Source organism: Neofelis nebulosa, chromosome 11 (genome assembly GCF_028018385.1).
Source record: "Neofelis nebulosa isolate mNeoNeb1 chromosome 11, mNeoNeb1.pri, whole genome shotgun sequence".
NCBI lineage: Eukaryota > Metazoa > Chordata > Mammalia > Carnivora > Felidae > Neofelis > Neofelis nebulosa.
Window position 1 is genome coordinate 84,744,222 of NC_080792.1, and position 57,729 is coordinate 84,801,950.

At 55.9% G+C, this 57,729-nt stretch overlaps 1 protein-coding gene and 1 long non-coding RNA gene across 2 annotated transcripts; one reads left to right on the top strand and one right to left on the bottom strand.

The window, feature by feature from the left end:
* Positions 1 to 27,673: 27,673 nt before the first annotated feature.
* LOC131489328 (uncharacterized) lies at positions 27,674 to 36,019 on the bottom strand. Its single transcript, XR_009250488.1, has 2 exons — positions 35,949 to 36,019; positions 27,674 to 28,009 (listed from the first exon to the last, which is right to left on the bottom strand). It is a non-coding gene; the product is annotated as an uncharacterized LOC131489328 (long non-coding RNA).
* Positions 36,020 to 36,155: 136 nt separating this feature from the next.
* On the top strand, positions 36,156 to 45,503 carry LHX5 (LIM homeobox 5). The gene is made up of 5 exons (XM_058691200.1): positions 36,156 to 36,696; positions 38,725 to 38,948; positions 39,662 to 39,939; positions 40,630 to 40,795; positions 44,528 to 45,503. Exons 1-5 carry the CDS (start codon positions 36,524 to 36,526, stop codon positions 44,893 to 44,895), a joined length of 1,209 nt encoding a protein of 402 aa, XP_058547183.1. The 5' UTR covers positions 36,156 to 36,523; the 3' UTR covers positions 44,896 to 45,503.
* Positions 45,504 to 57,729: the final 12,226 nt, after the last annotated feature.

The window sequence follows — 57,729 nt, forward strand, 5'->3', positions numbered from 1 at the left end:
ACATAGTAAATACATAAATGAATAAACAAATGAACGGGTGGATAAATAAATATATATATAAACAAACAAGCAAATAAGTAAATAAGGAATCCTCTTGTTTACAGTAGAAAGCCAACTAATAAGTGTAGAAGGAAGACCAGAGTTAGAAAATTTGCATTTGGGAAGCATCATAAGGGGCATCTGGGTGGCTCAGTCAGTCGAGCATCCGACTTCAGCTCAGGTCATGAGCTAACAGTTCACGGGTTCCATCCCCGCGTCGGGCTCTGGGCTGACGGCTCGGAGGCTGGAGCCCGCTTCGGATTCTGTGTCTCCCTCTCTCTCTGCCCCTCTCTTGCTCATGCTCTGTCTCTCTCAAAAGTAAATAAAAACATTAAAAAAAAATAATCGATGCAGGCAAGAATCATCAAAGAATGCTAAAACCAGTCAGTGCAAATCTGAGGAGTAGCATCACCTCAAAAGATACGTAGATGCCAGTTTGCCCCTCTTCCTCTGTCTTCCTGCCTACCGCCCACACAGCCCTCAAAGTCCCAGGAAGACAGAACGGTTTGGCTTTGGGTTTGGGTTTTTGTATTCTGTTTTATCTTTTTTTTTTTTTTTTAATTTTTTTTTCAACGTTTTTTATTTATTTTTGGGACAGAGAGAGACAGAGCATGAACGGGGGAGGGGCAGAGAGAGAGAGGGAGACACAGAATCGGAAACAGGCTCCAGGCTCCGAGCCATCAGCCCGGAGCCTGACGCGGGGCTCGAACTCACGGACCGCGAGATCGTGACCTGGCCGAAGTCGGACGCTTAACCGACTGCGCCACCCAGGCGCCCCAGTATTCTGTTTTATCAACTGCTATATTCCCCGAGCCTAGAGCAACGCCTGGCACACAGTGGGAACTTAATAAATGTTTGTTGAGTGAATGCATGAAGTTCAGGCAGAGGCTCTGAGGGCCCCCTCCCCTCACCCCCCCATCACGCAGCTGCCAGGGATGGAGTTTGGCCTTGGCCAGGTTTGGGTAACTCCACAGGCACACCCTCACACCTGCTGCATCCCATGGCCCCCAGGGTCTGTGTCCTGGGGACTCCAGGGTCTGGGGGACTCTCGCAGGGAACAGGCTTTGCCACCTCCCCAACCCAAGAGAAAAACCAAAAACCAAAGCCTCCCTTTTTCCTGAGGGCCACGAGGGCCACATCCCTAGCCCTAGCAAATAACGTGGGCTTGCCCAGCGCGTTGGGGCTTATTAAACCGGAATGCAGATCTCAGATCAAGCCTGAGGCTGCTGAGAAAACCAACCCACTGCAAAAAAACCCACAAAGAAACAAAAAACAGCCTGGCTTCCTCTCCCTCCCTAAGGCCTCCCCTCCTCGTCCCATCCCCCAAATCCATCCCCTGAGGGAAGGCTGGGAGCCCTGGGAGGGCCGCCTCCCTCTCTGCAGAGGGAACGGAGGGAGAAGGTTAATTAGATGTTTGCATCCAATTTATGTCTTGTTTGTGACAGCGCCGTTTCAGCCGCAGCCCGGGCGGCGGCCCCTTGGCCTCCTCACAAGCCTCAGAGTTAGTTCACAGCTCGGGAACTGGTTAGCCCGGGTCAAAACGCGCCCATTATCATTTTATCACTGCCTCTTCCTCTATAATTACGGAGCTCTGCTTCCCACCATCACCACCCCCCACTTTTCTGTTGTTTCAACCCCAACCCCCCTTCTCATCCTCCTCCCCGGGCACCCACGTTGGGAGAGATGGGCCTCAGGGAGGTCCATGCGGGCCAACACCGCTGACCAGGACCTGCCTTCCCGGGCTGGGCTCCGAGCTGGGCACCCTGGGGCGGGGCGGGGGGTGGGGGGGATGGCACTGCTCTGGAAGGTTCCCATACCAGCTAGCTGCCCCGGCCAGGGATCAGAGCCCCCTTGCACACTCGGATGCCATGCAGGTAAGGCACGTGGGCCGTGCTGGAGATTGGGAAGCCACAGGGGAAGGGGGAGACGTGGGCAAAATGGAGCAGACCGCCCAGCCCGAAGGGGCGCCATTCTTGCGCTCTGGCCAACGGATAACCGTCCACTGGCAGGTTGGCCCATCCCTGTGTTCGGGAAAGGTGGCGGTGGGGGTCAGGAGGACAACATGGCCCAGGATGGACGAACAGCCCGTCACTGGAAACTCCGCCAATACCCATCAACAGTAGAACAGGTAAATCAAACAGGGCGTAGTCATACCATGAAATATGACACGGCGGTGAGAAAGATCACTCAGCAACTACCGCCAGGATCGGTTTTCATCTCTGTTGTCCCCGATGCGGTCCCAGCGCCTCCCGCGGCACCTGGCGCGTAGTAGGTGCTCGCTATGCGTTTGTTGAGTGAATGAGCAAAAGCCCTCAAGAAACATGTCCCAAGACTCAGTTCTAAAAGTCTGCATCTGGAGATCTCTGCCCCTGCTGGAACCCAGACTGGACCCTGCTCAAGAAGGCCATCCCCGTGCCCAGCCCCCACCCACAGCCTGCCTCCTTCCACGCTGTGTCCCTCAGCCAGGCCTGTTGTGACCTGTCAGTCACTCTAAGTCCTGCAGGCAAGGCCCACTGGAGACCAGATGGAGCCCTCCTAACTCATTCGGCTTGTCAGGGGACCCCCACCTGGGGGGGGGCAGGGGCTCTGGGGAAAGGGGGCCAGTTGGGTCTATTAACCCCTTCACCCCTGCCCAGCTCCGTCCAGGGAGGGCTGGGCTTTGGGATGCAAATCGAGGTGGTCCCTGGTGAAGGAGGGATGTTCCTCCTTTCTGTGGTTTGGGAAGGCCCCATGCCAGCTCCAGGTGGGGGGTGGGGCCCTCCCTGGGGCTCCTGGGCCCCCAGCACCTCAGGAAATATAAAAAGGCAGTTCTGCTTTGTCCTTGGAGGGAGAGCCCGCCAGCCGCAGAGACAGGAGGGGGGTGCTGACCTGCAACTCTCCTCCCTCTACCTCCCAGGGCACCTATTCAGCCTCCCTGTTTGCAAACAGGGAAACTGCGGCCCAGTGGGAGAAAAACCTGAGCTCACCAGCCGGTCAGAGGGGAGAGCTGAGATCGCACCTCCTGAGTTCACTGCCAAGGTCTTGCCTTCTCTCCTGTGCAAAGTCTCCACTGTCCAAGGACCCATTCTGCTGTTGCCCCCAGCCCACCACAGCCCTGCAGACCCCCTACCCATCCTTAGCAGGCGGAGCAAGGGAAGGCATCTCACCTTCAGGGGCGAGGGTTTCGGGGAGAGGAGCTTGGGCAAAAGGGATCCGGAAGGGGGAGTTGGTGCCGCTTCTCTTGACGTCCCCAAATGTTCCTTACTCCCTGCAAAGATACAGAATTACCCACTGCCTCGGTTTCCCCCTCTGCCACCGTTTGGCTTCTGTGCGCAGAACTACCGTAGAGATCTTGAGAGATCTACACACAGCACCCCACTGGGACACTGCACCTGAGTTGTGCCTTTCCAGAGCCCTGGCGTGGAGCCTAAGAAACCCCGACTTAGAAGCTCCGTTGTGATGCCACAAGGCAACTCTGTCTCCCTCCATTGGAGCCTCCAGCCCTGCCCCAGGCTCCTCCCTCTGACTAGATGGGTGGGTGGGCAGGGGGGAAGGCGCTCTGCCAGAACTGGCTGATCCCCTTAAGCATCAATCCCCACCCCCTAACTTGGGGGGAGTTGGGAAAACCAGAAAGTCTCTGTATCCGGAAGGAGGGAAGAAAGAAGGAAGGGGGGGGGGGGTCTCACTTCTTGCGACACTATAGTGGCAGGATCATTTACAGAGATTAAAATCCAATTCGTAATGGGGTTTTTAATAATTTCCCCACTGCAGGGCCAGCAGCTGGGCAGGGGTCCCTCACACGCCGAAGTGTGAACAGCTCAGCTACAGGTTCGGGACTCCTGACAAATCAGTTCACCTTCCGGTCCTAGGAAGGCTGAGGTACTGGCTGGGGTTGGGCGGTGGCCCTTGGTTCACGTTCTCTCATTCGTCCCAGTGTTTGTGAACACCTGCTGAATGCCGGGCACCGCGCCAGGCGCCGGGGAGGTATAACCCCTGCCCTCATAGCGTGCACAGTCTTGTGAGGCTGCACCATGCGAAAAAGCTGTCAGACAAAGGAATAGAAAATCCCAGTGATTGGGCTCCATCGAACCCTTTCCTGAGAAGGGAAAATCCTGAGATAGAGGGTCCTTGGCAAACTTCCCCCTGCCCCCAAGCAGGTCCAGGCTTCAGAGCCAGAATGCCCGCCTTCAAGTCCTGCCTTGGTCGCTTCCCAGCTGGATGACCTTGGGTAAACAGTGGCCTCTCTGAACCTTGGTTTCCTCCTCTGTGGCCAGGAAACGATGATCACAGCACCTGCTTCCTGGGGTCATTGGCAAAACCAGCTCATTGGTGGCAGGTTGTAAAAGGCCGGTGACGGGAATAGGGAGGAGGCTGGAGAGCATCAGGGACATTCTGGGCAGCTGGGCCCAGACTGGGGGGATTATGGAAATGCAGAAAGTACCAGGCAGGGTAGACATAAGGAGAGAGAAGGAGACGGCAGGAGAATCCGTATTACTATGGAATGCAAGGCATGGAAGGTAATAGTTAAACACACAACCTGCCTGGGTTCAAATGCCAGCTCCAACCCTGACCCGCTGTGTGACCTTGGGCGAGTTACCTAATCTCTCTGTGCCTCCCTTCCCCTGTCTGAAAAACGGAGAGCATAATCACACCAATCTCACAAGGTTGCCGTGAAATTTGTTAATACGTGGATATCGCTGAAAACAGTGCTTTTGGCACAAAGGAAACATCACATGAGCAAAAGCGCGAAATAAATAAACATATATAGAAACCGCATCCCGTTCAGGCAGCCCCTGCCAGCAGACCCCCAGCCTTCAGCAGTAGCTGGGGAAGGACGGTCGCCCCCCCCACACACACACACACATGCGGATGTGAGAGAACATTCCACCATCAGCAAATAGAAACACTGAAAGGTTTTGCTTGAAGGAGCCAGAGATCATTCGTTCACCAGCCTGGGATCCTGCTGCTGACCTCAATGAGCAAAGGGACAGATGGTTACAAAAGACCTGACGAGTTTATTGGGCCCCGGCCACAAAACGCTTTCAGGGTGTACCGGGTTGAAAATCAATAGGGAGCCAGAAGGGGCGTGGCTTAAAAATAGCTTAGTGGGGAGGGGATTCCAGGGGACAGCGGGGAAGGGCACGGAGATACCAGAGCTTGGTGGAAGGAGGGCTCGCTGGCTGGGGAGGCAGGAGGTAGCTTTCAGACCCCGGGCAGATCTGGGTCAGCTGTGGGTCCTCGATAAGCCTCTTGGAAGCCAACCCCAAGCCTAGCACCTGCCACGGACATCACACAGTTTCAGGGACTGTGAATTACCCTGGGGGCTTTGTCTAAAATAGCTGGGCTGATCCACGAGGAGCCCAAATGGTGAAAGCGGGAAGAATTGTAATATTCAACCAGTTAATTATAGCAGCTCACGCTGACCAAGCTCTTACTACATGCCAGGCACAACAAGGGCTTTACCTGGCATGTGAGTTTCCTAGGGCCGCTGTAAACAGATTGTGGTTTAAAACAACACACAAAAAATGACTGTCTTCTCATTCCGTAGGTCAGAAATATGTCATGGGTCTCCCTGGGCGAAATCAAGGTGTTGGCTGAGTGGCATTTAGTCTGGAGGTTTTAGGGCAGAATCTGTTCTTTACCTTCTCTAGCTTCTCAAGGCCACCTGCTTTCCTTGGCTTATAGCCTCCTCCTCCTCGTAGAAAGCCAACCGCTTTCCCTCCTGTCTCTCTCTCTCTTCCTTAGGATCCAGGAACAATTTTCTCTTCAGCCTACCTGACTTGGATCGACTCATTTCACCTTATGAGGGAGGGACCGTTAGTCCCTCCATTTTACAGATGAGAAAACTGAGGCTCTGAAAGGGAATCTGCCTATCCAAGATCATGCTCCCAGGAAAAGCAGAGACCCTCCCTTTCTCTGGCCTAGAACCTAGGAGGATGAGCCCCCAGATCCAACTGTGCCTGAAGGAGTCTACCTTCAACTTTTCAGTGAATAAGCTAACAAATTACCTTTTCTGGATCAAGTCGATCAAGTTGGATCTCCTGTCACTTGCAACCGAGAGAGTTCTGCAGGACATGGGAGTCCTTTAGGAAGAGTATACAGGGGATCTGTTTCCTCCAGGGCAAGGATTATACATGGCGATAATGCCCAGTGACTTAAGAGTCTGCTGTCAGAGTCTGATTCTTAAAAAAGTTGGGTCTCGTATCCATTCATTCATTCCACAGATAAATTTTGAACACTCGCTGTGCGTCAGGTGGTGTCCCAGGTCAGGAGATGGCAACGTGTTTCTGCAAAGGGCCAGGTAGTAAACACTTTTGACTTTGCACCCCCCTGTCTCTGTTGAACTCTGCAGCTGTTGGGCGAAAGCAGCCGTTGACAGTCAGAGATGAACGGGCATGGCCGTGTTCCAACAAAACTTTATCTACAAAAGCAGACTGCAAGCTGGCTTTGTCCGTGGGCTGTAATTTATTGACGCCTGCCCAGCTAATAACAGTACAGCCGCGAACATGTCTTTCAAAGTCTCTGCCCTCATGGAGCTTCCATTCTATGGACAGAAAGGGACCACAAAGAAATAAATAGCTGTATGAATAACAGTCAAGAAATGCTAAGTGCCATGGAGAAAAGTAAAGACTGGACGGAAAACAGGGAGGTCTGGGCAGAGCAGTCAAGGAAGGGCTGTGTAGGTCACCTTTACCTGAAGGTAGGCGGCTGCAGGAAGAGTGAGCCGGGCAGGGACCAGCAGGTGCAGACACGCCAAGATGGGACCGTGCTCGGGGAGTCTGAGGAACAGCAAGGAGGCTGCGGCGGGAACAGAGTGATGGAGGGCACAGAGGGAACCGGGGCCCACAGTTAGGACTTAGGGATTTGGCTACAACGGGGGTGATCTGAGGGTTTGGGGCAGAGGAATGACAGGACCTAGCTTGCGCTCTGGGACAGCTCTGGCTGCTGGGTGCAGAAGGAAGGAGCCCAGGCAGGGGACTGCAACAGTGGACGGCCAACACATGATGGGGTGTCCGGCCCGGGGCAGCAATGCAGAGGGCGGGAGCTGATGGGATTCAGGATAAACGCTGAAGGTCGAGCTGACGTGACTGTCTGATGGGCGCCCCCACCCCCGACCCACCCGACCCAGGCCTCGCTTTCCATCACCTTCTGCAGCAACCCCCACCCACCCCCACAACAGTGAAAACAGCTGTCAAGACTTCTTTTTTTCAGAGAATGAAAAAAAAAGCCAACAATCTATTAACTCATCAATACAGAACCCCGCCAATCTGTCCATCACCCGGGTTCCCGTCGATAACTCCATCTCGGGACTGACAAGGCGGGAGGGAAGAGGGGAAAATGAAATATTTATAATTTCTTAAGGGACAAAGCCCTTCCCCAAGGTGATGTTCTCAGGTTCAAGCGCATTAAGGTTTCCATCACCGAACGTTCTCCCTGACTCCTGCTGCCATCTTGGTAGGGCAGAAACACCCAACAGAAAAGAAAATCCTAGAAGCCATCTAGAAGAAAACTTCTTTAATTTTGGACCTCGACTTGGAGGGAGGGCAGATTCATAGATTTCCATGGGCTCCTAGATGTGTGACCAAGGGCAAATTGTTTCACCTCTCTGGCCTCGGTTTCCCGTCTGTAAAGTGGGGACAAGATAAATGGAGGTGATGTACATGAAGCACTGAACATAGTGTGTGGCACATGGGGAGAGTCCCCGTAAGAAACATTTCCTGGGTGTGCCTATTTGATCTGAGTCTTGATCGAAACGGCATATCAAGCAGGAGGGGAAGAGCCTGGGCAAAGGCCCTGAGGGTTGAAGGAATGTAGATTTGAGGAGCTGTGTAGGGCCTGGTGGGAGATGAGGCAGATGTAGGCAAATTAATTCCTCCCCTGGCACCAGAGACAATAAGATTAGGTACCCGAGGATGTAAGCAGGAAGGTCAGACTTCCCCAGTTTGGGCTGAGGAAAGACAGAATCTGGGGCTGGTCACTCGGCCAAGAAGGGAAGGCGATGCCCTGTGAATGGGTGGGTTGGTTTGTTTTTAACCTCAAGGGCTGAAATCAAGTTGACCCTTCTCAATGCACAGGGTACATTATCACCGTTTATTCAGGCAAGCCTCCCCTTTTGCTTTTTATTATTATGTTTCCCTTTGTCCCTGTGTTAGCCAGCTACGGCTGCAATAATGCCGCGTAACAAAAAAACCCAAAAAACACAAACAAAAACTCAGAATCCCAGAGGCTTCCGACAACAAATTTACAATTTTTTTTTCACACACGTGGGTCTGCAGGTTGGCTGTGGTTTGGCTGATCCAGGCCGAGCCCTCCTGGGTCAGGTTGGCTCCAGGCTCCGTGAAGGGCATGACTGTGCTCCATGGAGACCAGTCGCTGCCCAGGGCATGAACTTATCAAGGCAGATCATGAAAGTGCAAGAGGAGAGGGTCAACCCCATATGCACATTTAAAGCCTGTGCTGGTATCACATCCTTTAACGTTCCATTGGTCAAGTCACATGGCCAAGTTCAAAGTCAAGGGGCAGGGAAGTTCACCCCACCACACTGAAGACACAGCAAAGGTGGAGAAGTATAATTTTATAACATGACGGAGTGGGGAATTGGGAGCAATGATCCAATCTATCACAATCCCCCATTCACAATTTCCTCTTCCTCCCCACCGCGGGCACCTACGCTTATCCATGTCCAACGAGCAGAAGACACATACGTACATACGTACGCGCATACACACACACATACATACATACACACACACACAGAGACATAGAGGCATATATACATATACAGCCACTAAAAAAATCTTTTAAAAACATTTTTTAATGCCTATTTCTTTTTGAGAGACAGAGAGACACGGTGTAAGCAGGGAGGGACAGAGTGAGAGGGAGACACAGAATCCGAAGGGAGCTCCAGGCTCTGAGCTGCCAGCACAGACCCTGACGCAGAGCTCGAACTCACAAACCGTGAGATGATGACCTGAGCTGAGGTCAGATGCTTAACCGACTGAGCCACCCAGGCGTCCCTAAAAAAAATCTTAAGTGTTGGGTGCCTGGCTGGCTCAGTCAGTGGAGCATGTGACTCTTGATCTCGGGGCTGTGAGTTCGAGACCTACACGGGGTGTAGAGATCACTTAAAAATAAAATCTGTTAAAATAATTTTTAAGTATTATTTTTGTTTTATATTTTCTTATTTACAATAAAATACTGTTTTAAATAAACCTTATTGAAGCTGAAGTCACGCACCCGTTTTAAGTATCGAATTTGGTAAATTTCGATGAATGTATACATTCATGTAACCTCTTCCATCAAGACGAGCACATTGCCATCACCCTAGAGAAAGTTCCCTCGTGCCTCCTTGGAGTAACTCTACCTCCCCTAGCCCCAGCCTTCTGCCCTTAGAGATTAGTTTTACTTGTTCTTGACTTTCATGTCAACGGAGCCCCCACGACATGTCGCCTTTCGGGTCTGGCTCCTACCTAACAGGATGCTTTGGAGAGTCATCTGTACTGTGGCCTGAATCAGGAGCGCATTCCTTTTTACTGCTGAGTAGTGTTCCTCTGCGTGAATGTGCCATAGTCTACGAATCCATTCAACCGTGGAGGGGCTGTAGTATTTTTCTTCATTTACGTAAGTGAAACCGTTTTGCACATCTTACCCCGTTTCTTACTTTTTCACATCAAATATTTTCATGGCCACCATGTGGCCATGCATAGCTCTGGTTTGCTTTCTGGCTGGCTTGCATGAGCATGTGTGTGTGTGTGGGTGTGGGTGTGGGTGTGGGTGTGGGGGTGGGTGGGTGTGGGTGGGTGGGTGTTACCCCTGTGTCTATTTCCACAGACCACACACTGCATTTGCACAGTGGTGTCCCCTACCCCCTCCCCAAGCCTGTTTGTAAAGACACCCGGCAGAATGCGGATGTGTGTGTGGATGTGTGTGTGTGTGTTTCCCTTTTATTTTGCTCACTGTTCTGTGACAACAGAATGCTTTCCCCCGCTTACCTCCTCTTCCACATTGCAATCCTTTGGGGGATATCAAGGGCAAGCCAGAGAAGGGTTACCTGGAGAAAAAGGTTGCTAAGCAACCAAACACCCACCACCCCGGAGCACCACCAACCCAAAACTCCGTTCCAGGCCTGCAACCAGATTAGCATATTAATGAGGCTGTAATTTCCCCCGAATTGTCTGCTCGTACACACTCAACTCACAGCACACTGGCCCAGGAGTTTGCTATGCAAATAAACTGGTTTTACAGACTGCGACTTAATTAACTCATCAAGTTCATCCTCCTAACAGAAAAGGCAGACGAACTACAGATTAATGAACCTGTGTTTGCTCGCCCCTCTCTCTCTCCCCAGCCACAGCAAGCCGCCTTTCTCTTTTTATGGCCCGTTTCCTTTCCTTCTCCTCCTGAACCCCGTAGCCCCCGAAAGCCCACCTGGGGCTCTTCTCCACCTTCCTCCGGGGTTTCCCACTCCGAGCCTGGTGGCCCCGACACCCCGAGCGCCTGGCCTTCCTCATCCCTGCCTGGAGCCCCCAGTGCTCCTACCCCCCCCCCAACCCACTCCCAGCCCCACCCCCACCCCACCCCCCGCCCCGCGCCCGGCTCAAAGCAGCAGGCAAGCTGATGGGGAGGCAGAGGGCTGGAAATGGGACGCTGCTCCTTTAACAAGTGGAGCGCGCAGGCTTTATTTTTGACACACGATTCATAGTTTAGCCCGAGCCCTGATATTCAATCAGCTGAATACAGACTCTGGAAGAAGAGGCATTCTCCCTGCCTGCGTGTTAATTAGAAACGCCAGTCCTGGCTGACGCCCACACTAATCAACTTTCTCCGCGGCTTGACGGAAGACACACACCCGGGAGGGGTCTCTGAAACTCGGTGGAGAAGTTCCCAATGCCTTGGAGGCAGGAGGCGCCTCGGGAGGGAGTGGCTTTGAACACCGGACCATTTCTCCTTAACCCCCTTTTCTTTTCTCTCTGGGTTGGCCCCTCACTGAGGTCTGGGGTGGGGGAGCATCACCTCCTCCGGGAAGCCCTCTCTGGTTTGGTGAAATTCAATGTATGGATCTGGACCTGGAAGAGGCGCTGTGGTGGAAGTTGAAGACATTTCTTCCCCCGTCCCTGACCTCACATAAGGCAAGACCTTTGGCAATTTCTCCAATGCCACAGATGCCCTGCACACTGACTCTCTGCCCCTTCTCTATTCTTCTCTGTGCAAGTTCAGGCCCTACTGTTTCTCCCATGAACAGTTGCACCCTGGTCCTATAACACTTCTCCCTGCCTCCTGTCTTCCCTCCTTCCAACCAGCCTGCCCTGCTCCGCCAGAGAAATAAGCCCCGTCCCTCCCTTGCTCAAACACCTTTGATGGCTCCCTATGGATCTCAGGACAAAGTCTAAATGTAGCACAACATTAAGGCCGCCTGTGATCTGGCACTACGTAACCTCCCCCGGGTTTTCTCGGCACCCCAAATATCTGTGGTTCCGAAATACCAGGGAGTGTGAGAACCCCCTGGAGCCTTTGTTATAATACAGATTCCTGCTGCTGCCTTCAGAGATTGTTTCGGGAGGCCTGAGGCGGGCCCAGGAATCTGCAGCTTTAACCAGTAACCCAGGTAACTGGGTCCTCAGACGGCTCTGCGGCTCTGCGAGGCAGTCTTGTGAGTTGAAATTCCCTTCCGCCTCCACCTGATTAAACCCACCCGGCCTAAGCACCTGCTCAGGACTGGCCCTCCTTCTACAAAGGCCACCTTGACTCCTCCCACCTGGTGCTCCCGCCTGGGGTCTCCCGTCAGGGCTGCTGCCTGGACTGTAGTGAGTGGGGGGCCTTTCCCTGAATGCTCCAGCCCCACAGGTGCCCGCAGAAGGGGGGATCTTCTGTCTGTGGGCAGTGGGCACCCATGCAGCCCCTGGGGCAGTCGCGTGTTACTTTAGAGGCCGGTTCAAGGTTATTTTTTTAACTGTCCTTCCAAACCAAGAGCTATTTGGAAATTTGGGGGGGGGGGAGCAAAAATAATAATTCTCCCAAATGGTAGCTCTTACCGTCGATCAATAAAGATCTTGAGTGTGAATAAGAAAGAATGTGAATTCTAGAGTCCAGCCTCCTGGGTTCGACCGACTCCCTCATCTTGCCACCAGCTGGCTGTGTGACGCTGGGCAAGTGTCTTCCCCTCTCTGTGCCTCGGCCCCCCTGTAAGCAAAGTGTGAATGATGGTAGCATCCACTTCATAGGAGCGGACACGAGATTTTACAACATCCACAGGACTAGCGGAGATGCCCGGACCGTGGCCGGTCACTGCCGGTGTGGTTAATGCCCCGTTTGCCTGCTGGTCGCAACCCAAGGGGTGCTGAGAGCTTTCTGCCAACCAAGGGTTCGGGTTTGGGTATGCGAGAGAGCGTGAGCGGGACAGGGGCAGAGACGGGGGAGGACAGAGGATCTGAAGCAGGCTCTGTGCTGACAGCAGAGGGCCGGACTCGGGGCTCGACCTCACGAACTGCGAGATCGTGACCTGAGCCGAAGTCGGACGCTCAACCGACTGAGCCCCCCAGACGCCCCAGACAAGCTCCTTTTATGCATCCAGGCCCTTCTCACATTCACACACGCACACACACACACACACAGACACGCACAGACAGACAGGCATAGAGAAGGACACATTCAGACACACAGACACACAAAGACTGAAACACATAAAGACAGACGCGATCAGACGCCCACAAATATAGACAGGCGTTCGCACATATACGAAGGCTCACCCAGATGCCCACATGCACATTCCCACGCACACAGATTCTCACACATGCACACGCGTGCACACACACACACACACACACACACACAATGCCAGTCTGTTCAGTCCTCTTACACCAACAAGCTCAGGGGCAGCGACCACTGCAGGAGCGGCCTCCCCATCTCTAGAACAAGCCTGCATTTATTTGAAGAGTGTCAGGAGGTCATTCCTCAGCTAAATAGTGTCATGCCCGTCCTTTCTGTCTCGTCCTAGGACCTATTCCGGGATCCATTCATCATGCCCCGCACCTCCAGCCGCAGGGCCCCTCCACGGATGTCCCGACGCGGCCCCTCCTACACGGGGGGCCGCTGCAACCTCTCTGGGGGGCTGGCTCCAAATCCCTCCCCCTGCTCAGCGATTACTGCCCCCACCCCACGGATGAGAAGGCGGAGGCTCAGGGAGGAGAAACGCTTTCATTTCATTCATTCGTTCGTTCGTTCGTTCAGACACTGGATGGTAAATGTTCACTGCAGCACTATTCACAGCAGGCAGGAAGCGGACAGCACCTAAAAGTCCAGCCACAGACGCTTAAACGGATGTGGCTGATCCGTACAACGGGATACTCTGCGGCCAGAAAAAGGAGCAAAGCCCTGATATCTGCCACCTCGAAAACGTGACGCTGAGCGGAAGAAGCCAGGCACGGAAGGACAAATGCTGCGCGGCCCCGCTTACCGTGAAACACCTAGAACAGTCAACCCCAGAGAGACAGAGAGCAGATCGGGGGTGACCAGGAACTGGGACGGGGGGAGCAGGACTTAGTCCTTAAGGAGGCGAGTCGGGGGTGAGGACGTTTGCAAACAGACCACGGTGATGGTGGCACAGCACGGTGAATGCCCCTGATGAAAAAATGGTTAAGACGGCAAGTTTTACGTTGGATTTATTTCGTCGCGGTAAAGAAAAAGAAGGGAAAAACCCACCGCCGGGTAGAGAATTGTAGAGGCAGGGACAGCAGCGGGGAGACCAGCGTGAGGGCCACGGCCTTGGTCCAGGCGAGAGAACACTTCTACCCGAGGTGTCCCGGGGATACCGTTAATACTGGGGCTCCAACCCAGGACTGTGGCCCCCACACCCTTTCCTGTGGCAGAAACGTCCGGCTTTGGGGGCTTTCGGAATAGACTCGCAGCTGAGAGTTCAGATTCCAGGGCTGCCCTCCCAGCTCTGTGACGTTGGGTCGATGACCTCCCCTCTCTGGGCCCCAGTTCCCTCATCTGCTGAGTGGGAGCCATGATAGCGCCCGCCCCCGGGACTGGCGGGAGGATTCGTCTTCGGCGTAGTTGGAAAGGGCTTGCCCGGGGGCCTGGCAGCACAAAGGACTGAGCACTCAGTACTCAGCTGAGGTCACTGTGGGACACCATGGATTCCCAGTCCCAGGGGCCCTCCCTTCTCCTCCCTCTTACTCTCTGCTCCTCCCTCCCTCTCCTTTCCCCTTCTTTTCTTTTTTCCCCCACCTCTCTCTTCTCTCCAGGATGGGTTTCGTGGCCACACAAACTGTGAAGTCCCACGGGGGCCTCCCACTTGCTTTAATGGCCTGCGGTCGCCATCTTGAGATTCTCAAAAGTTCTTAGGAATTGTTAAGGGCCTCTCGTTTTCATTTTGCGCCTGGGGTCCTGCCACCCCCTCGTCCAGACCCTCCTCCACAAAGAGAACCACTGTGCCCATCTCTGGTCTTCAGGAAGGCGTTTCTAGAACTCCAGGCCAGAAGGGGCTGTGCCCGCTAGCTCACCAGGAGCCTTCAATATTATTTTAATGACCCGCCTCCTAGTTTAACCGTCCTCCCTCTAGGGAATAGCAAAGGGGGGGTGGGGGGCCAGAAGTCTGAAGACTCTCAAAGTTGGCTACATCTCAGACTCGCCAGGAAAATGGATTGGAAGAGTGGCCTCTGTGGCCCCACCATTCCCAGGGTTCCTGATGATTCTGGTGCAGGGAGATAATATCCAGGTCCCCACGGGGCCAGGTGCCGTCTGGCCGGCCCACACCCTTCTCTTCTGCCACCCCCTCCCCACCCCAGGGCCTGGGCACCTCCCTTTTCTTCTCCCAGGAACGCTCTCTCCCTGGATCTTTAGCTTAAATGTCACCTCCTGAGGCCCACATCTAAAGCTGGTCCCTAGCCCCCATCCCTCTCCATCACCCGAGTTGGTTAACTTCGCCACACTGATCCCAACACACAGCTCCCTTATTTAGGTTTCCCCGTCTGTCTCCCCGACTAGGACGGGAGCCACGTGACAGCCAAGACTTCAGTGTCGTGCCACTGCGGGGGCCCTGGCTGCCTCGCCCGGGGCCTGGCACATGGTAGTTGCTCAGTAAACATCAGCTGCATGTACGAACGAACGAGTCTGTGTTTTCCACAAGTGCCTTGGTGATTTGCAGGTGTCTGGGCATCAGAGACCTGGATGGGTCCCTGCTGGAGCGCTCTCTGCATCCCATCAGCTTTTGCTTGTACACCCCCGGCGTTGGGGAGGCTCAGCCCCTTTTGCGACAGCCCTAACAGTTGGCAAGACTGACCTTCTTGAGATGCTGAGCCTGCGTCCCCATAGCTTCCAGCGATTGGCCCTTATTCGACCCACAAACCCCTCCGAACGGCCCTAATTCCTCCATCAAACCACGGCCCCTCAAAAGCCTCAGGACGTCATTCAGGCTGCACCTCTCCTGGCCCTTCAACAAGCCCCATTTCGTAGTTTCACTTCCGCTTAGAGAGGACCAGGATTTAATCGAAGTAGATCCCTCTTCTGGAGTAGATACCTCCCATATCTCCCATTTATTACTTTTGACATCGGCTTCTTCTCCAAAATGTTCCACCATGAACTTGGATTCCTTCCATAATCAGAGAGAAGAGCATTTAAGAAGACACGCTATTCAAAGCGACAGTCACTTAGGAGAACGCTCCCTCCTCCTGCACCACCTCCCCGCCCCCCAAATAAAAACAAATGTCTTCGAGGTCTAGAAAGAGAGTCGGTACTGAGGAGTGGAAGTCACCAAAAAGGCAGAGAGCTCTCTTCACGATGCTTGTGGAGAAAAGCAAATGTATGTCTTCATTCGTGAGGGCCACTTGGGGGGGCTCACAGGCCCTGGGGGACCTATTTTGTGACAAACCTGAGCCAGCCCAAAAGGTCGGACCCATGCTTCAGGAAGAGACGGAACTTCCAATGGGGGTGCCTTCAATTTTGGAATTTTCAGCACGAAGTCCTGGATGTGCTGTTGAGAGAAGCATATTGATCAGAAGAGGGTTGGGTAGGGGCGCCTGGGCGGTTCACTGGGTTAAGCGTCTGACTCTTGGTTTCGGCTCAGGTCAGGTCATGATCTCAAGGTCTGTGAGTTTGAGCCCCACATTGGGTTCTACGCTGACAGAGCAAAGCCTGCTTGGGATTGTCTCTCTCTCCTCTCTCTGCCCCTCCCTCAAGCTTGCTCTCTCTCTCTCTCTCAAAATAAATAAATAAACTTAAAAAAAAAGAACAGGACCGGGTATAAATTCAAAAATCTCTTTCTGATCATGTGGAAATTGTTCCCGCACATGGGACTAAGACCTCAGTTCCCAGAAAGCCTGAAGGCCCGGGGCCTCTGTGCAAAGACCTTGGGGTGAGTCAGGTTTGAAGGTTGTACAATGATCCTCCCGGGGGAGCCGCGAGCCTCTAGGATCATCCAAGGAGACTCCTAGGGTGGCAACGGGAAAGGACTCTGGAAAACAACCCGTCCCCACCCAGGCCATCTTCTGGTGCTTTTTAGAAATTTTCAAGCAGCAAGCATCAGCTTTGGTCAACATACCCAGAGAAGCAACTGGAATGATGGCTTGTCAGGCAGGAGACACCGTCTCTCAGCAGGAGCTGTGACCCCTGTGGGAACAGCTGCCCAACGCCCCTCTGGCCTCCCTCTGGGGATCCCCTTTGGGCAAACCCAAGCAGAAGCCAGGGGGGAGAGGGACGCCTGGGCGGCTCAGTCCGTTAGGCATCTGATTCTTGATTTCGGTTCAGATCGTGGATCTCACCGTCATGGGATCGAGCCCCGCGTTGTGCTGGGCTCTGTGCTGGGCGTGGGACCTGCTTGGGATTCTCTCTCTCCGGAGCAGACAGAAGACCCCCCACACCATTCTAGCCCCGTCCCCAGCACAGTGCCTACCATCTGGCTGGAGCTCAACAGACGTTCGATGAGTGAGTGAGTGAGCGAGCGAGCGAGTGATGCTTGGCGTAGCCTCACCTCGTTACCTTGCATTTCTCTGCCTTTGGATTTTTGTGCATGCTAGTCTCTTCCCCTAAAATGTCTTCTGCTTCCTCTCTGACTCAGGCCCCGTCCTTCCCAGCCCAGCTCAGACTCAGCTGAGACCCTGTAGGCCCACTGAAAGAAGCCAGACACAAAACACTACATACTGCATGGCTCCGTTTGCATACAATTTTAGAAAACGCAAACTCATCCGTAAAGCAGAGCAGTGGTTGGGGGGGGGGGGCAGTCGGGGAGGGGCGGCTTGGTAAGAAGCGTCATAAAAGGACGTGTGGTCACTTTAAAGGCCGATGGCCGTGCTCAGTCTCTTGATCGCGGTGACGGTGAATACAGGTGCGTGCATGTGTCCAAACGCATCAGATCGTACGCTTTAAATATGTGCAGCTCATTACACACCAATTGTATTTAAATAAAACTAGACCCAAAAAAATCCGCCCCTCCCCCCCACCAAAATCTTCAGATTCCCCACCTCCTGATGATGCCTGGTCCCTGGCTCTCTCTGCTCGGCATGCATTCATTCCCCAGCTATTTATTGAGCATCCACTAGGAGCCACGCAGTGGGGCTGGATGCTGAGACCAGCCCCAGCCCTCAAGGAGCTCAGAGCCCTGTGGGGAAATCCACAGGGGGTCTGGGGAGTAGGAAGGTTTCCTGGAGGAAACGTGTCTGAGAGCCAACCCGAAAGGCAAGAGAAGCAGGGGGAAGTCGGGGAGGAAAAACAGTTAAGATGAAAGAAACAGGCTCAGAAAGGGACAGAGTGTGTTGGCGAATCCAGTCAAAGCTCAGGATGGCTGGACTGTAGGGAGGGAGGAGGCAAGAGAGGAAGTAAGTGGGGGGGGGGGCGGTGGCTGGAGGGGGGGCAGGGAGACAGGGGGTTGGAAACCAGCTAAGACACTGCATTTTGTTCTGGCAGCAATGGGGAAGCACCCGGAAGCTTTCAAGCATGGGAGTCACCTGGTCCGTTTTGTTCTACAGCAAAATCACTCTGGCAGGGGTTGGGGTGGGGGTGGGGGGGACGTGGGAATGAATTGGAAGAGGAGGGGTGGGAGCCTCGTGTCCCGGCAAGAGGTGGCCAGGCAGGTCACAGGCAGGTGAGAGACTGGGCGGGATTCGGGAGGGGTTGCGGGGAGCAGGAGAGAAGGAGCCCGTGTGGTTTCTGGCTTGGGTGGCTGGGAGGACAGCGGTACCCGGAAGGGGCAGGAGGTAAGGGAGGGAGAAGGTGACCGGTTAGTACCGATCACGCTGAGGGGTCTGTAGCCACCCCCACCGCAGGGAGTCCGTTCAGCGGGCAGCTGAGTAGACGAAGCTGACGCCCAGGAGCCAGGTCTCCGAGCCCTTCTCCTCGAGCTGCGAGACCCTTGAAGAGACTATGAGATCCCTGAGGATCTTTGCATCGTCCCCAGCAAGCCACCCGCAAGGCCTCACAGATCTTTGTCTCTTAACGGATGTTTGTCGATTGGCCCATTGCTGATTCCTCTCTCCAGGCGGAAGCTCAGTCTCAAGGGACATCTACTTCTTTGGTGGTGGGGTATCATCGCCTCCATCCAAGCCTCAGGTGCGAACGGTGTATGGAAAGCAGCGCTAAATTCCCATGGGCCCATTCCGCCAAGCCCTCCCATGACTCCCCCACTGAGCTCCATTCCTGGAGAAGAGGCGGCCTCTGGTTGGCCAACCCTCTTCATGGTCACTTTGTCCTCAGGAGGGAACAGAACTCCATGCCTGCCATATATTTAATTTTTTTTAAATGTTTCTTTATTTTTGACAAAGAGAGAGAGAGAGAAACAGAGCATGAGCGGGGGAGGGGCAGAGAGAGAGGGAGACCCAGAATCCGAAGCAGGCTCCAGGCTCCAAGCTGTCAGCACAGAGCCCGACGTGGGGCTCGAACCCACGAGCTGTGAGATCATGACCTCAGCCGAAGTCGGACGCTCAACCGACTGAGCCACCCAAGCGCCCCAATGCCTGCCATATATTAATCATTGCATCTCGGAGAGCCCCGACATTGTGTTCCAGGAAGCTCTGGCCAACGTCCCCAAGGCTGGGGACGCATAATTCCCAATTCAAAGATTGAGACACGCAACAGAGAGGTTCAGGAACTCTCCCAAGGCCACACAGCAAATCCAAAGGCAGAACCAGGCCTCCGGATGCAGAGGGTGTCTTGTCCCCAACACGGGCTCATCTTCCCTGTCTACACTCTCCAAAGTTGGCCTCTGAGGACCCTGAGGGGCTCAGATTAGAAAAGCCATGAGGACTGCAGAAGGGTAAAGTGACTTGCCCACAGCCTCACAGCTAGGGAGGGGCGGGGAGCTTTTTCACTGGAGCGGAAACTGGAACCCTCCTCTCCTCCACTTCCAAACTTCTCCAGAGAACGCGTACAATCAGCAGTCACTCTATTTATCTACACTGATGAGCTCGGTCACGGCAAACCCTTCCTTCCGGGGGGCATTTCGTATCTTTTACTGGTTTCATATTTAATCTTTTCCAACTGAACTCCTGGGGCCAGAACTGAGTCTGATTGATCTTCCTGCTCCCCAACCCCTCACAAAGTGCCCTGATGGGGGAGGAGGCTCGACAGTAAGCGTCTGGCCCTTCGACGAGGCGGAGACGAGACATCGCTGGCGGAGGGGAGACACAAACCGTTGACTGAATAATGCCCATGGCCCGGGAGGCCCTCTGGAACTCTGGATTTCTACCCCGACCCTTTTTGCTACCACGTGGCGGTTACCAAAACAGCCATCTGTTCCAGGCCTCAGATGTCTATAAAGTGGTAGTGATGATATAAGGAAGGACTTGAGGCCTAGGCAATCAGAATTCACACGGAAAGCATCGCATCTCATCGAGGAAGGGGGCGGGGCACGCTGCTCCCTTGTCCTCTCTCCTCTCGAACTTCGTGGGGATCAGAGACCAGAAAAGGGCCGCTGCTATCCACCGTGGAGAATGGCCGGCTCAAAGAAACACACCCCGGTCAAGTCCATGCAGGGCTGGGGTAGCCGACCCACTGGGTCCACCTCACAGACCGGTGCCCAGAGAGGTAGAGGGACTCCCTCAAGCTCACACAGCAAGATAGTGGCAGCGTTTGGCAACATGAGGTCCACCAGACAAAGCGTCCCTGCTGGGAGAGTGTCTTGCTGAGGTAACATCAGACAGCTCCAGATTCCATCCTGGCTTTGCAAGTGAGACGTTGTAACATCCAGGAAAAGTGGCCCAACCTCTCCGCACCTCAGTTTCCTCATCTGTGCAGTGGGTGGAACGGTAGCACCTGCCTCAAAGACGCAGAGTCCCCGGGACACGCCATCATCAGCTGAGCTGTCGTGGCTGCTGTTTACTTTCCAAAAGACCCCCAAGAGGTAGAAATGACTCGCATTGAATCAGAGCTGGCTGGGAGACCTCTCGGACCACAGAACTTCTGATGCCCTCAGAGCTCCCGATCCGGTGCCAGACCACCTGGTCACCCGTGCCCCGCCCCACCTGCAGATTCCACAGGGACATGGTCCGTAGAGACCTATGTGCAACAGCTGGGTCACCTCCTTCCAGAGAGAGCCCCGACGGCATCTTTAAGAACGAAGACCTTCTCGGATCTGGTTTCATGAGGCCTCAAAAATCCTGAAGCTTCCCAGAGAGAAGGAGAGAGGCAAAGAGACCCCAAGACATTTCCACAACACTTGCCTGCCAGGAGAGCCCTCCAGAGAAGCCCGTGTGGCTACCGGACCCTGGGGATCTGACCAGCTGGGGCTACTGATTGGCTCAGGAGGGAGCGGGCTGGGCCTGCCCGGGTGTGGGTGCGCACACACACACACACACACACACCACAGTAGGGGCCTCTAGTGCAGGGGCTTGGGTCTCAGGGCCTTAATCCCAGGCACCGGAATGGGGGCTTTCTCCCAACCATAGGACGTAAGGCAAGGTTTCTCCGCTTTTACACTACTGAGATTTGGGGTAATTCTGGGGTTGGAAGAAATGGTCCTGTGCATGGGAGGACGTTTAACAGCATCCCTGGTCTACCTGTCCCATGCCCGTAGCACACTGCACTTGGTTGGGTCAGCCGACATGTCCCCAGATATTGCCGTATGTCCCTTGGGAGACAAAATCACCCCTGACCGAGAACCACCGATGTAAAGGGGGCTTCCCAGCAGGGGAGGGAGGAACAGAGCCCCAGGTTAACAGTGGTGGGTAGAAGGGGAGAGAAAGGGGGAGAAGTGTAGACACGCCCACCGGCCTTAGAAGGGAACCTTGTCCAGGTAACAGAGCTCACACTCTGCCCCTTTATTCTGAGGGATCCCTCCTTCTTATTTTTCTTAATAAGGGCATGATTCTATTATGTAAATATTTATTGATCGCTTTTTGGAGACAAGGCACTTCCACGCATGCCTTTCAAAAATGATTCAAGAAATTTGTGCTGCTTGTATTATTGCTACATATTTCATCCCTGATCATGAATAGCAGCCGTCGTTAATTGGGCACTTACCTTGGACCAGGCACCGTAGTAAGCACTTTACATTTATCATCTCATTTAATCCCCACAACTCCTGGAGCTGAGTCGTTGCTTTTATCAGTGTTCTTTCTCCCGGTTTGCAAATGAGGACAGTGAGCCGTCAAAAGCAAAAGCACTCAAGCTGGTATAGCTTGGGGGAGGGAAGGAAGGGAGGAAAGAAGGAAGGAAGGAAGGAAGGAAGGAAGGAAGGAAGGAAGGAAGAAGGAAGGAAGGAAGGAAGGAAGGAAGGAGGAAGGAAGGAAGAAGGGAGTGAGGGAGGGAGGAAGGAAGAGAGGGAGGGAGGAAGGAAGGAAGGGGAAAGGAAGGAAGGAAGGAAGGAAGGAAGGAAGGAAGGAAGAAGGAAGGAAGGAAGGAAGGAAGGAGGAAGGAAGGAAGAAGGGAGTGAGGGAGGGAGGAAGGAAGAGAGGGAGGGAGGAAGGAAGGAAGGGGAAAGGAAGGAAGGAAGGAAGGAAGGAAGGAAGGAAGGATGAAAGAGGAAGGAAGGAAGAAGGGAGGGGGGGAGGAAGGAAGGAAGGAAGGAAGGAAGGAAGGAAGAAGGAAGGAAGAAGGGAGTGAGGGAGGGAGGAAGGAAGAGAGGGAGGGAGGAAGGAAGGAAGGGGAAAGGAAGGAAGGAAGGAAGGAAGGAAGGAAGGAAGGAAGGAAGGAAGAAGGAAGGAAGGAAGGAAGGAAGGAAGGAGGAAGGAAGGAAGAAGGGAGTGAGGGAGGGAGGAAGGAAGAGAGGGAGGGAGGAAGGAAGGAAGGGGAAAGGAAGGAAGGAAGGAAGGAAGGAAGGAAGGAAGGAAGGAAGGATGAAAGAGGAAGGAAGGAAGAAGGGAGGGAGGGAGGAAGGAGGGAAGGAAGGAAGGAAAGAAGGAAGGACAGCCCAACAGTCCATACCTCTTCTTCCTTTGATGTTCGGTAGTAATATGTAGATGCTGTGTGCAAATTCGAGTTGATGGTGGGTCTCCCTTGCCAGGCCGTGAGGCAGTTTGGGAGCTGGGGTGGGGGTGGGGTGCTCCTCTTTCACAGAGGCAACTTCAGCCTCTGGCACAGGGGTTGGCACACAGTAGGTGACCAGTACAGGTTTACCGAGTGAGCCAACGAAAGGAGGCACTTTGCGCACGTCTAATTTACCCTCATAAACACCACCTCCCAAACCCAGCACGGGCTCTGTCCCATCGTAGGATCTCTCAGTATGACTGTATTTTGTTCAAAGAGGACAGGACGGGTTCTGGAATCCTGAGGCTTCCCAGGGCTTGAGGCAAGTCTGGCAGACCTGTGGGTTTTTTCCCCAATGTTTTATCTGTTTTTGAGAGAGACAGAAGCACAGAGTGCGAACGGGGGGTGGGGGTGGTGCAGAGAGAAAGGGAGACACAGAATCCAGAGCAGGCTCCAGGCTGTCAGCACAGAGCCCGACACGGGGCTCGAACCCACAGACTGCAAGATCATGACCAGAGCCGAAGTCGGACGCTTAACCAACTGAGCCACGCAGGCGCCCCTCTAGATCAGTAGTTCTTAAGTGGTAGTGATTTTGCACCCCAGGGCACAGTTGGCGATATCTAGAGACCCTTGGGGCTGTCATACTCCTGGCATTTAGGAGGAAAGGCAGAGGAGGCCGCCTAGCATCCTTCTATGCACAGGACAGCCCCCCACGAGAAAGACGTATCCAGCCCAAGATGTCAATAGAGCCTCCTCTATTATAATCAAGCCCGCTCTTCGTGGACATATTAGCAGATGAATTGTAATCGGGGATTGTTACAGATATCTAGGGACAGACACTCTGGGGTCACCTAGCTGTTCGTTCATTCATCCAGAACACCTGTACCCAAACCATCTGACGTAAGGAAATCGCAAGAAGGGGTGGGTGAGGAAGAGACAGATAAATACGGCTCAGTCGCGCTCTGCCAAGCTTACCAGCTCCTGGGGTTTCTGCTAACGACAAGCAACCCCGGAGTGCTGGATAGGAAATGAGTGGTGAGTGAGCCAAAGAGAGGAGAACTCAAGGAGAGGGAGGAGGCACACCACCTTGGCGTCGCTCAGGGGGAGGGAGGCTCTGCCCCACTTCAATTTCATCCCGCGATCTTTCCAACTGTGTGTCGACGAGATGCACCAAGGGAGGGAACCACGTGGAGAGAAATGTCTCCTCTCGTCCCAAGTCACATCTGTGTGTTTACTTTACAGAGGATTTTCTTGGACAGCTCATATTACATTGTGAAGTTTGTTTATATTTTACACACACACACACACACACACACACACACAAAGAAAGCCCGTTAGCACTGGAGCCAGAAATTCAGTCCGAGTCTTCAGATCCAGGTACAAATCTGGGCGATGGGCTCTGACACCAGCCGTGTGACTTCCCTTCCCTTAGTATCTCTGCCTGCGAAACGGGGTCTGCCTCCTAGTGCCGTTCGGAGCATTCGACAACATGATGTGCTTACGTGGATCATCTGGATCACCGCACTGCAGAGCACAGTATCTGGCCCCTGAAAAGACTTGATGACTTTTTTTTAAGGCGTACAGATTAGGGAGTGCTCATTAACCTAACAAAGGGATTCACCAGGAGAATTATCTTAACGGCACATTCCAGTAGGGCATCGACCATCGTGGGTTGGAGAGATGTCTCTGTAGAACATTCTGTTACATAAAGGATGGTTCCCCTGAAGGGTGAAACTGACCACAGTGGCCCAGATAAGGTCTCTGGGAACCAGCGCCATCTGAAACCGGGTCAGCCCCAGCAACAGGATTGGCTATAAGAAGGCCCTTTAATGACTCCAAGCAGGTCGCCTTCCTACTCTGATCCATTCTAGGGCCCAAGAATAATGCTCAAAGAGACACGTTTGTTTATAAAGAGAGAAAAAAAAAAAAAGCTCCAAATAAGACCCATTGACAGCAGCTAACTACTAGAGATGCTGTCCCACATGCTGGACAGGTTCCCAAACATCATCTCCCCAAATGCCAAATGAGGCAGGCTTACAATACTGCCCATTTTATAGATAAGAAGACTGAGACTTGGAGAGGCTGAGAGTTCCTTCCTGCTGTGACTGAGCTGGTCAGCGCTGCAGCTAAGACTCCAAGCCAGGCCTTCTAATTTCCGAGCCCTCTTCTACCTTGACAGATAAGAGAAGAGCTCTTGAAGGAGAAAAGGAGCTCTTAAAAAGGTGACTCTCATCTTTTTCCCTTGGCACTCAGTCTGCTTGCATCTATGTCTCTCCCACTCTCAACCCTGCTCCCCTTTTCCTCTCCTATACCAAACTCCAACACAAATAAAACAGACTAGAGCAATCCCTCATGGCCACTCTACAAGATAGGTATACTATTTTTATCTCTAGTCCACAGATGAGGAAACTGAGGAACAGAGAGGCCCAGTGACTTGCCCCCCATCACGCAACTCCATTCGGTGAACAATGGAGCCAGATTCCAGGCCAGGAGAATTGGGCTCCAGAGTTTGAAACTGTTAACTAACACCACACTGTATTACTTCTCTCACAAGTAAGACTGGCTAGATTTTTTCAAGAAAGATTTTGTAATTTAGATATCTTCCCGATTTGCTGTGCTTTTCCATTGCCACCCTTTTGTTTGTAACCAAGAGAAGGTTCCAGGTCCGACAAGAACAAATAAAAATCACTCTCTGAGGCATAAACCTGCTTTGCCACCCCAATGTGATTTCTGCATCTGTTTTTCAGAATCCACCTAAAGACTGTGCCCTCTTGGGGTCTTTGGCAAACTTTTCTTTCTTCCCTTCTCCATACTGGGAACCCACCAGGCGGCTGCTCCATTTGTGGAGCCCAGAAGATAGGCAAATGCAGTTCAGTCTCTCCTCGGCTTTGAGCCCATCTCCATTCACTTCTGTACCACGTGGTTCATCAGTTACTTTTCATTCAGTCGACACACGCATACTGAACAGCTCTGTTCCAGGTACTGGGCTAAGCACTGGGGATGCAACAGTGAACAAGACAAACACAGTCTCTGCCCTCAAGGAGCTTTTATTTTATGAAGAAACACAGACAACGTGCACCTAAACAGACAAGTAGGATAATTCTAGATATTGGTAAAGGGCTACAAAGAAAATTGACAGAGGGGTAGACTAGAGAGTGACCGAGGACAGAGTGCTTAGAGAAGGTGGCCAGGAAAGACTTCTCTGAGGACTTGACGTTTGAGCTGAGACCTAAGGGACAGAAGGGAGCCAGTCTCCTAAGGATCTGAGGGCAGAGGGGCAAGCCAAGTGCAAAAGGTCTGGAGGTGAGAAAACCTAGAAGTATGTGAGGCACAGCAGGGGGGGGCAATGAAGGGGGAGCATGTTACAGAGATGGGCGGGGGCCAATCACAAAGGGCCCCGCAGAACAGGGTGGGAAGTATGGATTTTATTCCAAGTGCGCTGGGGAGCCGTGGGAGGGTTAAAAACAGAAGAATGACAAGATCTGATTTATGATTTTAAAATATAATTTGAGTTATCGTGTAGAGAATAGATTGCAGAGGAGGGCAAAGATAGGAGAAATAGGGAGACCAGTCAGGAGGCTACTTTTATAAAATAGATGAGATGATGGCGGCTTAGACTAGGGTAATAATGGAGAAGAAGATGAGAAGTAGATGGGTTGGAATATATTTTGGAGGCAGAGCTAACTGCATTTGCTGATGGATTGGATACATGGCAGGAGAGAAAGGGGGAGGTAAGGATGACTCTTAGGTGTGACTCCTGTGAGATGGCCCAGGACCCTTTTCACATTCTGCAAATACCCACCTAACCCACATGAATGGAGCCTCCTCCGTCCTCTCCATTCTTATTTCTTGCTTTCAGATTTAGAGTTTAAACCAACTTCCAAATACAGGCCAAGGCCATGATGGCTGGGCAACCCAAAGGGATTGTGGCAGTGTGGCCACTGATATAACCACCAGTATAACCATGAGTGTGATCCCCAGAAAAGCATGGGGTATGAGAGTAAGGACAGGCTCCAGAACCAATGAAACCTAGGTTAGAATCATTGTATAACCATAAGGAACTTCATAAACATCTCTGAGCCTCAATTTCCTCATCTGTAACATGGAGCCATGATAAATATCTACCATTTTTCAGAATCTCAGTGAAGATTAGGAATCAAATGCACATAATGGTCACTCAATAAATGGCTTTTTTTTTTTCATTTCTCCTTTACTCACTCAAGGTCAGGGTTTCTGTCCTGCATTCTTCTAAGAGGCTGAAAGGTATATGATCCAGAAGGATGATGGCTTTTGCCTTAATGAAATATCTCCGGTTGTTTTAACAGTCAGGGTTTGGCAGAATGGGGGTTCGTTACCTCAACCCAAAGATTCAGCCTCCTATTACAAATCACCCCCCGTTTAAAAATTCTGGTTCCCCTGCCTTTAGGGGCAAATTAGCTCTAGAATGCCCAGGTGGGGAGCCAGAGTGAATCTATTCCATTGAATTCACAGGGACCTCTCTCCAGATGTATTGACAATGCTAACAACTGGGCTTAGCTGACACCCCTGTGGTGGGGAGGATTGGAGGGTTCAGAGAAGACCATAAGAAGTGGCCCCAGGGTATCTGGGCTCTCTGGGAAGCAGTGTATCTATGAGATGCCAGAAGGAACGTGTACGGATCTGTGTGCATTAAAAATGGGTGGGCGCTTCTCTTCCAGAGGAAGTATGTGATTTTTTTTCTCCCCTGCCCAAACTTCTTTAGACAAGTACTGCATACAAATTTGAGCAGAGGAATCGATGCTTGGTTATACACCATGCCAGGCATCTAGATAACACAGTGCACATTTAGAAAATGAAACACAAGATTAACCCTTTTGTACCCAAACTTTCGAAAGGAATCATTTCCATCTTGATAATCCTAGAGATCGTTACCTTTTCAGATCTCATCTCAGCCTCAAAGGGTTAAGTCAACTTAATGTCCATGCTGTGACCCTCACAAGCCATCTATTGACTTGTAGGCAAACGTCTTAGTCTGTTCACTTTCACATTTGACTGCCAATCCTCTCCAGCTCTTATATTTTTGAACCCAAAAGTTAAGATGCCAAGGATATGATTTTCCTGAAACTAAGATGTCTAAACCCCTCGCCTCTTCTTTAGAATAAATCCAAAGGCAGATTCATGGCATCCGCTATTGCCCAGTTCTATTGTTTTAAGCATGAGTTTCCACTTCGTTGGGGTTGGCGATACCTACTTGTATCTATTTAAGAGTACACTTAAAATGCACCTTTCTTACATCATTTATTTGGGAAGAAAGGAGAGGACACCGTAGTCAGTTGTTTTGTTCTTTGATATATATACTTGTGTACAGGACGCGGGTGCTAAGGAAAGACAAAGCGGGGGAAACAAACGCAGGAGAGAGCGAAAATCACAGGGTAAAGGGAAGGTGGAAGGAGGGAGTGAAGGAGGAGAGGGCAGGTTACAGGAGCCCGTTTGCCCCCTTGGCGGCGCGGCAGGTTCAGCACCGCGGACAGCTCCCGTCTTTGTCTTGGTCCAAACTCCGGGCCCGCGCTTAGCGAGGTAGCGACCGCCGGTGCACCTGCTGCCTTCTCCACCAAACCTGCTTCGGAGAGAGAGAGGGAGCGTGGAGGAGAGGGAGGGATTTTCCTATCCCCTCCCCGTATCTTCCGAATTCGGCCCTGATGCCATCCCACCATATCACGGCGGCTGATATTAACTTGGCGTCGCCAGGAACCTCGCTTCTGTCTACATGGTGTTGGGGGGTGGGGTGTCTCCGTGGTGAGTTCAAATTGGGTTTGGAATTCGTTTTGCTGTCACTGTCCCAGGTCCTAGACCCCCACATCTGTCCCCAGACAACGCCTAGCCTTTGACTAAAAAAAAAAAAAAAAAAAAAAAAGGCGGCGATGTCGAACGGTTCGCTGATGCGCGTCCCGAGCTGTGGACACACAAGGACGTCCAGACCAGCTGAGCTTGGCCCAAGACCCACAGCATCAAATCCAGGAAAACCACCACTGGGAGACAGGAGCCAGAAAGATGAGAAAGGGTTTCTTCTGATTCAACCTAAGCCTGGCAGAAAGCAATGGATTATGTTGTGTTCAGAAACTATACATCCCACCACACGAAATCAGCCTCGTTTTTCTCCCTTTCGCCAAAGAAAGCATCTAGCTCTGAGTTCAACAAGCATCACCCACAGAGGCTGCTCAAAATACTTTTTTTTTCTGGGCCCTTTCGTAGGATCCAGGATAAAAAGAACGTCTCATGTTCTCCTCTGCCTCAAGCCTTGCTTCCCCGAGGGAGTAGGAGATGCCGTGCATATGAAACTCATTCTCCAAATCTTAACACACACACACACACACACAGAGAGAGAGAGAGAGACAGAATGTAGCCTAGGGTCACTAAAGTTCTGCGCTTTTGCCAAGCTTCAGAGAAGTCGACCAGCCAAGCCACCATTTGTTCTCATAGAATTTGTTCCCCAAGTGGAGCCCTAGGGTGGGGGTATAGACGAGGAAAGTTTAAGAATGAGCCTCCTGCACAAGGAGGACTTCCTTTGGCAGTCCGCAAATATGTTAGGAGGAAAGAAAGCGGACCCTTGCAGATCTGAAGCTTAGGGCCCCCACACCAGCGTCTGGAGCACAGAGATATCACCACAAACCAACCAGCCAGAAGACCCGGAGCCCAGTCCAGCCACTGTAGACGGATTGGTATTCCCCTCCAAAATAAGATGCTTCACCATCCCCTTCAGGGGGGAAAAAACATCCCTGGATTTTTTTTTTTAAACAGCATTCTGTCCCTCCCCTCTTCCTCCCCCCAAGAAACCTGGAGGAGAAAGGCCACCGCGCACCGTTGGGCAGCTCAAAGGAGTTTTAGAGAAAGCGCATCCCCGCTGAGGTCCCCGTGGAGCAGAAGGGCGCTCAGCGGGGTAAACATACTCGCCTTGGGAGGAAGGAGCAGGGGGTCGCTTTCCCTGGGCCCCTCCCCCCTCCCGAGGTCCGACGCCTGGGGCGGGGGGTGGGGGGAGGACGCCCCCCCACCCCGCCCGCTCCAGTGCGTCGTTCAGCCCGGCTGCGGTGTAAACCGCCGCTTTCCGATGCAGATTTCCCTTTTAACACCTTCTAAACAAAGGCTAATGAGGCCACTGCTTTACTCTATCAACACACAATCATTAGCAGCCGAGAAATACACGCGCGCGCGCACGCACACACACAGCGCGAGGCTGCCAAAGTCGGGCGGATTCTAAAGGAACCCATATGAGGCTAACAAAAAGGAGATGGGGTAGGGAGGGGCGGGGAGAGGAGGTGGGATAGAACGGGGAGAGAAGGGCGGGAGGGATGTTATGGAGACCGCGAAAAAGACCAAGAGGAAAGAAAGAGGCAGCAAGATCCGGGCTCAAACGCAGACTCGCTGGTTCAAGGGTACCAGAAAGTGTAGGGGGTCCTAAATCGGAAGGTTAGAGTCCCCAGAAAGCTCTCTCGTTTGTGCTCCAGAGATGGCGTAGGGTTGCAGGCACCTCCTTCCAAACGGCTCCCTCAGTCCCGCAGCTGGTCTCCACCTTCAGATACGCTCAATGGGGCCAGGGAAGCCGTGGCCACAGCAGGATCCCTCAGCGCTGCCGGCCCTCCGACACCACACGGCTGGGGCTGGCCTCCAGGCCTAACCGCCAGGGCGAGGCTGAGGAGGATCCCAGCCGTTCTCGGCTCCGACCGTCGTCTTATCTGGCCGCCCGGGAGATGCGCTTCGGCGGGCAGCCCGCAGCTCAGCACCAAGTGCGAAGGGCAGCGTTTCCCCTCTCTGAACAAAAGCTTCAGTGTTTTCCTCAAGGGTTGGGGGGCTGGCTTGCACCTTTTTTTTCTGTCTTCCTCGGGCCCCCTTCTGGTTCCAGGGAATCAGCCCCAGCCGGTGGCCTCCCAACGAATGGAGCCTGAGTCCCGCCCTGTATCGCAGCGCCCAATCTCGGAATACAGGCTGCAGGAGCTTGCTGGGCAAGTAGAGGCTCCCGAAGGGTGCGTTCCAGGAGAGGGGCTTGCAGGAAGGAGAGAGGGGCCACCATTCCCTGCCCCCACCGCACTACTGTCGGGGTCTCTAAGCTGGCCAGCACTCACAAGCACTCGCACTCGCGCTTTGGGACTGGATCTCCCAGAACCCGAAGCGGTGCTCAGCCGCTGTCCTCCACCTGCTCCCTCCCAGAGTTGCCAGGCCTGCTCCCCAGTGCCTGGTAAGGCTGCAGAACTGACCTGCACCGGCCACCCGACTCTCCACCCCGTGAAGCTGATCACAGTCTTCTGGCCCCGGAGTCCGTCCCAAAGCTACCCAACGTGACAGTGTTGCCCAACCCCTGCTGGCTTGCCCCTCTCGGGCCCCTCAAAGTCCCAAGCAGATACTAGACTGGGGTTGAGTTCAGACTCAAGAGCCACCCTTGCAGGCTCTGGCAAGGGAACTCAGGGGAGGGAGGGGGCTTGAGGAAGAGTGCCATTGTTGAATGGATAGAGGGGAGGGAGGAAGGAAGGAAGGAAGGAAGGAAGGAAGGGAGGAAGGGAGGGAGGGAGGAAGGGAGGAAGGAAGGAAGGAAGGGAGGAAGGGAGGGAGGGAGAAAGGAAGGGAGGGAGGGAGGAAGGGAGGAAGGGAGGAAGGAAGGAAGGGAGGAAGGGAGGGAGGGGGAGGGAGGGAGGAAGGAAGGGAGGAAGGAAGGGAGGGAGGGAGGGAGAAAGGGAGGAAGGGAGGGAGGAAGGAAGGAAACAGAGGGATTCCCTGCCTTTTTGATTAAACGTTCCAGGTCGGGCCTGCCCAGTTAACGAGACCGTTAATTAAGCCATGCGCAATTCAACTGACAGGAAGGCCCCGCACCCCGCAGAGATGTTCTGGAAACCAAGCAGTCCAAGGCAGAGCGTTAGGGGCACACCAGCCTCATCGCCCCTGTCCTCCAGGGTTCCGCCTATGTCCCGGCACTCTTGGCGAGGCCCAGGCCCAGATACTTTCCCTGCCTGGACTCGGGGCTGCCCCCAGGTGGCCACCCCCTGGGGCTCCCGGAAGGTTCGTCCACCCCCACATTCTGCATCCCTGTGCGGATATCCAGGCCTGCGCCGGAGCCCTGACCTACTCATCGCACTCCACCAGCGTCCGCCCGGGCCAGCCAGGGCGCACACGTTCCGGGCGTCCTCGGGCAAACTCGAACTCCCGAGGATAGAGGTTGGAGACCCGGCCGGCCAGCTCGACTCTCTGGGTCTCTCCGGAGCGCCAAACCAGGCGCTCTTCTCAGGCCTCCGGGCGTCAGGGCCCAGCCTCCACGCCCGCTCTTACTCGGGGGCCGATTGCGCGCAGCGGCGGGCAGAGCGAGGCGGCGCGGCGGGACGCTGAGTGTGTGTGCGCGGCGCGGCCTATATTTACACCCCAAACAAAATAATTACACTTTTGTCGGAGGGAGAAAGCCAGTGATTAGGCGCGGGCTCTTTGCGGCAAAACAGTTTCTCAGTGGTACACCAGTATAATTTTTCACGGCTGGCTGAAATCAAAGAGGGGAAGTAATGAATCCGGCGAGCAATTTAAATTTACAATTTGTAACGCCGCCGCCGCCGCGCAGACCCGGCCGAGAGCGCAGCTCTGAGGCGCTCGCTGCGTTTGTTTAATGTTAAAGCCCGCGCCGGCTCTTGGGGGCGGGGTGGGGGGGGGGTGGATGCGGAGAATGCGTTTGGCTGGGGGGGTTGGGGGGAGGTAATGAACGAAGTCGCGAGCGGACCGGCAGCGCCGCCCAAGATGCCGCGCGGAGAAGCCAACGAAGGGCGCACCCCTCGGGTTCCCTCAGAGCGCGCGTCCCCCAAGAAAGCAAGCCGCTCCGGACCACTCAAGGGGAGGGGATGCCTTCGGAGGAGCGAAAGGAGATATTCCGGCCGCCACAAAAGCTCCAGGTTCCTGCTGGCCTGCAGAACCACCCACCCGCCCCACCCCAGGCAGGAGAGCTTCCAGGGAGTTAGGGAGGCGCGACTGAAAATCCTCCTTAGCCTGCGGGGAGGCCAGCTCCAAATTCGCGAAGAGTCCCCATTCCGGCCGCCGCCCCGAGTCCCCGGCTGGAGAAGACAAGGGAGAAGCACCCCAAGCCCCAGCTCAGCGCGCCTCCAAACTCCCACCCCGGGCGGGTGTGTGCCTCGTCGCCGGTAATTAATTACCGAACTCAAGGGGGAATATGCAAACCACATATTACTAACTCTACAGGGCTTAAGTGATTGGAAACAGATTATTATCTTGTTTGTCTTTTGTCTGTTTTACTTATCCCGCCGCCGTCTGTCGAGTTGTAATGTTGATACTCTTTAGTCTAGGAGGAAGATTTTTATATAGTAAATTCCATCAACATCTTGTATAAGTGACACTGCGTCTCCATGCATTACCCTGTTAAGACACAAGCGGTTTATTAGTTACATATAGGAGCGGATTTCGCTGCCTGGTCGCCATCTGTTAGCGCTGTTAGGGCGGGATAATTCGTCTAATAGTTGGTCTGCCGGCGTTTTTCGGATGCTGTGCGCCCTGGAAGGTGGAAGGCTGGTAAAGGCCAAGCAGGCTTTCCTGCGGTGGGGCTGGGGCATGGAGGTTCTGGACTGGGGCTGGGCTGGGCTGAGGCCCCCAGGGTGACTTCAGGGGGGCTCTGTCCTGCACGGGATGGGTAAACCCAGCTACAGGAGGCAGAGGCCAGAGCAGGGCTTCTGGAAGCAGAGCTCTCGGCCCCTCGCGACTCACCAAATCCAGGCTCCGGAAGACTCAGAACTGCTCTCTGAGACCGTCCCCGATTCCTGCTACCTCCCCAGCCTGGTATCACAGCCGCTGGGGCCTGGCTGTGCACTGGCATTTAAGCACATCCAGGAGGTGAGGGCAGGTGGATCTGTCCCAGATGGAACCCGGCACACAGCACCCAGCAGCCGGCAGGGTTGGCAAAGCCAGGGCTGGGAAGACACAGTAACCTGGCTCCCAAGGACCCAGTCGGGCGGCGGGGGGGGGGGGGGGGCGTTGGAGGACAGTGAGTTTGGGGTGCTTAGACCAGAACAGGGCAGAAGGCTGTCAGATGGGGCTTTTAATGACTGTATGTGAGTCTCCCAGCACCCCAAGAGCTGTGCGGTGCGCGATGAGAATTGTTCACTGAAGCATTGAGCACGGTGCTGGATTTGGACGCCCAGCAGAGAAGAAGGGGGGAGAAGATAAAAACGGAGTGAAATCGAGAAAGTGATGGAGAAACAGAGATGAAGGGAAACAGAAAGAGAACAGAGGCTGAACATAAGAAAGAAAAGGAGACAGAAAGGAAAGCAGATGTGCAGAGAACGCGGGAGAGAGAAACCCCAGCGAAACAAAGGCGGGGTAGGCAACCCAGTTGGCCTCCACTCCCAGCCTGGCGCCTCTCTCCTCCTGCGTTCTCGGTCCTCCCGGACCCTGCCCCGCTGGAGGCTGGGGCCCCTCATGCCCCGGGAGGGCAAAGCCAGGCTGCCAGAAACTGTGGTTTTCGTTCGGGGCTCTGGGAGCTCTCCCAGCTGGGCCTAGGGGACCGGGTGAGCACTGGCCCACTTGCTCCTGGCCGAGCCCGGCTCTAACCAGCCACGCTGCTACCTCGTGTGGACACCTGTCCCTGGGCAAGCCAGAGGCTGGAGTGACAGCACCATCAGGCAAAAGCTACCCGATGTGGGGACTTCTTTTCAGAGACCCAGCTGTGGGTCAGGGTCCCACCTGGCGACCAGCATCTGTCAATCTCCTGTCCCCAGCCAGATCGCCTCCCCTAGAGACTGGGGGACAGCGCTAAGCCTAGACAGGAACAGAGAGAGAAGTAAGCATCTCTGTGCCTCCACCAAATGCCCCAACACGGGCATCCAGAAATCCTGCCCCCATCAAATCCACAAAGGTAATACGAGCAGCACACACACAACAGGGCCCCCAAAGCCTACAGGAGTCACATAAACAAAAACAGGCCACACACACACACACACACACACACACACAGTGACTGGCATACAAGCACAGACCCACAAAATTCTGCGCGCACAACCTAGCTCAGACACACACACGGTGTCTCAGGCACGCACACGCTCACCCACGCACAAACACACACCTCCAGGTTTTTTTAAGTCCACTTACATGTCAATGTTAGCGCACACACACGATAATATTATCCACATGCACACTCACACGTGCAAACACCCTCCCGCTTGAGTGTCTGAAAGTAAGCCTACACACACACGCACACCCCGACAGAAACAAGACCACACAGACTAAAACACAGCGCAGAACTATTAACAAATGCAAACACACAGATTTGCACCAAAAAAGACACATGCCCAAATATATTCACGTGATTAATGGCTAACTATAAATAGAGGCAAAAATGCAATTCTCAAACAGCAAACAGACACTAACAAACTCCGCAGATGCGCCAAACACACGTTCGCAGCCAAGTCTTGGCACAAACACACTTCTCTGGCCCCAGCCCAGGGCCTACCTACCCGGTCGGCCAATGGCGACTTTCGGCGAGCAGGGCGGAAAAAAAATCCTGCGGAGGCTTCCCGGCCTTGGTGAGTCGGGTCGCCAGGTCGGCCCCTTGGGAAAGGTGGCCGGGCCTCTCCCTCCACCCCCCAGACCCACCCCTCCCTCTTCACACACACACACACCTGCAAGCGCCCCCCGCCCCCCCCCACGCCCCAGACCCTCGGCTCCCCGCCGAGCCGCTCTTCCTTCGCTCGACTTTGGACGGAACTTGTACACACAGCCCGTACGCGCCGCCAAGTACAAGCAGCGCCCACACAACCTCTAGCGTTCCGCCCCCACCCCTCGAAAGCGTGACCCACTCACCACGGTGCCCCGACTGGCTGAGCCGGGATCTGGAAGGTGCATGGAGGAGAGAAGAGACGTGGTGAACGCCACCTCTGAGCTGGCTTCAGAAAGACCCGTCCGCCCTGGGTCGTCTGCTCCCCACCTCTCCCCCAGAGTCCCGTGGGCGGCGCGCTCAGGCCTGAAACGCCAGGGTCTCGGACCAGGCCAGATGACCCACTCCCCCTCCCCCCCGCCCCGCTCCACCTAGGTTTGGGGCCTGCGCGGGGAAAGATACCCAAACGGCGCGGCGCGGCTGGCGCTCCCGCTTGCTCTCTCGCTCTCACGTTCGCGCTCTCTCTCTCTCTCTCGCTCGCTCTCTCTCTCTCTCTCTCTCGGTCTCTCGGCCCATGAGAAAGGCCGGGCTGGGCCCCAGCTCCGTGTGTGACAAAAGAAGCCGCCCGGCTCGGGGAGCCCCGTGAACCGCGCTGTCGCAGCTCCAGGGCGCAGACCCCAGGGACTCCAGGACGAGGGAGTCCAATCTGGGCGTGCTGGACTGGGAACGAGGAGGGGTGGACGCAGAGCGCGCTCCGGGCCTCGGGCAACTTCTGCAAGTTCCGGGGATGGCGAATGGGGCAGGGGTCCCTCTCCCGCCAGGCCTTGGAATCCTGGCCCCCAAATATTTATGAGAAGACAGAGGAAGGGAGATGCAGTTTTGAGATCGCGCGGCCCGCGCCCCCAGCCCCAAACTGGAAGGTAATACTTACTTAGCCTCCGAACCAGGTACAAGCTAATACTCAACAATACTGATGCCTTGTTTTTTTTGCTCTGTCCGGACCGCAACGCTGTAGCCAATTTAGATATGCTATAAATTTAAGAGGTTGCCATGGCCACCGCGCGCCCATTGGCCGCCGGGCCCCCTACGTGCCGCGCCACGTCACCAAATCTGAATAAGGATGCGCGAATTAGGCGGCGGCCAGACAAAGATGAGGATCGGGACCGCTTGAAAGTGGGGGAAAGTGCCGGCGCCTCCGCCACCGGGGAAAGCCGCTCCGCAGCGCCGAGGCCATTCGCCACCCAAGACACCTGGGGGAGCCGGGAGCCAGCGCTGGGGCGCGCGGCCCGGGGCATGAGGCTGTGAAGGCCACCCCTCCCCACCCCACCCCCGGCAGCCCAGCGCCAGGCCAGCGATCATCCAAGGACTTGACCGGCTGAGTCTTGGTCCGGACCGGACTCGCCCGGCGGCGGCCGAGATAAGAGGCGGAGCGCAGCAGCGGGGCCCGGGGGCCCGAGGGCCGGGGGCCCAAAGGGAGGGCAGGGCGGCCCGAGCCGCCGGGGCGCTATGATGGTGCACTGTGCCGGCTGCGAACGGCCCATCCTCGACCGCTTTCTGCTGAACGTGCTGGACCGCGCGTGGCACATCAAATGCGTTCAGTGCTGCGAGTGCAAGACCAACCTCTCGGAGAAGTGCTTCTCGCGCGAGGGCAAGCTCTACTGCAAAAATGACTTCTTCAGGTAAGAGGCCGCGCCGCCCTGCTGCCTGCGCGCCCGCCCTGCGCGCGCTCCTCTGGGGCGCCCGGGCAGGGGGACACCGCCAAAGCAGCCTCCTTGGGCTCCCAACCTTAAACGGGAAGCGGGGCAGCTCACTGCTCTCCTCCTGCCCTTGGTCCGGGAAGGCGCCCGAGCCCGGGCGGAGTCAGAAGAACGCTGCTTCGCTGTCTCTAGTTCGCTCCTCCAGCCCGGCCTGGAGCCGCGGTGGGGCGGGGCGGAGAAGCCCTGAGAAACTTGCTCGCCACCCATCTCTGCCCCTTCCCGGCAGCTGCGACCCCAGGGTGGAAGTTCAGGCCCGGTTCTGAGAGAGGAAGAATTTTTGCCTAAGTTAGGGACTGCTGGAGGCTTCTCCCGGCCGGCAGAGTGCGGGAGCCCAGGGGCTGACCTCCCGCGGGCCAGGGCCCCAGAGCCCTCCTGGACAAGCCGAAACTTCCCAACTCCGAGGGGACTCAGTCAGGAAGATCTCCTCTGATGACGGAGGGAGGGAATCTTCTCCTCCTTGCCCCCACCCCACCCCCAACTCCTTAAACATTTTCTCCCGCGTTGAAATGTCCAAACGAAATCGAAGCTGAGAATCAGGACCTCCAGGGTCCAGTCTGCGATGTGTCACCTCCCTTTGCCACCCACGGATCACTTTTCTGGGCCTCAGTTTCCCCAGCTGGGAAATGCCAGGGGATGACCTGAAAGGCTGTGGGGTTTTCGGCAGCTCAGCCCTGCCTGCTTCCGCCAGGCGCCCAGAGCCGGCTTTGTGCGTGCGAATTCCCGGGCACCAAGGGAAGGGGGGCGTGATTAACGCCGCGGAGAAAGGCTGTTCTCCGGCCCCAGCAGCCAGGCACCAGGGAATTTGAACGGGAGAAAATGTCAGCCTCGGCTTTACACGTGTAAACTCCCTGGCTCCGGAGGCCTGAGGCCCCTAATGTGGTGCTGCTTTGCAAAGTGCCTAATGATTTTTGATAAGGTGCATATGGCCAATTACGCTGCCGGATAAGGCCAAAAGTGACTTATGGCTTCTAATGCCCTCACTACATCAACGTCACCCAAATTCGCCCTGTTTAGAGACATGGGTATGAGTCGATGGGGGGCCCCAAAGTCCTGGGTCCTCACTCTTCCCCTCGACCCACACCTCCCCCCTCCCAGTGCTGGCCTGCACCACCCATTTTGGGGGGAGGCTGGCCTTCTCCAAGCGCTCAAGGAAGAAAGAAAAGGATTTAGATCAGGAACGCGGGAAAGGGGGGATTTGAGAGATCCTGTGTACTGGCCATGCAGGTTGAGGATTGCCTTCTGGTTACATTCTCCCAGTTCCTGCCAGGGCCAGAGATTGGGGACAGGGAGGGGCGGGGGAGACCCGATCCCTGCTTTCCGGAGACCATCGCTCTGAGGCCCTGCTGTCCACAGGCTCCCAACTAGCTCCAGCGGGTCCCAGAGTGGTCCCGGACTGGAAGGCCTCCAGCGCCGGTGGCACTGGGAGTCAGCTAAAGGTCCCTTCCTCCTTGCTCGGGTCCAGCTCCGAAGAGCTCCCCACCCCGTTGATAGGACCTGCCATCCGGGCCCGTCTGGCCTTACCCGGGCCCCAGCAGGCTGCAAAAGCATCCAGGAGGCAAAGGAAGGGGTGGTCCAAACCTGGCTTGCCGGGCTTAAAATGCCTCCTAACTTGGAGATCCAAGTTTGCCTCAGGAGAGGAGCCAGGGCGGATCTGGCAGGGACGGGGCTGGCATCTCGGGGTGCTCTGGCCTGTGTTTGGCTCAAGGCTCCAAGCTGTGTGTGGATAAACCTGAACAAGGCACGCGACAGTCGCAGCCCCAAGCACAGCCCGGGACATTTGTCTCATCTCTCTTGCGCTAGTCGGACAGCATAGGATTGGGGTCTCGTTTGACAGATGTGGACGGGGCGGGGGGGCTTCTGAGAAGCTAGGGCGCGTGGGAAGAGGTCAGGGGCTCGAGGGAATGGGACGCCGGGCTGCTCCGAGGTGACAGGCCACGTTGCGTTCCGCAGGCGCTTTGGCACTAAGTGTGCAGGCTGTGCGCAAGGCATCTCGCCCAGCGACCTGGTGCGCAAGGCCCGCGGCAAAGTGTTCCATCTCAACTGCTTCACCTGCATGGTGTGCAACAAGCAGCTGTCCACGGGCGAGGAGCTCTACGTCATTGACGAGAACAAGTTCGTGTGCAAGGATGACTACCTGAGCTCCTCCAGCCTCAAGGAGGGCAGCCTCAACTCAGGTAGGAGCCCTCCCCCCCTGCCCAGCCGGGGGCCCTGAGACCCTGCGGCGCGGCCAGCCCGGCCCTCTCTACTTTGCACCCCACCCCCCGCCACCCCCCCCCCCACACCCCCGTGTGCGTTCTGTGCCAGGCTCGGCGCTCTCCGCTCCCACCAGGCATTTCTGGGGCAAATGGAAGGGGCGGGGAAGGGGGACAGCATCTGGAGTCTGTCCCCCCCCCCCATACGGACTCCCGGCTCTTTCCCGCTCTCCTTCCCTGGAGGGACCTTTTCCGAGCTGCCCTCCTCCCCCGGTTTGGAACCACACGACTCCCCCCACTTTCCGAATCTTTTCAGCTCCTGGTAACTTCAGGCCGCTCTGGGAGGACGGTCAGTGGGGTCTGGAGGAAGGAGAGAGGGGAGAAGGCGTCTGTGGCCTCCTCCCGGTCCCCTCTCCGCGAAGGCCAGGCTCCCCCAGAGGGCGTGGCTGCCCCTCACCCAGGCCATAGCCGAAAAGTGCTGGAGAGGGCTGGAGAAGGGTCTCTCCTAAGGCCGGGCCCCGCCTGGAGGGAGTGGGCGGGCGCCGGGCCCCTGGGGGAGGGGCTGTCGCAAGGCTTGGGGAGGAACCCGGCGCGGGTAGCGCGCGCCGGGGTCGGCGGGAACCCGCTACCCGGTTGCAGAGACCTTGGGCCGCCGCTGACGCCGGGGTCCTCTTCCCGCTCTGTGCGCCCCGCAGTGTCATCCTGTACGGACCGCAGTTTGTCCCCGGACCTCCAGGACCCTCTCCAGGACGACCCCAAGGAGACGGACAACTCGACGTCGTCGGACAAGGAGACGGCCAACAACGAGAACGAGGAGCAGAACTCGGGCACGAAGCGGCGCGGCCCGCGCACCACCATCAAAGCCAAGCAGCTGGAGACGCTCAAGGCTGCCTTTGCCGCCACGCCCAAGCCCACACGCCACATCCGCGAACAGTTGGCGCAGGAGACCGGCCTCAACATGCGCGTCATCCAGGTGCGGCTGGGCCCGGGTCGCCCTTTCCCAGCCCAGATGAGCCCCGGAGCCAGGAGGCCCACGGGAGCCTCCCACCCAGCCTCCTTAGCCAAGAGTGCACCGAGCTGGGGTCTGCCGAAGGGCAGACTCTGTGCCCGAGGTCAGGGCCGGCTGGTCAAACTCCTAACCGAAAGATTCTGCAAAGCCCCGCTGACCTCCTGACGGCGCAATCTTGGGCGGGTCACTTCACCCCTCGGAATCCCGCCCCCTCCCCGTTCAAGGAGTTTTAAGCCTCGCTGGGGTACCCCCTCCCTTCCTCTCCTATTTCGGAGCGGAGAAGAAGGCAAGGTTCTCCACGTGCCCTCTCCCTGCGCCGGTGCGCGGGCGGACGGACAAACGGCCAGAGCCCGGCTGGGGAGCCGAGGGGCCGGGACCAGGGCCGTGCAGGGCGGGAGGCCTTTATAAAGCCGTCAGGCCGGGGGCGGGCCGAGGACCAGGAAGCCCAGGTCTTTATGAGTCGCCCCACGGGTCCGCGAAATCCTTCACCCTTGGCTGGTTCCTCGAAGCCCCTCTCCACCTCTCCTGGCCTAATCCGCTCGCCCCCGCCCCTGGGCAGTCTTGGTGAGGAGGCTATAGAACCCAGAAGGAGCGGCCTGGGCAGGAAGGAGAGGGCACCCCGGATCGGAGCTCACAATCCCTGCTCTGTCCCAGGTGTGGTTCCAGAACCGACGGTCCAAAGAACGCAGGATGAAACAACTGAGCGCGCTGGGCGCCCGGAGACACGCCTTCTTCCGGAGTCCGCGGCGCATGCGTCCACTGGGCGGCCGCTTGGACGAGTCTGAGATGTTGGGGTCCACTCCGTACACCTACTACGGAGGTAAGGGCCCCCCCCCCACCTCGGAGCGCGCTGCCCTACACCCAGGCCCTTGCCGTTCTGGGGGTTGAGGACGCAGGTCCGGATCCCGGGCGCCGTTGGCCGCCAGGGACGCTCTCCCTCCTTTCTACTCACGCGGGACGTACATACACAATCACGAACACACCTTAACAGATGCACAGCAACGTAGGCGTGTGCACTCTCCTACTCCTGGACCCCAAATCAGACACCCATACAGCTACACACACAGATGAACACCCACGCACCCACGCACCCACGCAGGACTCATGGGTACACTCCCTTGCACACACACTGGAGTTCAGAGACCTCGTGGACACAAATCTAGACACATGATCCCACACAACACACAGGTGGGTGCCACTCCCCAGTTACATTCAATGACAAATATACCCAAAGAAACGCACAGGCTCACACACTCCCAAGCGTCATGCCAAGGCGAGCGCTGGCAAATCCACCTGCCCCCTGCGCCAGCCGGACACACAGCCTTCGTGCTGCCCTTGCCCCGTGGCCTGGTGTCCCTGGCCCCAGCGGGAACACAGGCACTGGAGGGCAGTGCGGGCGGTAGGGATGGAGGGGTCGGGATCCATCCATGGCTGTGCTGTGCGCCCTGGGCGTCTGGAACTGTCCACCAGGATGCCGGCCGGGCGCTCTGGGCAGGACTCCCGCGCGCTCTCCAGCTCCAGGCACGCCAGTGGTCATTAGGGTTGGAGTTACTAGATAGAATTGGACGAACCCGGTTCCCCACTCCGGGTCTTTGGAGCTGCAGGGGGCCAGGAGCTGGACTCTGCAGACAGAATTCTGCTGTTGCTGTTACCGGGTTCAAGGCCTGGGTGAACTCTCCTCCTGGTCACCCCTTTTCTTCCTTCCCTCCTCTTCTCCTTCCTCCCTAGTCTCCTCACCACCACCACCACCCTTCCATTTCCTTGGCATTTGCCTGGCGACCCATTCCAACCCCCCACTGCCCTCCCAACTCCCTCACCAAGGTTTTCTGAGACCCCGAGCGTGCTAGGGAATCCACTCCGGGTCCTGCGCTTCCCCAACCTTTGGGCTCAAGGAAAACACCTCCCGCTTCTGTTTGTTTCTGAGCCTCTGAATTTGGAGAGCCCCCAGGAGTGCCTATGCCTCAGACACATCTCTGCTGAGTTGCTCAGTGCCACAGGCCTGTGGGGGGCTGGTGTCCCGGATTGGGGAGAGGTGACTTTTCTTAGAAACGTGGGTTTGGAGGCAATGCCGAGGCCCGCGGGTGGGCGCCTGGCACGCGGGCCGACCCAGGAAGGAAGGCTTCCGCACATTGTGCGTCTAGGAGGTTAGATCTCACCTCCGGCCAGGGCCGCCAGAAATTGTGGGCATATGGGGCCGCTGTGTTCTGGGGAGAGACTCTGCGGTGGCAGGGCCCTGACTGGGGGGCTGCAGACGCCCAGGACGGCTCGGATGGTGGACGTGTCCCGGGGTCTTCAGTCACCAACTCTCTCTACCTATCTTTGCGTCCTTCGGCTCACGATCTCCGCCAGGCGCGGGGAGATGGTGGGGCGGCGCCGTCCGGAATTTCTCCCCGCCTGGGTAATTAAGCGAGGTCTCCCCGAGGACTCGTGTGCCCCCACCGGTCCCGCTGCCTCCTCTCCCCGCGCGTCTGCTGGATGGGGCGGGGGCCTGGACACGCGGGCCCCTCTTTCTCCAGGAATGGGGGGCAGGACCCCCGCCCCCCCAGCCCCAGGGAGGCAGCCCCGCCTAATCCGCGCTGGGAGATCCCGGCGGCGGCGGCCGGCAGCGGGCGAGAAAGGGGCTGGGCGGCGGGGCCGGCGGCTCCCCGTGGGAGCGCGGACAAAGCCCCAGCTGCGGCTTTTGTGCCCTTTTCAGACGGCGTTTGTTCCAATTACCTCCGGCCCGGCCGCCATATGGGCGGAGGCGGCGCGCTGCGCGCGGGGGCCGCGGCCCTGGCTGGCTTGCCGGCTCGCCCCGAGCCGCGGCCGGCCCCCATCCCCGTCCCTCAGGGGCCCCAAATTCGCCGCTTCCAACCTTTCTCTTCGCTTTCGGGGAGAATGGAACGAGTGGTTTTTAAAGAGTTAATTGGCCAACGCTTTAGCTGTTGCCGAAACCGTCGACAAGCCGCGCGCCTCCGGGCACCCCCCCCCCCCAATTTGGACTGATTTCGGGGTTTGGAGAGGGAAGGGAGCCGGCGGCAGGGGACGTCCCGAATTCGCCCCGGCGACGGAGACCCCCCAAGACGGAGTGCGAGGGTGGGGGGGCGTGCAGAGGAAACCCCGGCTTGGGGGCGCGCTGGTTTTCCCGCCGCAGAAAGCGGGTTATTGTCACCGGCGGCCGCTACAAGGTGCTCCTTCCGTGGGGTCCCACACTTCAAACCTTCACGGGCGGAGGAGGGGAGGAGGCTGCCTGGAAAGACCCAAGCGAAGGGGTTCTGGAAGGAGGTGAGAGAGGTGATGCGGAAACAATTTTCTTGAGAACCAGGGGGGCTTGTCACCAGGAGCCCCTGCGCCCCCTGGTTTTGGGGGGGAAATGCGATGTGTGCATTTTTCTGGAGAAAGCCCATAGCTATCACCAGATTCTCAGAAGCACTCAGTGTCCCCAAATGTTTCCGAAGCTGGGTGTCCTGGCAAACCGCCCCCCCCCCCGGGTGAGACTGAAGGCCCCAGCCTTCCCGCTGAAGTACCCACGAAGCGTTGGACGTGACCAGGCGAATACCCTCCCTCCTTCAAGTTCCGGCTTCTAGTGAGGCCGGCACAAATGGTGGGACCCCCACATTCACCCGGAAGGTCCAAGGGCTGTGTTTGAGGGGGCGAAGGACCGGCCAGGGCCGTGGGGTTCCGGGGGCTGTCAGAGTTCTGGTTGCCAGGTCCCCAGGCCAACTCCTCAGCCCTGCTCTGCTGCTCAGGCAGGGGGCAGGGGACCAGGTCCGGCTTCTTCCCCCCCCCCCCCCCCCAGGTCGCCAGCCCCTCTCAACCATTTGGTGCTCTGGTCTCTGGCCACCCCAGCATCCCCCACCCAGCTCTTCTCCGGTCTCTCTGACTCATCTGCCCGGTCTGTGGGCACCTCTGTCTCTCCTGGCCTCCCCCCCTCCCTGGCTCTCAATGGGTTTTTCACGGTGTATCTCTAACCAACGGTCCATCTCATCCCTTTCTCTGTGCTTATCCTAGGCGATCGCCCTGGTCTCTGTCTCTGCCTTGGGCTTGGTGCCTCTGGGTCTCTTTTCCGACCTGAGTCTGGGGACTCCCTCCTGGGTCTCCTCTTCGCCCCCCTGCCACACTGTTCACTGCCCATCTCCCAGTGACCCTGTCTCTGGCTATTTCCGTGTCTCCGGCTCTCGGTGGATCTCCCCACTTCAAAGGAACCGACTCGGATGGTTCACTGACTCTGTGTCCACTGTTCTGTCTCTGTCGGGGAACCTCTGACTTTGAAGTCACGATATTTTTCTGTCTGTGCTTCTGGCTCTGGTCCTTGTGTCTCTCAGCCTGGGTCTCTGGGCCTTCGGGCTTGTCCTGGGTGTGGGAGGGGGGGGGGCGGAGGGAGGTGTCTGTGTCCTCGTCTGCCGGCGCCCTCTCCCTTGGTCTCCTCAGGCCTCCCCGCGGGGCTCGCCAACCTGAGTCGGTGTGCGCCCCCCCCCTCCCCCCGCGTCCGTCCGTCCGTCCGTCCGTCCGCGTTCCTCCCGGCCCGGCCGCCTCTGACCTGTCCCTGTCTCCTCCCCGCCCCCTCCCGCAGACTACCAAGGCGACTACTACGCGCCCGGAGGCAACTACGACTTCTTCGCGCACGGCCCGCCGTCGCAGGCGCAGTCCCCGGCCGACTCGAGCTTCCTGGCGGCGTCGGGGCCCGGCTCGACGCCGCTGGGCGCGCTGGAGCCGCCGCTCGCCGGCCCGCACGCCGCCGACAACCCCAGGTTCACCGACATGATCTCGCACCCGGACACGCCGAGCCCCGAGCCGGGCCTGCCCGGCGCGCTGCACCCCCTGCCCGGCGAGGTGTTCAGCGGCGGGCCCAGCCCGCCCTTCCCCATGAGCGGCGCCAGCGGCTACAGCGGACCCCTGTCGCATCCCAACCCCGAGCTCAACGAGGCCGCCGTGTGGTAAGGCCGCGGGGCCGGGCCGCCCCCGGACGCAGCCGCCCGAACCGCCACGCCGCCCTCAGGGGTTCCCTCTCGCGTCCGCGCGCAGCGGCAGCTGCTCCTCGGCGGGGCGCGCGGGGGCGCCCCGGTGTCCACCCCGCGGGGCCGTCCCGGCGGCGCGAGCGGTGCTCGGGACCAAAGTCAATCCTGCGGAGGGTCGAGAGATTTCGAGCAACGCCCTAGACTTCCCCCGACCCCCGCCACCACCGCCTCTTCGGACCGAGAGAGGGTTGAGGCCCAGCGGCGAGGCTGACGTTCCCCCCTCTCCGCCATCCGAGTGGCATTTGGTAACCTTATTTCTCACTCTGCTTCCCCCCGTCTTTAAAACAAGAGGATCAGAAAAAGAGAGAGATGGAAGGGAGGGCGAGGGAAGGGAGCAAAATGAGGAAGAGAGAAGGTGGAGAGAGAGCGCGAGAGAGGAGCGCGCTCGAGGGGTGGGGGGGTGTCGCCGGGAGGACGAAGGATCCGCCTGCGCGTGGGCGCCCCCTGGTGGCCAAACTGGAGGATCAAGGTCAGCTTTCTAGGAAGGGGGCGGTCCGGACCTCTAGGCCCCGGGCCGGGCACACCCCCCCATCCCCCCCCCACCCCCGCTGCACCCCCCCCACTGTCTCTCCACTCTTCCTTCCTTGGACATTTATTGTGAGCCCGGGGGTCCAGGCCAGACTGGAACATTCGCCCACCCTGCTCTCCCCGCCCTGGCAAGGGCAAGGCGCCAAGATCTCCGGGCTCCGGCCCACAGACCACCCTCCCTGCCTGGGGCCTGGAGGCTGGGTCGTCAGGATGTACAGTATTATACTTTTTTGGAAGTCGAACGCTTCTAGTTTCCTTATTTTGTATAAAGAAGAAACAAATAAAGTATGTTTTTGTGTTTACTGTTTATTTATTGTACTCTAGTTATCCGGGGTTGGACATTTTTATATTTTTAAGAGGAGGGTGGGGCAGAGTGAGGGAGGGGAGGCAGAAAGAGGTTTACCTAAAAAAAAAAAAAAACACAAAAACACAAAAAATCAACTTTTTTTAAAAAGAAAGATTAATAAAAAAAAATGCTTTTTTTTCCCCTCAGTGCTGTGTGTGTGGTTTTCTTTTGTGTGTGTGCCTGCCTTCAGCCGCTCAGAGTGAAGGGAGCCATTCTTTTCTCTGGTCCACGTGTCCCACATAACACGGACTCGATGGGTGCACAGCCCTCTCTGCATCTGGGGGGGGGGTGCTTTTAAGAACCAGGAGGTAATGACAATGGCTGCCATCTTCCCCCCCCCCCCCCCCCACAGCTACTATGTGCCGGGCACAGTATAGCCCAGATGCTTTAATACTCTGCTGCTATATGTAATATCCCGCCTCTCACACCGGGCGCACAGTAGGCCTTCAAAGCCGTTGACGAATGCATGACTGTGTCATTTGTTCGTCCTCAGTGTGGGTCAGAAGAATTCCAGCCTGGCTCCTAACGAGGCCCCCTCGGGCAAGAACTATGGGCGGGCTGGTAAGCTAGTTATCTTCCGAGGCCCTGTTAGGACAGAAGTGCCCCAGGGAGAGTGAGCAGCTGAGGCTGAGGTCCTCTGCCTTTCTGATGCGAGGCGTGCCTGCGCCAGCAGGTAAATCCGCAGCAGCATGATGGAAAGTGCTAGAGATTCGGGAGGCCTGAGGCCACTACCTGAAGACAAGTCCCTCCTTCCTGTTGCCTCAGTTTCCTGACTTCCAAAAGCGGGGATTGGAGGGAGGGCTTGCTACCTTCCCTTCCGGCTCAGACACTGTACGGTTAGAGAGGCAGATGGGGGAGATACCAGTAAATGGAAGAGTGTTCTGCACGGGGTCCCTTTTCACCTAAGCCTGGGGGGAGGGGGTTGCCCACTTCAGGGGAGAGGGGCCAGGAGGGGACGAGGGAGACCAAGGAACGGGCACACACTAAGAGCCCTTTTATGTGGACTGTGGGGCAGCAACTCAAGGTGGCTTGGCTTTTTCTTTCCTTCCCCTGACACGCGTTTGTCTTTATCAGACCAATGCTCCGCGCTCGTTGAGGAAAATTTAGAAACTTCAGCTAAACAAAGGGAGGAGAACGGAATCACCCAGAATCTCAAGCGCCTTGGTGATGTATCTGGCGCATTTCCTTCCAGACTTTCGTTTTTGTCTTCATTTTGAAACTAGAGATCATTCTCCCCACACTATATGGTTACCTGCTCTGTTTCACTCAGCAAGATCCCCAGGTTAATAAACTGATCACAGAGCCATGTCATCCTCTGGAGTGACTGGCGAAAACTTCCTGGCAATGGGCGAACCACCCTTTTACGGTTTTAAGTGATTTATTTATTTTTGAGAGAGTGAAAGTGGGGGAGGGGCAGAGAGAGGCGGTGCGGGGGGGGGGGGGGCGATGAGGACAGAGGATCTGAAGCGGGCTCAGCGCTGACAGCAGTGAGCCCGATGTGGGGCTTGAACTCGTGAACCGCGAGATCGTGACCCGAGCCCAGATGTGATGCTCAACCAGCTGAGCCACTCAGGTGCCCCGGGTTTTGTTTTCTCTTTAACCTATTCTGTTGTTGGACATTTGGATCTGTTTCCAACTTTTTGCCGCTGTAAACCAGGCTGGAATAGACATCCTCGTCGCTAAATCTTTCGACTGGTATCAGGGGAGGTGTTATTTGCCCCCTTAGGATGCTCGGAGAGGTCAAGGGACTTGCGGAAGGTCACACGGCTGGGGAGTGGCAGAGTAGGGATTCAGGCCCATGTATGTATCAGGTTGTGTTTCTACGCCACAAGGGTGCCCTGATTGTAATGGGTCTCGGAGCCCCAGAGACAATTTGCAAGATTCTGGGCCCCATCTCTGCCAGGCCCCCAAGTGTTTTCTGGGCACATGTGAATTTTGCAAGCTTAGGCTCGCTCAGAACTTTTCACCAGAGAGAAACCTGGGCAAGTGAAGTTCAGAGGCACAGACTCACCGTCACTCCCCTGCAGACAGGCTTGTGACAGGGTCACGGAGGCAGGGGAGGAGGAGGGGAAGGGATTTACAAGAGAGAGGAGGACTCCCCCCACCCCAGCTGTGCCAGGTCACGTGACCTGCCGCTCAGCCCCGCCCCCCCAACCTCACCCCACCCCACCCTCCAGCTGCCGACAGGTGGAAAGACTGAGCAGAGGTATCAGCTCCTTCCTGGGGACAGCAGAGTGGACCTACAGGGTGAGAATTCTCGGTAGCACCATCCCTCCCAGACCCCCATCCAGCTACACACACACACGCGCGCACACACGCACACACATGCACACACGCACACGCACCAAACACGTATGTCCTCACACAAATGCACATTCACACATACAAAAACGTGTGCACAAACAGAACACCCACACAGACACAGACATGGGCACAGGCACACGGACGCACTCCTGCCGATGCACACACAGGCACGTGTGTGATGATCGTCGGGCACACACGGGTGCATGCCAGCACAGGCACATTAATGTGCACACCCCACGTGCTTGTGTCCAGTGTGATTTGCACAGATACGCAAGCGCAGACAAGCACACACACGCATGCCCACACATCCATGCTTTGAGCCCACACGCCCAGCCCCCACGGATGCCCGCAAACCCAAACCTCATATCCTTGTGAACGTGTGCTCACGCACATGGATTCAGAGCATATTCCCGCCCTTCGCATGCCCACAGTTTCGGCCTGAGAGAACCGGGAGTGGAAGGAGCCCACTCGAGCACCAGGGAATGCTTGAATGGCCCTGGGGTGGTCCGTCAAGATCTCTGTGGGTGGTTCCAGAAACCAGAATCCAGGAGGGAGGGACATCTGTGGGGTCGTGACCAGTACTGGGGGCTGACTCCCAGGGCACTCCCTCTGAGCGTGCCTGAGTGAGGAAGGATGAGCGCAGAGGTCTCCTGGGACCAGGATGAGGGCAGAACAGAGCAAGGGTCCTGGGGTCCCAGAGGTTATCTGGTTGGTCACCGTATCACCCTTCTGAGGCTTTTTTTGGTCCCACTGCAAAATGGGCTCACGATGGCATTTCATGCATGTCGGAGAGATGTCATTCATCCAACCTGTGGCCAAGGTTCAGGAAATCTAGGACCTGGGTTCAATCCCCACCCCCATCTCCCCCCACCTCCACGCACACCAGCTTCCTCGAAAGGGGACAAGCAGGGGGCTGGGGGGTGTTGTCGTCGACATCTGCTCAAGCCCACGCCCACTGCTGTGAGCTCATCTCAACGGCCCAAGTGCCTACTTGGACCCAGGGACTCTGAGAGGAGAGATCCCACCCCCACCCACCTCGTCTCAGTGCCCCTGCAGGGGACCCGCGGTGCAGTGGCTAAGTGAGGTGTGCTAAGTTAGGGAGACCGCTCCTGAGGAAGGCTGTCCGGGGAAGGGGGAGGGCTGGGCGTGATTGCCGGTCCCTAGAGACCCACAACCATTTTCTCAAAGTGTGATGGGGGACGGTGCTTGCTACGAGTACATATCCCCCCGGGGCCTCCTGGCCCCTGGCTGGCATTGCTCCCAGGCCCAGCACCCCAGATGCTCCACCCACTCAAGCTCCCAAGCTGATTCCGCTGTCCCCCAAACATTCAGGACCACCGCCCGATGAAGTCTTGTCCACCTGGGGTCCACGTAGACCCTCAGATGCCCTTCAGCGTGAGTGTTGTTATCCCCACTTTGCAGACGAGAAGACTGAGCCCCGCGAGGTGACGTGAGCTGCCCCCGGGTCACACAGCCAGGGAGTGGCAGACCCAGGCTTTGAAAGCAGGACTCCTGCTTCCAGAGCCCATGTTGCCCCTGGACCCAGGACAGAGCCCGGCCCAGGTAACGCCTCGTTCTCTGTGGAATAACTACAGGAATGAATGAATGAATGAATGCAGTGCAGCTGCCACCAAAAGAGATTTCTTTAAGAGAGACTCTAACGGGTGCTAACTCTCACGGGTAGCGACCTCACCGGATTTGGATTTCGTTCCGGGGTCAAACAAAGCTAGCCCGAGGGCAAAGGGCGTAAGGAAAATCGCCAAGGTCAAAAGACACGGGGACTTCCGGCTTCTCCAGGCTCGCCTTTGTTTCTTTCACTCTCCCTCCCTGCTGTTGTTCCTCTCCTCTTCTATCTCTTCATCACCTGTATTTATTATCATTTAAAAATAAAAGATTTCAGGGAGGGGGAAGAAAAAATGCTCCGAGCTGTGCCCGTAAGGAAGCTAGCCAGGCCCTTCCCCCCCCCCCCACAAGCGGTGCCCTCCAGCTCTGGGAGAAAGGGGCCGGCTCCTCTCCCTCGCTGCCCCCAGGCTGTGATTCTGGCAACCCTGAGCAGTGAAACCACATGTATGCTGCACCCCCCCCCTCCTGCCTGCTCTCCCCAGCCCCAGCCCTGTCCCCCTGCCCGGCAATGAACCCCCCACGGAGCACGAAAGCTGACCCACTGTGCTTAGGACTAATATTTAAAATGCAGAATGGCTGTGGAGGGCTCCGGTTCCCAAGCCTTGTCGTGCAGTAAAAAGATATAAACAGAATAAATTACCTCTCCAGCTCGGATTATGAGAATACCCATCTCCTGACCGGAATTTTAAGTCCTGTCTCCCTCGTAGTGCCGCACACGGCTGATTTATGGAAACCTGAGCACTTCTCTGCATATTTCTTCTGTTGAGCCAAGTGACTGAGTTTACCCTTCCTATGCCATTAGTGTTATTAACACCTGGGCAACCGATCATTGCAAATGGGCCATTTCTGTGATGAACGGAAATCTCTCCCGCCACTTCTCTGGGGCCTTGCCGCCTCTGGCCTCCTCTTTCTGCATTTTGTGCCCAGGCTCAGGACCACCGCCCCCCCCCCTCGCCCCCCACTTCCCCCTAGCACCTGCCGATGGGCTCCTGAGGGCTCTGGAAGGAAATCCTCACCCCAGCAGGTGCCCGTGGCTCTCTGGCAGGCACGCAAAAAAAAAAAAAAAAAAAAAAAAAAAAGGTCAGCAGGGACCCCAACTTCACGGTCAACCTGAGTGAAGACGAGGCAGCCGGCCGAGCCAGGGAGACTGCAGCTCTGCGAGGCGACATCCCGACCCACGCTGCGTGCCCGTCCCCGTCCTCAGGCTGCGAGCAACTTGAAACCAGGGACTGTGTGACTTCACATCGGCCACTCAACCTCTCTGAGGCTTGCCAGCTGTAAAAAGGGTACGACAATACCAACTTCAAGTGTCATTGTCAGGGTTAAGTAAGGCCACATCGATCAGAGTCTAAGCGTGGTGCCTGGCATAGAGCGGGCCACAGAGTGATAGACCCTGAATGAAATGATAATAGTTTAGTAAGATTACAACGGCCACTTACTGCTTGATGTCGTGATTATTACCATTACCCTGTTTTCTTCTTTGAAGAAGGTGCTTAAAGCATTTAAAAAAATTTTTTTTAGTGTTTATTTTTGAGGGGGAGAAAGAGAGAGAGACACACGGAGCTGGAAGCAGGATCCAGGCTCTGAGCTGTCACCACAGAGCCCGACGCGGGGCTCGAACCCGAGAACCGCAAGACCACGACCTGAGCCGAAGTCGGACACTTAACTGACTGAGCCACCCAGGGGCCCCAAGCATTTTTTTAAGACAAAGACTAACTTCACAGCCTATCTGGATAGATACGCAATGTATTACTTTCCAGAACGTACTAATAGATGGAACACTTGCTAGATGGAAAATTATCGGGCCTGTAAAGACAAGAACGTGCCCGCATGCGGTAGGAGGCCAAGACAGGGGGGGACAGAGGATCCGAAGCGGGTTCCATGCTGACACCAGAGAACCCCATGCGGGGCTCGAACTCATGAACAGTGAGATCATGACCTGAGCCGAAGTCAGACGCTCAACCAACTGAGCCACCCAGGCGCCCAACAGTTGCACTGTCAACAACGAAAGGATGTTGTGGTATGTCCATTCAGTGGGCTATTATTACTCAGCCATGCAAAGGGATGAAGTATACTGATACCCGCTAAGACATAGGAGAACCTCGAAAACACGACGCTAAGCAAAAGAAGACAGACAGGTGCGAGGAAATCACACGTTGTCTGTTCTTACCGTCTCCGTGAAATATCCAGAACAGACACATCCAGACACAGCAAGCGGATCGACGGTTGCTGGGGACTGAGGGGGGCGAGGATGAACAGTGGCTGCTCAATGGGTACACAGAGTTTCCTTCTGTGATGACAGAAACGTTCCGAAACCGGACACAGAAGGTGGTTGCACAGCATTATGAGTGTGCTCACTGCCTCTGAATCGTTCGCTTTAACGTGATTCATTTTATGCTGTGTTTCACCTCATTTTTTCCACATGAAAAGAGGGGCGCCTGGGTGGCTCAATCGGTTAAGCATCCGACTCGCTCAGGTCATGATCTCACGGTTCGTGGGTTCAAGCCCCACGTCGGGCTCGGTCTGGACAGCTCGGAGCCCCGGGCCTGCTTGGGATTCGGTGTCTCCCTCTCTCTCTGCCCCTCCCCCGCTCATCCTCTGTCTCTCTTCCTCTCAAAAATTAAAATAAAAACACTTAAAAAATCAATCAATCCCTGCTGGAGAACGAAGAGTCTCTTGGGGCCTCTGTTCCTGCCCACGGTGGATGTTCGGGCTCCAGCTCCTCCTGGCAGACTTTGGGGGGGGAGGGGTCCCTGAAATAAAATCGGCATCATTGTGTGGTTCTACCGGGCCGTTATTTAACCGAGGCAGGGTTTCCCAGGGTGAGGGGCAGGGGCCTCTGGAGGAAGCAGGAAGTCACTCTCTTTCCCCTGCTTCTCCCGCTCTCCTGACCGTCTCAGGGCCAGTCCCCGCTGGGTGTTTGCGGGTCTTCAACGCCCCTCTGGCGCTTGCTTCTCAAACACACTGCAGGCAGGCTCGGAGACCCGGAAGCCCGCCCCCACGCACAGGCATCGCTTTGCTTTTCCTCGTCTTCATTGCTACGTTCATTGCCTAATCCTGGGAAGTGATACCGTGTCTCCATTTAGAGTGGTGATAACGTTTTCTTTCTAGAAGGCATTTAAGATTTCAAGAAGCACAACCCTAGGTGGCAGCGGGGGGGTTCCGGGGGACGATATTGCAGGTACATGCGCACTGTAGGAGGGCTGGCCCCCACCCGGCCGGCTCGGGGTCACCAGAGACTTTCCTGCGGTGAACACGCAGCCCCGTGGGATTCTCACGCGTGCGGCTTGCTCGGCCGTGGCTGTGCTGTGTGGCTGACTGCGTTACTCACCCCCTCTGGGCCTCAGCCTCCTCATCTGAAAAATGGGGCTGGGAGGTGGACCAAAGACCTTGAAGCCAAGTTGTACAGGCACCTGCCTGACCTCCTACACTTCCTCTTCATTCATTCACTTAGCAAGTATCTGTTGAATTGCCTCGTATGCGCTGGGCACTCTTCTGGGCTCTGGGTCACGGATGTGAATAGAATAGGTTCGATCCCAGCCCTCATAGAGCTGATATTTCCCTGGGAGAGACAATAGCTCCCGCCGCCTCCGGGTACAAAATGTAAGGGGTGGGGCGGGGGAGATGCGCACCAAACACTGTAATCGTGATCAATCGCATTTTCTTTTTTTTTATTAATTTTTTTTTCAACGTTTTTTATTTATTTTTGGGACAGAGAGAGACAGAGCATGAACGGGGGAGGGGCAGAGAGAGAGGGAGACACAGAATCAGAAACAGGCTCCAGGCTCCGAGCCATCAGCCCAGAGCCCGACGCGGGGCTGGAACTCACGGACCGCGAGATCCTGACCTGAGCTGAAGTCGGGCGCTTAACCGACTGCGCCACCCAGGCGCCCCGCGATCAATCGCATTTTCATACAATATTTTGAAAAATCAAAATGAGTGCGCAAGAACCCATAATGAGCCAAATGGCAACCTTTCCGATAAAGACCGGATCTGACAGGCCTGGGATTCGGTGAGGAGAGGCACGCACGTCCAAGTGAGGCCCTGTCTTTATTTAAAATGTCACTATTTTACTTTTCACGAATTTCTTCCACGTTAATTTTAATTGAAACAATGTTTCATTGCTATGTAATTTCTTTTGATTTCTGAGTTGGGGGTACCCCTTACTTTTTGCTCCCGAGCCGAGGGCCACGCTGGCCTCAGCCTAGACCCGGCCCTGAGAGGCAGGCTGCGAGCCCTCAGAGGGAGGGCCCCTCTAAGTGCCGAGTCAGCTGAGATGTGGGGGAGAAGTGTGACAGGCAAAGGGAACAGCACTGACGATGGCCCTGAGGCCGGGTCAAGCTTGGTGAATCCTAGGAAGAGAAAGAGGCTGGTGTGGCTGCAATCTGGGGAGAGGTGAGGAGGGGCCGGGGAAAGGCAGGAGCTAAGGTCTGTCTGAAAGGTCAGCAGAGATCAAATGATACAGGGTTCTATAGGCCAAGGCGAAGGGGGGGCCCTTTATGCTAAATGCGGTGGGGGCATGGGAGGGTGTAAGCAGGGTGGGGAGAGGGGGCAAAGATCTGCCTTAGCCTCGTTCTAGACTCCAGATCAGGGGGTGAGGGCAGCCCCAACACCGGGCAGGGAGACCAGTGGGGTCTGGCCCACTTTCTGCCCACCTTACCAGCTCAGAAGAAAGGGCTACCTCACGTGATTTCAAATAAGCCTCAGTTTCCCTCATTTGCAATGTGGGACGAATTGTAGTACCCACTTCCTAGACTTGAAGGGTCGAGGAAATTAAATAAGCCATGCCCCGGCGAAGCACACCGTACCTTTTCCCTTAAAAGGAAGGGAAAAAAAGCCCTTCCCCACCCACTTCTCTCTCTGCTGGTTCTCCCCTAAATGGAGAAACTTTGGTATTTGTTCTTCAAACATTTATTTTATTCTTTAGGGGTTTTTTTTGTTTTTTTGTTTTTTTGTGTTTTTTTTTTTTTTTTTTTTTTTTTTGGAAGAGGAAGGCTTGGTGAAGGTAATCAGTTTTCGGACTTAAGATAAAAAATCGCAGCAAAGGGTCGGCTTGACTCTTTATAATTAATGGGGCGGCTTGTAATAGGATTCTCCTGCCTATGGCGCTCCCAGGAAACACCTTTTTACATAAGATATTGCCCACGCCGGAGTGGCAGCGAGGTGATTTATGGGGTTCCTTGCTCCAGAAAACCTCTCCTGGGGTTGCCCGGCCGGTGGAATTTATCAGGGAGTTTGGAAGCAGTGAGAGAAACCGGCCCATGACATTTTTGGTGGAGTTTAAAAAGCACAAACGCTGGAGAAGGGAGAGGCCGATGGGACGGGGAGCCGAGAGGGAGGGTCGCATTCGGCTGGCTTCTCCACCAGCAGAGCAGGAGGGCAGTGGCTGGACAGAGGGCGGGGAGGGCTCAGGAGGAGCCTGACCTCGGCCTGATGCCACCCAGGGGGCCCTGCTCTGGGGATGGCACCACAGAAGCGCCCCGCCTGGGGCTCGCAAAGGGGTCTCCTTTTACTTCCCTCCATCGGGGTCATCGGCTGCGGGCTACCCCGGGGGGGCGTGGCCTCTCGCGCGTCCCTGGACACAGCGGTTCCCCTTGACCTTTCTCCGGAGAAGGGTGGGTGCAGCTGGGGACTATTAGCAGCCGACACCCCCAGCAGCTGCGGAATGGTGCACCTGCCTGATAAAGGGGACTTGAGTCAGGGAGAGAGGCAGCAGTAGGGTCCCTTGTGGAGACAAAGGGGTCCCTGGACAGGAGACGGAACTCAAAGCGGGGGATGGGGCTAGGGGATGCAGGCGGGGGTGGGGGGGGTGGGGGGGTGGTCTCATCCTCCACTGTCCCAGGGCTCTCCCTCAGGCACAGAGTAAAAACCAAAGTCCTAACCCCAGCCCACAAGACCCTCCATGATCCGATGTCCTGTTCCCCCCCCCCCCCACAGACACTCTCGCCCGCTCCCCTGCAGCCGTACTGGCCTCCTCACAGGTTCCCACCTCAGGACCTTTGCACATGCTCTCCCCTCTGCTCTTCCCCCCACGTGCCCCACATGACTCGTTCCTTCATTTCCTTCAGGCCTCAGCTCAGGTTTTCCCCTTTCTGAGAGGCCTTCTCGGACCATCCTACCTCAACCTACCGACAGAGTAAGAGACCCGAGAGACCCCTTTCACAACTGAATGCGACGTGAACACCTTGGCCCCTGATTCCAACAAACCCACGCCAACAAGGCAGCTTTGAGACCGTCTTGGAAAAGCTGAATACAGACTGAGTAGCGGATCGCATTAAGCAGTAACTTGCTAATGGCGATGGACCTGGTAAGGGTATCATGCGTGCATTAAAACATTTTTTTCCTTATCTATTAGGGGCCATGCTGATATACTTTATAAGTCAAACCATATGATGCCTGGGATCGCTTTGGCAGACTCCAGCGGGACAAACTAGCCCCCCACCTCTTGCGAGGCATTCTCTCTCCTTTTCTCCCGCCTCATCTTTCCTCACACCATCCATCACCATCTGACGTGTCACACAGTTTTCTAATTCCTTTTTTGTAATGTTTATTTTTCCTTTTGAGAGAGAGGGAAACGGAGTACAGGCAGGGGAGGGGCAGCAGGCGAGAGAGAGCCGGCCCCAGGCTCTGGGCTGTCTGCCCAGAGCCCGATGCGGGGCTCGAACCCTAGAACCGTGAGATCACGACCTGAGCCGAAGTTAGACGCTTACTCACCTGAGCCACACAGGCGCCCCTGACGCGTCACATTTTTATTTGGGGATTTGTTATTGTCTGTCTGTCTCCATTAGAATGTAAGCGCTACGAGGCCAGGGCTTTTGCTGTATTCCCATCACCTGTAAAAACGCCCAACACAGAGTAGGTGCTTAATAAATATTTACTAAGCGAATTATTGAGTGACTAAATGAGTGGCGGGTGAATGGATGGATCCATTCGCTTTTCTTCCCACATGCTCCCTCTGTTCGGATCTCGCCTCTCAGTCATCTTCCCAGATGGTCACCAAGCCTGGTGGGCCCCTCACCACGCCAAGTCAATCACTAGGTCGTGTCGGTCCCACTCGACACATTCCTTATTTCCCCAAACTCGTCACCTCTTCTCCAAGCAAACCACACGGCCAGACCACACGGTCAAAGCCGCCAGGGCCCGGCCCAGCGTCACCCGGCCAAGCAGAGGTGAGTCTGGGGTTGGGCATCTGAGCATCTAACCCCAGCACAGACTTCAGCCCAGTCGGGGCACCTCCCACGCCCTCATCCACCGTCACCCAATCACCCGTCCCTTCGTTCCTCGTCATGGTGAAAACTGCAAATTGCCCTTTGGTCCCACTTCTCCTCTTTGGAAGTCGAACCCTGAGCTTCAGCCTGGAGAGTGCCTCCCTAGCTACAGACTACATTTCCCATGTTCCTGTGTAGCCAGGTGACCCATGTGATTAAGTCTTGGCCGACGGGCCACCAGCAGGCGCAAAGGGTGTCACATCCAGGGGAAGCCCTTAAAAAGGAAACGTCTTGCCCTCTGCTTTCTCCTTTCCCCACGGCAGCCTCGGTTATTACGGACCAATGTTGAGCATGTGGACAAGGACAATATTTTCAGCGGTGGTGAAGCAACAGGACAGAAGGAACCTGGGTCCCTCTACAACCTCGTGGAACAGAGCCGCCTCCCTTCTCTGAACTAACACCGTAGCGTGGGGTCTCTTCATTCTACCAACTTAACCTGTACCCGTACACGTTTAGTCTGTGTGCCAAAGACTTCTTGTCATCCCTCAATATTCATTTATTCTTCTTTGTCTGTAGCAGAACCTTTGGTCTTAGCTGGGCATATGGCTGTCTGGAATAAAGACTACATTTCCCAGCCGCCCTTGCAGCTAGCTGTGCCATGGGACTAAGCTCTGACCGATGGGCTATGAGTAGAAAACAGTGTGCATTGATTACAGGGAGCGTCCCTAAAGAGAAGAAATGTGCTTCT

What these genes read in the sequence shown, in the direction of transcription:
- LHX5 (XM_058691200.1), top strand. Translation starts at nt 36,524, where the DNA reads ATGATGGTGCACTGTGCCGGCTGCGAACGGCCCATCCTCGACCGCTTT. An exon ending in TGCAAAAATGACTTCTTCAG is followed by an intron (nt 36,697 to 38,724) that starts GTAAGAGGCCGC and finishes TGCGTTCCGCAG; the next exon opens with GCGCTTTGGCACTAAGTGTG. An exon ending in TCAACATGCGCGTCATCCAG is followed by an intron (nt 39,940 to 40,629) that starts GTGCGGCTGGGC and finishes GCTCTGTCCCAG; the next exon opens with GTGTGGTTCCAGAACCGACG.